Source organism: Callorhinus ursinus, unplaced genomic scaffold, assembly GCF_003265705.2.
Source record: "Callorhinus ursinus isolate GAN/ISIS: 27379988/994484 unplaced genomic scaffold, GSC_fseal_2.0 scaffold43, whole genome shotgun sequence".
Taxonomy (NCBI): domain Eukaryota; kingdom Metazoa; phylum Chordata; class Mammalia; order Carnivora; family Otariidae; genus Callorhinus; species Callorhinus ursinus.
Window position 1 is genome coordinate 3176463 of NW_027397105.1, and position 70271 is coordinate 3246733.

Here is a 70271-nt window from a genome sequence, read left to right on the forward strand (position 1 = left end):
CTTCCCATCCCTCCCTCTGAGGACTTCCGTGGCTCCTCACTGCCCTCCGTGCAAAGCGCGCACTCAGCCAGCCCACAAGGCCCTCATTGCCCTCCCCTTGGCTGTCTCACACCATGCAGTGTGGCCACAAAGTGGCTTTCAGTTCAGATCCCTTGAAGGCTTTGGGGGCTCTGTGATCTTTTTCATGCTTTTTTCCCCTTTACCATATGAACGTCTTTCTACTTCATCACCTGCTGCTCTCACCTGCATCTCTCTCTTTTAAGACCCTAAAGGAGGGGGTGCTAGCTCATCTCTGTAGCCCAGGGGCCTGGTATCCTTCGAGCCCAATAAATCAACGTTTGTTAAATAGAATGAATCTACCTTCACAAGCCTAGCTCAGGGGGGTGGGGCTGGGGGATGGGGCCGTGTGCCAGGCAAGTTCGGGAAACATGGTCATTCCAGTTTTTGCTCGACACTCCTTTGGAATCCACATGAAAGTTCCCTCCTCAAAGTCATAATGGGCTGAGAACCTCCCATCTGGCTGGAGACAGGTGAATGGGCCTGCCGCCAGGGGTCAGAGCCTTACTTCAGCCACTGTTCGCCAATGTTGTCTTTGAAAAAGCATGGTCTCAAGCAGGTTCTGCAGGAGGTGAGTCTGGGAAAGGGAAGGAAGATGGTCTGGGGAGGGGGAGGAAGGCCTCACTACCTAGCTGTCTGTCTTCAGTTATATTTTGCCATATCAAAGTGCCCCATATACCACCGTTTACATGATTTGTCTTGAAAAAAGAAATAGAATCACATTTTCAACTTAAATATTGACTCTTGCCTCCTAAGCACCCATACCTGTGAAATCACACTTCTGATACCCTAATTATCCTTTTTTTTTGGAAATTTTTTTTTTTTTTAGGGCGTCTGGGTGGCTCAGTTGGTTAAGCGACTGCCTTCGGCTCAGGTCATGATCCTGGAGTCCCAGGATCGAGTCCCGCATTGGGCTCCCTGCTCGGCGGGGAGTCTGCTTCTCCCTCTGACCCAACCCCCTCTCATGCTCTCTCTCTCTCTCATTCTCTCTCTCAAATACATAAATAAAATCTTTAAAAAAAAGTTGTTTTTTTTAAAAGTAATTTCTACACCCAGCATGGGGCTTAAACTCATGACCCGGACATCAAGAGTTGCACGCTCCACCGACTGAGCCAGCCAGGCGCCCCTAATCATAGTTTTAAGAAACAGCACAGTTAATACCTACTGTTGAGTGGGAAAAAACAAAAAACAAAAAACAAAAAACGCCACAAGGTTCTCCTTGCATACCGCCTGAAGTCGTGCACACAGACCTAGACGCCCTGAGCTGGGACACGGGAATGAGGGATGGTGGCCTGGGATCTCAGAACAGGAAAGAGGCCACCTCAGGCTGAGCCCAAGGCTGGGTTTAAATGCTTGAGAGCCCTTTGGCCCGGAAGTCACAGAAGCCACTGAATAGGATAAAACTAAAAGAATCCTGAAAGAAGGACACACCTAGCTGGGACGTGAGGATGAAACTGGCAAGGACAGGGGCGCGGGATGCTGGGTGCGGGCGGAGGAGGAGAAGCAGGGGTGCGGCAGCGGGCGAGGCGAGCAGGAAAGCTGGGAGGCATGCCCAAGCCCGCTGCGCCTGCGCGGGGCTGTGCACCTGCCGCTCACCAGGTCTGCGAACGCTCCCGCCCCCTTGCCTCTCGCGGGCGTGAAACTCACACGGTCGCCTTGCGGGTCCCCGACCCCAGGTGCGCAGGCGCTCTGGGACAGGTGCGGGAAGGGCGCCTAAAGAAGCGGCCGGGAGGTCTGATCTCAGGGCCCTAAGTGGAAGAGAAACCTCTCCCCACTTCCTGCGGGTGTGCGCAAGAGAAAGAGAACTCGAAAGGACGCTTTGATGGAGGATTTACTGAGCCTTCGCTCCTTATCCCAGAACTGAAAAGCCTCCCTGACAGTTGAGAGTCCTCAGGGCTTGAGAAGGCTAAGGCCAGACTCAGGGACAGAGTCGAGAGTGAAAAAAATTTATGTTTTTTCTGATTATAAAAAAACAACAAAAAAACTACCATTGGGGGGAAAAATGTAAAAAATCCATAAAAGCACACACGAAGGAGAAAAACATAAGCTCTACACCACCTCTCCAGGTAGCTCTCCATAAATATTTTGGTGTTTGTTCTTCCAGCCTATTTGTATATAATATCTTTACCATATATGGTGATGTTAAAATAATTATGTATTAGATGATTCTCATAAGATAATAAGTGGGATCGTATGGTATACTTTTAGGACCTGATTTTTTTCAGTTGTTATCTTGTGGTCCCCAATAAACAGTCTTTTGTGCCCTCATTTTTTTTTTTTAAGAGCGGGAGGGAGGGGAGTAGATGGGCAGAGGGAGAGGGAGAATCTTAAGCAAACTCCACACCCAGGGTGGAGCATGAGGTGGGGCTTGAACTCACCACCCTGAGATCAAGACCTGAGACAAAATCAAGAGTTGGGTGCTTAACTGACTGGGCCACCCAGGGGCCCCTATGCCCTCATTTTTAATAGATGTAGTCATTTATTTAATCTACTATCTAATAGGTATCTAATCTATATCTAACTTGTTTTCAATTTCCCCCATTATAAAAAATTTCTGCAGGAAGTGTGATTTTTCTTTTAAAGATTTATTTATTTGAGAGAGAGTGTGTAAGATCATGACCTGAGCTGAAACCAGGAGTGGTCGCTCAACAGACTGAGCCACCCGGGTGCCCCAGGAAGTGTTCTGATTGCAAAATCTTGGTGTTGCTTCCTTAAAATGATTATTTGAAATGGAATTGATGAGTCAAAGTATAATATAATTTTAAATACTTGTGATAAATATTGTCAAATTTCCTTTCATAAATGTTGTACCAGTTTAGACTCCCTCCAGCAGCATATAGAATTGCCTTGTCACCCTCTCTCACCTTGTCTTGCCTACTATAACTTTATCTTTCCCCAAAAAAGAAAAATCTTGAAATCTTCCACCTCTCTGTGATCACTGTCAATATCCTACCTCAAGACACTATCAGTAACTTGTTTGGAACACTGCAATATAGCCTCTTCATTTTCCTTCCTGCCTCCCCTCCCTCACCTAACCCCCCCCCCCCTGGTTGTTTTTTCCACAAAAGTCCGAATTATCCTTTTTTTTTTTTTTTTTTAAGTAGGCTTCATGCCAAGCATGGAGCCCTGAACCCACGACCCTGGGATCAAGACCTGAGCCAAGATCAAGAGTCGGGTGCTCAACTGACTAAACCACCCCAGTGCCCCTGAATTATCCTTTAAAAAACGTGTACTAGTTGACTTTAGCTTCTGGTCAAGACAGGCTGACTTGTATCAGACCAGAATTCCTTTAGAGAACAATGCAAAAATTAGATCACATGCATAAGCCCCCACACCCACCCACATTCACACACACAATTGTTTTAAGGCTTCAGAGAGTAACCAATGTGGGCGGAACTTAAGTAACGAGGATTCTGTAGAGAAAGAAAACACTTTGAGGTGAGAGGCATCTTCTTTACTGCTTTTTTTTTTTTTTTAAAGATTTTTATTTATTTATTTGACAGAGAGAGATACAGCAAGAGAGGGAACATAAGCAGAGGAGTGGGAGCAGGAGAAGCAGGCTTCCCCGCGGAGCAGGGAGCCTGATGCGGGGCTCAGTCCCAGAATGCTGGGATCATGACCTGAACCGAAGGCAGACACTCAACAACTGAGCCACCCAGGCGCCCCTTTACTGCTTTTCTTAGAGAAATTCCGTAAGGAATTTGCTGATTTGCTTGGGAGGCAGAGTGGCTGAGCAGAAAATGGCGGCCTAAACTCTTGACATTATCACAGTGCTCAAAAATTGGAGTTCAAGATCTGCCAAGAAAGAAGAATTTGGTTGACACCCTGGGGTTTCAGCTGAGACACCTGCAGGGCTATAAGCCGGGAGTAAGGACAATTCAGACATTGACTGGTCCATACAAAGCCTGCAAGTCTCAATCCTGATCGGATCAAATGATTTGACCCTACTCTAACTGCCTGAAAAAATGCCAACCAGAAATTTACATATCTTTTGGAAAAATACATCATTCAGAGCCTTTGCAATTTTTCATTCTACCCAGCATCCAGCATTTAACAAAAACTAACAGATAAACTAGAAGACAAGACTATATAAACAAAAACCATGAGAAAAAAAAAAGATGATAGAAGCAGAGCCAAAGGAGAAAAAAATATTAGTATTATTGTACATGGACTCTGATGTATTCAAGAAAGTAGAAGGTTAACTAGAAATAGTTAAAAAAAATTTTAAGGTTTTTGTTTCCCATGTTTTCCTTACTTAATTAATTTATTTTGAGAGGGAGGGAGGCAGAGGGAAAGGGACAGAGAGATTCCCAAGCAGTCTCCATGCTCAGTGCAGTGCCCAATGTGAGGCTCAATCTCATGACCCTGAGACCATGACCTGAGCCGAAATCAAAAGTCAGACACTCGACCGACTGAACCACCCAGGTGCCCCCAATTTTTTTTTAGTATAGTTGACACACAATGCTATATTAATTTCAGGTGTATAACATAATGACTCAATTTCTCTAAGTGTTATGCTATGCACCAGTGTAGCTACCACCTGTTACCATACAATACTATTGCAATGTCATTGACTATATATTCCCTATGTTATGTTTTTTATTCTCTGGACTTATTCACTCCATAACTGGAAGGCTGGCCTCCCACCCCCTTCACCCGTTTTGCCCAGCCCCTTACCCCTAGAAACAATTTTTAAAGAGAACCAAATGGAAATTCTAAAACTGGAAAATACAATTACTGAAATTAAAAAAACAACAACAACAACAAAACTCTAGATGAGTTTAACAGCAGCTTAGATAAAACAGAAGAGAGGATTTGTAAACTGAAAGACAGGTCTGTAGAAAATAGACAATCTGAAGCATGGCGTGGGGGGGAAAGGATGGAAAGTAAGAAAAGAGCATCAGAGAATATGGAATGTGGTGTAAAGATCTAAATACATTTAATTGGAGTCAGTCAAGTAAAGGAGAGCGAGTGACCGGTTCAGAAGCAATAGTTGAAGAGTTAGTGATTACAAATTCTATGATATTCATGAAAGGCATTAAATCACAAGTTCAACAGATGACATATCTCAAGCAAAACAGATACAAAAAATCCCCACATAGGCACATTGTAGTAAAACTTCTGAAAACCAAAGACAAAGAGAATTTTTAAAAATTGGCTGAGAGAAAAAGACACATTACTTTTAGGGGAGCATTAACAATATCGACAGCTCATTTGCAAGGTAAGTGGCGGGATCCAGGAGACGGTGGAAGTCAAGGCTACCTGTTGCAATCTTTTTTTTTTTAATTAATTAATTTATTTATTTGAGACAGAGAGAATGAGAGAGAGAGAGCACATGAGAGGGGGGAGGGTCAGAGGGAGAAGCAGACTCTTCGCTGAGCAGGAGGCCCGATCTGAGACTCGACCCCAGGACTCCAGAATCACGACCTGAGCTGAAGGCAGTCGCCTAACCAACTGAGCCACCCAGGCGCCCTACAATCTTTAAATAACCGAAGGAAAACACATGCCAAACTAGAATTTTATAGAGAGAAAAATATTCAAAAATGAAGGTGGAACAAAGAGTTTTACAAATGAAAACAGAATTCACTGCCAAGAGAACTGCAATAAAAAATACTAAAGGACACTCCTTAGGCAGAATGAAAATTATCCTAATGGGAGCAGAGAATGAAGGAATGAATGAATGACAAGAGACAAACGTGTAGGAAAAATACATGAATATTGACTGTATGGAAAAAAATATCTTAGAAGTTTAGGGCGCCTGGGTGGCTCAGTTGGTTAAGCGACTGCCTTCGGCTCAGGTCGTGATCCTGGAGTCCCGGGATCGAGTCCCGCATTGGGCTCCCTGCTCAGCAGGGAGCCTGCTTCTCCCTCTGACCCTACCCCCTCTCATGCTCTCTCTCTCTCTTTCTCTCAAACAAATAAAATAAAAAAAATTAAAAAATAAAAAAATATCTTAGAAGTTTAAAAATATGTGAAACATTAAAATGCTTGGTAATAATAACCATAAGGCAGGTGGGGGATAGATGGAGTTAAATTGTAAGATTCTGGAGTTACCTGGGGAGTGGGAAAAGTACCTGTATGGTGGATTAATAATTCAAAGATGCACATGATTTCTTGATAACCATTAAAAGAAAAGTAAAAGAATGTATAATTATGAAACTAATGGGGAAAAGAGAATAACTTTAAAAATCAAATTTAAAAGGATGTAAGAAAAGCCTGGGGTGCCTGGCTGGCTCAGTTGGAAGAGCGTGCAACTCTTGATCTAGGGTTCGTGAGTTCGAGCCCCACGTTGGGTGTAGAGGTTACTTAAATAACCAAATAAACTTAAAAAAAAAAGATGTAAGAAGGGTTTAAAATAGGGACATTTCTTAAAAATGCCCCTATTTGTATTTCTTCTGCTATGACCTCATCTATACCTTTTACCCAGTTTTCTAGCTGGATGCTTTCCTTTTCTGATTGCTTTTAGATGGATATAAACATAGGGAAATAGAAATATGTGCGTGTGAATGTTGTAAATACTTTCTGGTAGGGATCAGTTTTAAATCTTGATGCCTTGGCTCTTTTTCGCCGCCATCCTGCTCTGCGTGGCTGGCTGCTGCTCACCATGTCTTCTCACAAGACTTTCAGAATCAAGCGATTCCTGGCCAAGAAACAAAAGTAGAATCGTCCCATTCCCCAGTGGATTCGGATGAAAACTGGTAATAAGATCAGGTACAACTCCAAGAGGAGGCACTGGAGAAGAACCAAGCTGGGTCTATAAGGCGTCACACGTCATGAGATGACACACTTAATTGGCACACATATTTAATTAATCTGCATGAAGATCATGTGTTCTATCATTCTGTAAACATCCTTCCTACCTGGCCATAGACTTGTCTTATCATGGAAATGATTTTTCTCTGACTATGCCTCTGCACCAGTAGGTTGGTTCAGTAATAAATGTGAGACCTTTCGGCTCTAAAAAAAAAAAAAACAACAATCAATCAATCAATCAATCAATCTTGATGCCTTGGTTGGAACACGAAGCACCTGCTTTGACCACTTGTTCTGATGTTAGTGAGAAGAGGAATGGTCCGTTGAAGTCTTATGCTTTGCACCCAGTAGGAGCTCAAGAAATGTCTATTGAACTGAACTGAATTGAGAAGGTCAAGGGGTTGATCAAACATGGGGTACTGCATTATTATCATGTATAGAGTGAGGAGTTACCTGAACCAGTGACAGGAATAGTGACTAGTGACTAGTGACTAGTGACTAGTGAATAAACCAGGCTGGCTAGAACTCAGAGAATCCCAGAGAGACAGCTCAGCCAGCTGCCCCGGGGGGAACTGCAGCTCTCCGGAGGGGATGCCTGGGGCAGAAACGTATGATGCATATCTAAGTAAAACCAGCAGGTGGCGCTCTAAAGACGGGCCGTTGTCATCCAGACTTGCAGGGGGCGGAGATCTGGCTTGAGCACCTGGGAAGTGGAAAGTGAGTCATGGGGAGTCTTGAGCCCTAACTTTTTGGCTCTGTGCTTCCTCCAGAGGTGAAACCCCCAAGATCAAAAGCCCCGTGGGTGCCTATATAGCACCATCTATTCAATTCAGTTTGGACCACTGTGGGTCCAAAACTTTGATGAGCAAACCAATCACCTGGTTCTTTTGTGAAAATACAAGTTCTGGTTCAGTAGGCCTTGGGTGGGGTCTGAGGTTCTGCATTTCTAACCAGCTCCCTGGTGATGACTCACACTCAGTAGTTTTCACATCTAGAACACACTGCCTGTAAGGTCCCATTGGGAGCGGGGAGAGGCCTCTGCCTTCAGAGTTCACGGCTTCCTGGAGTAAACTCTCGCTGAAATGTCTGCAGTACAAGTGAAGAGTGTGAGTCCACTTACTTGGTGACCTCGGGCAAGCTGTGCGGCCTCTTGGGGTCTCCATTTCCTGATCTGTAAAACGGAAAGAGGAGTGCCCGGCTGGCTCGGCAGGAAGAGCATGCAACTCTTGATCTCGGGGTTGTGAGTTCAAGCTCCACATTGTGTGTAGAGATTACTTAAAAATAACAACTTAAAAAAAATGAGAAGAGTTACAGCCTCTACCTTAGAGAGTGGTTTGAAGGTTAAAGCAGTTTATCCTATGTCAAACATTTAATACAGCACCTGACACATAGTAAGCCTCAACAAGGCTTGGTGTACGCCAGAAGAAGCAGCTAGGTGGGCAACTGGGGGAATGGTCAATTGGAGGGAGCAATCTTTTTTTTTTTTTTTTAAGATTTTACTTATTTGACAGAGAGAGATAGAGCAGGAACACAAGCAGGGGGAGTGGGAGAGGGAGAAGCAGGCTTCCCGCTGAGCAGGGAGCCCGATGCGGGGCTCGATCCCAGGACCCTGGGATTACGACGTGAGCCGAAGGCAGACGCTCAACGACTGAGCCACCCAGGCGCCCATGGAGGGAGCAATCTTGAAGAAGGTGCCATCATCCGAAAAGGAGGAGGTCAGGGAGGTAAGGGCAGGGAGCCAGGAGGAGGGCAGGTCTCCTGATCAGGTGGCAAGCGCAAGGATTGCTTTTGAGGGAGATTTGAGCTTGCTGCAGGCTAAGCAGGGATCCTTCTGGAAATGGAGAGGGTGGGTAGGAGCTTGACTCCCAGGCAGATCAAGCTTTGGCTTGTTGCCACATTTCACATCTTTGGGGGTCTTAGAGGGTTGTGAGCGAAGCTAAGAGGAGCCAAGTTTCAGCCCGGCCCTGCCCTCATGCAAGGCTTTGCCAAAGCCCGTACAACCTCCCCCCACTGCTATGGGGTCCTTAGCCCAGGCTCCCGAGTTCACCTGCGTGCTTTAAATAGGGTGGTGTTTTCACAGCATCTCGAAGGCCCATGGACATTTATGGACTAACCAGTGCCCTGCTGAACGTTCCGGGGGACACAGAGACAGAGCCACGCAGCTTCCACCCTCACTGGGTGACCCTGGGGAGATAACATCGCCACGGGAAAGGAATGGTCAGTGCAGGGTCTCAGTAGCAGTTCTTAGGAACAGTGCTTCTTGTAGATGCGGGGCCCTGCAGCCACCATTTGGCAGGGGAGGGGGAAGTCTCCAGACCACAGTGGTCTGACTGATAAAGATTGAGGAGTGGATCCAGTTTGCAGAGGCAGAGGGGAGGAGGGACTCATGGGACCCGTGTGAAGCCAGTTACACACATTATCTCATTTAAGCATCCACAGACTTGTGGGGCTGGTACTGGTATCACCTCCATTTCATCAAGGGGGAAAAGGAGACTCAGACCCCAAGCAGCTTGTTCCAGGTCTCCCAGCTATAAAAGGGGTGGGTGGTGGCCCTCTGCCTTCAGTTCATGTGCTATGCCAGGTTCTATGCAGCTCCTACCCTCAGTAAGTGATGGCTTTGCCCTTGCCCTTCCCCTCCAAATACAGGGACGGGGGCATATGCACATAGTGACAGTGGGGAGCCTTGAAGGCCTGGCTGAGGAGCGAGGACCCGAATTCTCTCTTCCCTTCCTCACCACTGAGGTGAGTGTTGCTCCACGGGTTGCCTCACTTCTAGATGATGGGCTCCAGCGTTTGTGGCTGAACCCACTTCCTGTCCTTGTACCTCTTTTGTCATGGGGTGATCCTCACACTTCCTGTTGACTTCTGCTTGGTTTCAGCTGGTTCAGCGCCAGCAACCGTGTCCGCTGCTGTTGGTCTGATCGGGGAGGCTCGGGACACAGGAGCAGGTACATTGGGATGGTGGGGGGTCTGACTGGAGAAGGTCTGGACCAGGTGAGGGCCAGCTGGAGGCGCCCCTGAGTGGGGGGCTCCCTGTGGTCTGAGGACCCTATCCATCCATGGATCTGGGGGCACTGTCAAAGGCTGAGGTCAGTTTTGTGAAGCTGGTTATGTCCCTGTGGGGGTGACACCACACATTTGCTTTGGTGGCTTCCCAAAACCACATTGTCTATCCCCATCTCCCTAAGATCCCATGACCTTGATTTGTCTTTCTGTTTCCTGGGCTGCCTGGATAGCATTTTCCAGGCTCGCAGAGAGGGTCTCTTGGGTTCAGACAGGTTTATCTCCACGTGATGCTTAACATCGCATCCCTTGATAAGCGATGAGCTTACCAGGTTAGGAGATTTCCAGGAGTCCTGGCTCCTTGTCTCACTCATGGTCAAGTCACTCCCCCCGAACCTGTTTTCTCATCTACAAAGTGGCACAGGGTCTCTGTTTTGTGGGATTTTTTTGTGATGCTTAAGCAGGACAGTGATTATGAAAGTGTTTTGTAAACTGTAAGATGGTATCCTTCAGAATTGAAGGTTACTTTTATTTCATTTTTTAAGTGGAACTTGACCTTTTTTTTTTCCTGGTATGATAGTTGATATAAACCCCCATAATACAGAGAAAGTGAAAGTTTTTGCATGATTCCATCCCCGAAGATTACCATGGACTCTTTGGCGTATAGATTTCTAGACTTCAAAAAAATTTAAAAAAAATGTATTGCAGTAAAATAGACATAAAATTTACCATTTTTAGATCCACAGTTCAGCGGCATCAAGTGCATTCACATTGTTGGACACCCATCATCACCATCCATCTCCAGAACTCTTACCGTCTTGCAAAACTGAAACTCTGTCCCCACTAAATACCACGTCCCCACTCTCCTTTTCCCCAGCTTCTGGAAACCACCATTCTACTTTCTGTTTCTGAGTTGATGACTCTAGACACCTCATATACGTGGAATCATACAGTATTTGTCCTTTCATGACTGGCTTATTTCACTCAGCATAATGGTCTCAAGGTTCATCCCTATTGTCACAATTGCCTTCCTTTTTAAGGCTGAATACGATTCTGTTGTATGACTAGACCACATTCTGTTAACCCATTTGCATGTTGGTAGATACCCTATGGGAAATATGCCCACACGTGGAATTGCTATGATTATATGGCAGTTCTATTTTTAATTTTTTTGAGGAATTGTCTTACTTCAAATATGGTGGCTGCGTCATTTAACAACCCTACCGGTAGTGCAAGAGTGTTCCAATTCCCCATCTTCTTGCCGACACTTGCTACCTTTTGTGTGTTTTTGATAGTAGCCACCCTAATAGGTGTGCAGTGGTATCTTATTGCAGTTTTGATTCACATTTCCCCAGTAATCAGTGGTGTGGAACATCATTCCATGTGCTTATTGGCCATTTGTATACTTTGTTTGAGAAATGTCTATTCAAGTCCTTCACGCATTTTTCAATCAAGTTGTTTGTTTTTGTTGTTGTTGTCGAGTTGTAGGAGTTCTTTATATAATCTGGAAATTAACTAGATTTTTAAGTAAATATTTCTTATGTCAAACTCTGTCCTTTAACCTTTTTTCACTTAATAATAACAATTGAGTATCCCCTCTGGTTAATTTATAAATATCTACCTTGTCTTCTTTTTTTTTTTAAAGATTTTATTTACTTATTTATTTGAGAGAGAGCGTGCACATGCATGCAAGAGCACAAGTGGGAGGCGGGGCACTGGGGGAGGGAGAAGCAGATTCCCCTCTGAGCAGGAAGCCTGATGCAGGGCTCTATCCCAGAACCCCGGGATCATGACCTGAGCAGAAGGCAGACGCTTCGTCAACTGAGCCACCTGGGTGTCCTTACTTTGTCTTTGTTAACAGCTACGTAGTATTCCAGTGTGTAGACATACTAGAATTTATAGAACCAGTCTCCTACTGATGGGTGTTTAGGCTGTTTCCAATTTATTTGGTATAATAACAAACAATGCTCCAGTAAACATCATTGAACACCCATCTTTGCATACTAGCCCTATTATTTCCTTAGTATAAATCCTTACAAGTTTACTGCTGGGTGAAAGTTATACATGTATTTAGTCTTAGTCCATTTGTCTTAATTCCTCCAATAAATGTCATACTTTTTATTTTAAATATCATATCCACTTTTATTAAAGCAACACAAGGCAACGCAATGAAAAATAGCAATTCCCCATCCTATCTTCCCACTTCCAGGTTTTCCTTACCAGACACAAACACTTTCAGTTATTTTAGTTGTTTCTAAAGTGACTGTATGGCTATTTTTTTTTTCCACTTTAGTCATTATCTATTGACTTACCATGAAAAGTAAGGATACATCACCCTATTTATATTAATGTTCCCCCAACTTCCTGATACGGTTGTATCACAAATTTTGGTTAAATCAGTGTTCATGTTTATGTAATAAAAATATGTTATGCTATAACTATGTAAGTATTGTTCACTGAGCTATCTACTTTACTATTATTTCCTTCCTTTCATCTAATTTTTTTCCCCACTGGAGTTGATGGTTGCCTCGGTTTTTCATTTTCTTAGTTTTCACATACATATCACTGTTTCCTCTCCAATAAGGCTTTTAAATTTCTCTCAATAGGATCAGACACATCAGATAATCTCTCAGTTTCCATCTTTTTTTCAACCGCATATTTTAATTTAACCCTCATTAAAAACAAAAAGGTTCTTGTCTTGCTCCTTTTTGTAGCACCATGTTCTTGTTTTATGGATGTAGTGATGTGTTTATTTCTTGGAAGATATTGAAGTTTTTCTTTTTCCAGTTTACTTCTGCTTCCTCCATTGTCCCTACTACTCCTGAATTTCTTTTGTGTGATTTTGTTCTGTCTTTTACATGGGAGGCTTTTTAAATGTTTGGTGGCTTCTTGTTGAATGTTCATTTTTTATGATCAAGGAACTGGAAGCTGATTGGAGGCTCTGTGTGTGTGTGAGTGTGGGGCAGGTGGAGGGTCTTGTTGGCTATTGGGCTTGTCTGTGAGATAATCCAGATCAGGCCAAGTGGTTGGGAGACCTCTCTAGAGCCAGTTGGGTTCTGTTGAGAAAAACTCTCTGATCTCCTGCCTGGAGGGCACAAGTCAGGCTGTAGGCATTCTGGTAGGCTGTCAGGGGAAGGAAGGTAGGATCTCATCATTCAATACGCAGCCTTTGAAGGATCTGCCCTCCCTCCATCCCCCTTCTCTTTGTAGTATGGTGACTTAGCCTTGCCCTCTGGTGTGGCCCAGTGTGCCCTAGTCTGGAGCTTTTCTGGTTTAGTTTCTCCAGAGTAAACATCCTCCTCCTGCTGGGGTGGTAGAGAGGTAGATAGCTTAGCTTGTCATCGCCTGGGCTGTGAAGTCAGCCTCTAAAATGCTTTGTAAACATACCATAGTTTCAACAGAACTTCCTGGTTTTTAGCCCCACCCTACCCCGCCTTCTGATGTAGCTGGCACCTCCAATTCCTGAGCGCATCTGCAGGCTTGCTTCTGGTTGGCATTGAGTCTCCAGCCTTCTCTGATCCACTCCATCAGCTACCACTCACCAATCTACCTCCCATTTTCCGAGATTCTGTTGACACCTCGTGTCATCATTGTCTTCTCTCCTGCACTCTGTCCTCATGGATTTCTCCCTTTTAGAATTTTTGTCCCGTCTTTTTTGTGGCATTTCAAGAGGAAGTGAAGAGACAAGTATTCAATCCATCGTGGTAACTGAGATGGTTATAACATTTGCACTCTGACCAGCATTGTACAAGAGCATTGACTTTCTCATACTTTTAACAGCACTGAGCATTATCATTTATTTTAATTTCCATGTTCAAAACTTAATAACAATACGGCTGAATATCTTCCTGCATATTTATTGGCCATTTTTTGTTTTTTCTGCAAACCACTTATTTATACCCATTGCTCATTTTTCTAGTGGGGCAGGAAAATTGTTACATTGTCGATATATGGCCAGCTCTGTAAAGAGGCATAGGGTTGATCTCTTATTTTCTTGTATATTCAGTCTCAGGCTTCAGAAAACAGTGGATCTTGATGACTATGTCTACATTTTTTAATGATATTTTTCCCTCCCTTGGATTAAGAAAATAATCTGTAGGGGCGCCTGGGTGGCTCAGTTGGTTAAGCGTCCGACTCTTGATCTCAGCTCAGGTCTTGATCTCAGGGTCATGAGTTCAAGCCCCGTGTCGGGCTCCATGCTGGGTGTGGAGCCTACTTAAAAAAAAAAAAAAAGAAAAAAGAAGAGAAAGTAATCTGTGTTCACCGTAGCATATTTGGAAAACACAAATAAACACAAAAAAGAAAATATAAATCACCTTTTCTATCAATTCCAGGAGTTTTTCTATAGTTATGTACGTATAAAAATTAGAGTCATTTTGAATTGTATTCATGCTTTTGACTTACTAATCATAATTTGTCCTTGTATTATTATACATTGTTTTATGACATCATTATTAGTGGTAACGTGGTAGTTATTAGTGGTAGCCATTGTGTGGCTATAGAATCATTTATCTAGTCAATACCCTATTGACGGACATTTAGGTTCTTTTGGGTTAAAATCTTCATTAACAAGTTTCCCTTTGGATCATGACCCCATCTAACCTTGTTTCCACTCTGTTATCTGCTTAGCAATCTCTCTTTTGGGGGAGGGGAAAGGATAAAAGGCAAACTTTAATCCTTTTCTGGTTAAATTGTGACTAATTCCAAATCAGTGAGTGCAGACTCACAGAGATTTTCTGCACTTTCCTTTTTTTTTTTTTTTTTCCTGTGGGTTAGAGGAAGAGATGGAGAAAGATCACTCTGGGGTTCTCCTTAGATTCCTCCACGGCTTTCAACCCCGGGTGAAAAGGACGGAGGGCCAGAGTACCAGGGAGGAGGGATGTTTGTAACGAGGAGAAAACAGAAGCAGATCAGGCAGGTGTCCGAAGAAGTCATCCCAGAAATACTAGCTTAAGTGAGAAAATCAGAAAGAACGAACTGTCCCTGAGTCTACCATCAACTGTGTGTCCTCAGGCAGGTTGCTCAGCCTCTCTGGGATCCCCGCCCTCCTTCCTCATCTCAGGTGGATTTCTAAGTTCTCTCGTGTCTTCCAAGGCGCTATGAACACAGACTTTGTCACCCCGGCCGTGTGATCTGGACAAGCTGCTTGACTTCTCTGAGACTTGGTTTTCTCCTCTGTAAAGTGGGGACACTAAGAGCTACATCATAGAGTTGTCGTGAATGGGTGTGAATGGGTGTTTGGCAAGCACTTATCACAGGGCCTGACCCACACTAAGTATCCAATAAATGAAAGCTATTTTTATGGCATGCTGATTGTTATATAAGACGGGGATAATTATATCATCCCACACTGGGTGTATGGAAAAGAACTCTGTCTTCTCAAAAGTGGTTTCCAAAGCTCAGCCTGCAGCTGGGACAGATGGCAAGGAGCCCAGTACAAAGTCACCACTGGCCAATGACCTTGCTCTTCAGTTCATTCTTCTCTGGGGCTTGGACGCTGTCCAGATGCGGGCCAAGTAAACATGCGACTGTTTAACACAGATAAGTGGAATGCACGAGTCCTGGTCGACAGGGGAAGCAATAAGCAACGCCACTTTCTAAATATAAAATATCCCTGAGCATAACAGAAGGGGACCTGAGCACTAGATGGTGTGAATCGCCAATGTAGGGATGCTATGAAGAGAAACTGATATGCCCTCAAGTTGCGATGAGGGAGTGTGGAGACGGGGGAAGACGTTGTAGGAGGAGCTGAAGTTTTGCTCTTAGCAGCTGTGCGTTCTTGGCCAAATTATCCTCTTCGGTAAAACCAGCAGGCTGGATTCTATTTTTGTCCCCCAAAGGCTGGCCTTGGTACTCCTGATGGCATGCAAAGTGATGTTACATGGTACAGACCTGGACACTTGCCATTGTAATAGTTATGGACTTATTTTATGGAATATTAGGGAAAATGGGGCTGGAGATCAATTCCAGGAGCTCATAGATACGATTGTTTAGGATGAGGCTAATGCAGGATTTAAGTCTATTTTTTTTTTAAAGTGAGTCAATTCAGGGGCGCCTGGGTGGCTCAGTCGGTTAAGCGTCAGGCTCTTGATCTCGGCTCAGGTCTTGATCTCAGGGTCGTGAGTTCAAGCCCGGTGTTGGGCTCCACACTGGGTGTGGAGCCTACTTTAAAAAAAAAAAAGGCGGAGGGGGGCGTCAATTCAAAGAAAAGTTCAAAGATGATATGGAGAAATGGCAAATATTGTGAAGGGGGTAAAATGAGAACATCGGATGTGATAGCCCCCAAAGATGTCCACACCCTAACCCCCAGAACCTATGAGTGTGTTACCTTATATGGCGAAAAGGCTTTGCAGAGGTGGTTAAGGGTTTTGAAATTGCGAGATTATTCTGGGATATCAGGGTGCGCCTCATGTAATGGAAAGGGTCCTCCTGAGAGGAAGGCAGACGGTCAAAGTCAGACGAGGTAATGTGATACCAGAAGGGCTGCTGGAGAGAGCCGGCCGCAAGCTAAGAAGCCCCGAAGCCTCTAGAAGATGGAAGTGGCCAAGAGCCTCCAGCAGGAACCAGCCCTGCCAACACCTTGATTTGATCCTTGCGAGTCTCAATTTGGACCCCTGACCACCAGAACTGTAGGAGGATACCCTAGTGTTGTTTTAAGCCACTCAGCATGTGGTAGTGTGTTACAGCGGCCACAGGAGATGGATACACCGGACTTTAGATGCCCTTGGCAGTGGCCCATTCTGCAAGTTCAGGGACTCCTCAGGGCAGAGCAAAGAAACTTGGCTAGATTAAGACGGTCCTCAGTCACCTGCCCTCACCGACCTTCCGAGGAGGGACCTGACCTTGCCACGACTGTAGGGCAAACTGGCCCTGGAGAGGCAGCGACCTCAGCTCTGCCTGCGAGAGTACTTGGCACCGGGAGGGCAGGATGGGTCCTGACTCATGGGAGCTGCCAACAACCTGCTCTTTTTACAGAGGAAAAAACCCAGACGCAGAGAAAGGAAGTGATGGGCAAAATCACCTGTTGATGGGGCTGATTTGGCCGAGAAGAAATTCCTGAATTCCTAGGGCGGTGGGAAGGAAGGGCTCCAGGCGGAGGCTGACTTGGGCCCTCACACCAGGGTGGGGAGCCCTGAGAAGGGGCGGGGCTCTTTCTGGGGGCGGTAGGTGGGTCCTGCCACCCTTTGATCGCCTTTTCTGTGTGGCTGGGCCTCTTGTTCTCACAGCACCATCTCTAATATTTTTTTTTAATCACGGTTTTAATAACTGTCCTGTCAACACACAACTTTTGAAAATTGTTGCAACAGCAACAGGCTCAGAGAAAGGGCTTCCCTGCTTCCCCCACTTTCCCTGGGGTCCTGCCGCCAGCACTTAAATCGAGGTCTTCTCGTCTGCCTGGCCTGCTCCTCTCTAAAGGGACGCGGATTTCCTTTGTATGGAAGGAACATTTCTGCTGTGATTAACACGAACCCTGGGCTGTTTCGTTTCTGCACTTCAGCCTTTATGAGTCAAAATCGGCCTCTGTGGAACGTACACTCTTGGAAAAAGCCCGCTCTAATTTCCTTTTTTTTTAAAGATTTTATTTATTTATTTGACAGAGAGTGACACAGTGAGAGAGGGAACACAAGCAGAGGGAGTGGGAGAGGGAGAAGCAGGCTTCCCGCCAAGCAGGGAGCCTGATGCGGGGCTCGATCCCAGGACCCTGAGATCATGACCTGAGCCGAAGGCAGCGCTTAACGACTGAGCCACCCAGGTGCCCAAGCCCAGTCTAATTTCGAGCAGAAAACATTTCTCATGTACAGTCTGCCATTTTCAAAGTGGGCATCGGGACCTGTTCTGTATTATACTGTGTAGCAACTGACAGAAGCTAGTGTGCAATTTCCTTGGAGGTCCCCCCGGACTCAGGGTAGGTAGTGAGCCCATCTTAGGTTATAATTATAAACGGTCAGGGTATGGTTCCCATTATTGAGACAATGGTCTCCACATAAGTGACCCCCCAGAAAAGCAATCCTCACGTTCCAGGTTAGCTATAATTGACATCCAAGGTAGTGACACCCACCTGACCCCCCTTCCTTGCTGTTCTATTTGGAATGCTTTTGATTAAGAGCAAGGTGACTATGATATGTGTGTTAGTCACCTGGATTTTTAAATTTTGTCAGCTGCTCCTTCTTGCTCATTTTGTTTTATTGGAGAGTTCTTTACTGGAATGCCAAATGATAAAAATGATTTGATGAAAGGAAGGAAAAAGAGGGGGCGCCTGGGTGGCTCAGTCAGTTAAGCGTCCAACTCAGGTCATGATCTCGGGATCATGAGATTGAGCCCCGCGTCGGGCTTCACGCTCAGCAAGGAGTCTGCGTGAGATCCTCTCCCTCTCTCTCTGCTCCTACTGTGGCTTGTGCTCTCTCTCTCTCAAATAAATAAGTAAATAAATAAAATTTTTAAAAAATATTTTAAAAAGAGCAAGGAGCAGCTGAGAACAAGGGAAATAGACCTTAAAAACATTCATTGCAAGGTATTTGTTCATTCAGGTGCTGCCCTCAGTGCCCCCCAAAATATAAAATATGGAAAAGTTCTAGCCTCTTTGTTTCTCCTTAGTACTTATCGTTACCTGACGGGCTAATGTTTCCTTCTTTTCTGGTTCCTTTCTTTCCTGCGAGCTCGTGTCATTAACTGCTGTATTCCTGGAGCCCAGAACAGAGCGGGCACTCAAGACAGTTTGTTGAATGGTTGCGTGCATGATCATTGTGTCCTGGTAATTCTGACTCCCTGGCTTTCCTGGTAATGGGAATTTGGCCGTAATTGCCCCATATGCTCAGCTCAGCTTGGTAAGAAATGCTTCGTTTCTTTTCAGCCCTGTCATTTCATTAGAATGGTTTAGGAGTGAGCAAAACCAGTGCCACCTCGCCTCTGTGAAGGTATGTGAGCAGATCTTGCTTTGGTCTAGGGACAGTCACACTGTTTATGTAGACGTGATGTCGACAGCCCTTGGGGTTGCCAGGTGTTGACCAAGCTAACAATGACCAGTGTCGTGCTTCCTTTCCTGGGGAGGCAGCTGTGACTCGGGCGTGGGTAGTGACCCAAGGGGCTGGGTGGGAGCCAGGGCTGACAGTGAAGACAGAAGCTTAGGGGAGTGGAGCCTCCGGAGCCAGGAACACCACGAGGCTGCACATAGTTCCAGAACGGGAGGAAGCCCACAGTTCAGGTAGGTTGCTGGGGAAGACATTGGGGCAGCCCCAAGAGCATGGCAGGATAGCAGGTTCCATTAATAGGGAGGAAAAAAATAAAGGCCAAGCAAAAATTCGTGGGCCTCAGTTTGCCTCCTGGATAAGGACAAGGGAGGGCCCTTTCCTTCCAGGTACAAGAGCAGGACTCCGACAGGGAGGCCTGTGATAGCCACAGGCTGAATTGTCCTTGTTCCCTGCAAGGGCCCCTTCTCAGCAAGCTACAGTGGAGGCCTGCCGTGGGCGAAGGGCCCAGAAGCAGGGGGTATCCTCAGACAGACACCGTGGACAGGGAAGGAACAGCAAGGAGGTTTGGACCCTACCTCGGTCATCATACCCAATTCCTGCCTTTCTGTTGACTTAACGGACAGCGGGAGTTTGGAATTGAGGGGACAGAGGTTCTGACAGAAAAGCTGAGGTTTAGAAGACCGAATGGCTTTGAGTAGTTTGGTGAGCTCGGTTTGTTCGAGGAGCAGCTCAGGATACAACAAAGACATCAAATGGAACTTACCTTTCTCTTTGAGGTGCTGCTGGGATACCCCTGCCCCCCTCAGCTGTTCATGGCTCTCTGCTCAAGGGTCAGGAACCAAGCAGAAGTGGGCAGTTTTGAATCAGACATGAACTGGTTACCATTCCTTGTCTTAGAAGGGGGAATTTATCATCTGGTTGGAGGCTGGGCATTCTGCAGACCACTTAGCAAGCCCTTCATCCAGTTTATTTATCAAATGCCCACTCTATGCCAGGTACTGTGACGGAAAGTAAGATAAGCTTCTCCATCAAGGCATCGGCATGTATTAGTATGTTCTTAATTTCACATCTCTGTTGCATTTTATATAGCAACCCTTTATCGTAAGGGTCCTGACCATTTTATGGAGGAGGGCCATCACTCCCGTGACATCAGGTCCGATACTCACTCAGGGAGCAGCTCCTGCCATCCCTTATCCTCTTGCCCGGGGCAGGTTTCTTCCTAGCATCTATCATGATCGGACAGAAAGACATTTGTCTATTTGCTTAATATCTGTCTTCCCCATTAGATGATAAGCTCCATGGCAGTGGGGGTGCTTTTGACAGTGATGCGCTTGAATCCCCAAGGCCGAGAACAGTGCCTAGAACAGAGCAAGCACTAAACTCAGAGCTGATGAATGAAAGACTTGCCTCTCTCTAGAAAACTACTTCTCACCTCGAGGTCCAAGAGTATATTTCCCACCCCCCAAGAGTATAAATTTTAAATAAATCCCCTATTTTTATTCTGACTATTCTTTTTTATTTATTTATTTTAAATAAATTTATTTATTTATTTGACACAGAGAGAGAGTATGTGCTCACAAGCAGGGGGAGTGGTAGGGCAGAGGCAGAGGGAGAAGCAGACTCCTCGCCGAGCAGGGAGCCCGAGGCGGGGCTCGATCCCAGGACCCTGGGATCATGACCTGAGCCAAAGGCAGATGCTTAACCGACTGAGCCACCCAGGTGCCCCATGACTATTCTTTTTTAATACAAAAGCAAAAGATGTTGCTTTGGGGATTGTAGATGGTATAGTCTGGGGTTAAGATCTGGGCTACAGAAAAGCCATAATCGCCCATGACCTGAATTCCAGGTCCTTCATCAGCCGGCATCACTTAAGGTCAGCCTTTCAAAGTAGCAAAGGTCTCTCTATCTGTATTTTTCCTCAGAATTTGGGGCATTTTCCAGAAAGTGCTGTCAGTCTTGCATTTGGAGTTATAGCCACCAAACTACGGACTCATTCTTTCCCTTTTAATTGAAGCACACTTAACTGTTTGCTAAATGCCTGTTGCTGGGGAATAGTGGGACAATCAATATTATCCCTGTGCTCAGTGAGCTTTGGTTCCTTTGGGGGGAGCTCAGACACCTCCATGACCAAAAGGCCATGTTCAGTAAGTCTCCTATGAACTATGTGGGCCTCTGCTTGAACACAGAGGCAGGAGCACTCATTTGGGGGCTTTAGGTATCAGGGAAGGCTTCCTGGAGGAAGTAGCATATGAACGAGACTTCAAAAAGCAGAGAGGAAGGTAGGCTGGCCAGGCTTAGGGAGCAGCTGTAGTAAAGGGCAGTGGGAGTCAATAAGAGGCCCAGAGAGGAAAGAAACTGTTTGGGAGACACAGTGGAGGGTCTGGTTGGACCCAGATCGGTGAACTGTAGGAAGTAGACTGTAGAAGTGGGATGGAGTTGCTTTGGGAGGGCCTTGAATGCTAGGCTTTGTAGTTTGTATGTTATCACAAAGGCAGGTGGATGCTGAAACAAGTCTTGGAGCCAGGGATGCTCTGTACACAGAGGGATTTTAGAAAGGTTATTCTGATGGCTGTGTCATCTGCTGGGCTGGACCAAGAAGAAATTCAAGGGAGAGAAGTTTGGGAAGGGAAGGACAGAGAGATAGGAGACTCTGAACTGGGGAGATCCAGGAGGAAAATACTGGGAAAATGGATTTTTAGACAGTATATGATGGGAGGGTCTTTTCAGTTTGGTGACCTCAAGAGTGAAATGAAAGCTGGGGAAGGGATAATGAAGGGTGACTTGAGGAGGCTCTTGTGCTTTAATAACTAGGGGAGTGATGACATCATTGCCAGAAACATGAAATTCATTTCAGAAATTTCAAATGGGGCAAAAGGAGGATTTATTTGGGGTGCAGACACGAGATGGGGTGGTGGTGACACATCTGGCGGATATATCCAGGAGGCCATTAGTAACCAGCCAGCCTTTGGGAATCCCTTGGCCAGCCTGGGTACAGGAGATCTATGCCCCTAAAGATCAGCAGAAAATACTGGCCTAAAAGATATGGAGAGATTAGGCTGAATCAAACCTTTGATTATGAGGTCTCTGCTCGCCTGATTTAACAGAGGGTTCCATGGACCCCATCTCCTTGGAATTGTGTGTTCCATGCCACCTTTTGTGTGTGATGTGGCTGGAGTCCTGCATTCTCATTAGCTAGAATTTACATTAGTGTCCAAGAGGTCAACCACCCTCCCCCGCAACTGCCAGAAACTGGCCACTGTTTCCTGAGTCTCTGAGAGCATGGCAGGGAAGGTGGGATGCTTGTGCATACTCTCAGGAACTGTGATATTGACCCCTTTGGCTTGATCCATGCCTCAGGAAAACCCTACTAAAGAGTTCGCGGAGGCAGAGGGTGGAGCAACCTCACTCATTATTTTTATGTTCACAAAGCCAATTTTGTAACTTCTGTTCCCTTTAGAGGCTGCTTTCAGTCTTCACTTCCCCTGGATGGGCATACTGGAAGCAGGGAGTGGGGCAAAGGTTGTTCACTAACTTGGGAGAAAGTGCAACAATGCAGAGGAAGGAGACCAGTCAAGGGCTTTGCTATTATTGAGAGACTTGCCAGGCAAAGCCCATTCATTAAGATGGAGCCAATGCACGGAGCCCTGACAGACACCAGTTCTGGGTCCAGACTAGGTAGGAGGGGTGGTGGCCTGCCAGATGACGCCAACATTCTCTGCAGGGCCTGGCCTGCCATTAAGTGACTCAGTGTATTTCCCAGGACTTCAGCCAGGAGGCGGGGACAGGAGTTGCAGACTTTGTTTTTTCCTCTGGGGTGGGACTGCTGGGTCTTGGCAGGAGGTGAACAGGAAGGCCTCCCTGCCTAATTACCTCTCTGCCTATGATCTCATCGGTCAGAGCACAGCTTCCGGCCAGGGAAGCAGAGCCCCAGATCCTGAAAGAGCTTCCGCAGTGTTCCCGAGGTTACTGGGCTTGGACAAAGTCCTGCTTGGGTTTAAATTCCAGTTCCTCGGGGGCCTCAGTCTTGCAATGTATATATACTCGATGTAATCCGGTGCTTGTGAGGACTGAGGGAATTAACTTATTTAACGCATTTGGCACAGTGCTCTAGTCCAATAAATGGTAGTTATTATTAATAGACCCCTTAATTGAGTGGCAGTATAGGAGTGGTTAATAGTGTGGTTTCTGGAATTAAACAATCCAGACTAGCTGGGTTTGGATCTTGAGTCCTCTTTTTTTCTAGTTGATTGACCTTGGGCAATGTCATTTTGCTGACTCTCGGTTTCCTCATTGGGAAAATGGGAATTTTAACAGCACCTATTTCACAGGGTCGTTGTGTGGATTAAATTATGCAAACCAAGCCTTTCTCATAACTGCCAGTGCATACACATGGCACAACAAAAGGGCACTACTCTTCCTGTCATTATCATGAACTTTTCAACCCTCTATCTTTCAGAGTCTAGCTCAAGGTACCATCCTTCCTGCAACCCTATTCATCAAGTCTCCCAATTTTTATTGATTTTGACACCTCTTACGATCATTCTTGCATTGTTCCCATTTAGGTCCATTTCCTCAAAAACATAACTGGACCTCAACCTCACCTCTCCTTCACCTTGAGGCCTGTCTTTCACATGATTATCATGTCCAAAAAACCCACAGCTCCAATCCTGAGAGCACTGACGTCAGAGATAATTACACTGCACATTATGCAGTAAAAGTTCCTAGAGTTGCTTTTTAAATCAGCTCAGTTCAAGTTTCCGCTCCCCAAGCAGTTGCTCAACCTCATCTCTCCCCTTTCTTTTTTTTTAAATTTAAAAATTTTTTTAAAAAAAGATCTTATTTACTTATTTGACAGAGAGAGACACAGCAAGAGAGGGGGCACAAGCAGGGGGAGTGGGAGAGGGAGAAGCCGGCTTCCCAACCAGCAGGGAGCCCGATGTGGAGCTCGATGTGGGGCTCGATCTCAGGACTCTGGGATCATGACCTGAGCGAAGGCAGACGCCTTACGCCGCCCTCATCTCTCCGCTTTCTGAGCTGAGCGCCCCTCACCCTCTTCCCTCTCAAGTCCCCTACGATGCCAGGCTTCAGGGGCCCCGGGGGGATACACCCACAAATAAATATACGCTTAGATATGCAAAATACGTAAGCGGATGTATTTGTATTCCCCTCAACGATCAACAAGTGTTTGAGCGCCCACTTTGCGTCCAAGCTCTCTGCTGGGATGAGAAAGACCTAGGAGGGTCCAGATATTCTGCGGGGTGCTCCGGGGTGCGCTCCGAGGTGAGATCGGAGCCGAGAGTCATGTTACAAACGCCCTGAGACACAGACACTCGAAGAACATCGGTGGCTGAAAGACCGGGAGGCCAAGGGGTGTCACCCCCGCCCCCCTCGGGGGCGTCACTTCCCCAAACCGCTCAGAGTTTTCGGGGGAACCGCGAGGTCCGGGGGCGCCTGCGCAGAGGCCGCCGCCACCCTGACGTCAGCGCGCTGGGCCCGGCCCGCCCCCGCCCCCCGCGTGACGCCATCCCCGCCGCAGCCCCGCCCCGGCCGCGCGCGTTGGCGCGCATGCGCCGGGGCCCGCCCCCGTGCGTCACAGAATGGCCTCGGACACCCAGGCGGCCCCTGACGTGTCTGGGAGGAGCCGGGCGCCGAGGTGTGCGGAGTGGAGCAGTGGGCTGCGGAGGGGAGCGGAGCTGAGCGGCTGGGCGGGCCTGGCCAGGCCAGCGGAGCGGAGACGTCGGTCGAGCGGCGGCGAACATGCGCTTTTGACACATTGGAGGTGAGCAGGCGATGCGGGGCCGCTCTCAAGGGGGCCGGGCCGGGTGGCGGCGCCGCGGCCTGGCCCCCCGGGAGCCCGCCCGGCCCGGGGGTCGGGTGCGACGCCGGGCCGGGCCCGGCCTGGACTCTGGGGGCGGCCAGTCCGGGGCGACTGTTCCAACCGCTCTAACTGCCTCCCCCCGACCCCTGCCCGCCCTGGTCCGAGGTGTGGCCCACGGGAGGACGGGGGGCTGCCGGAGGGGGGCGAGCCCCGAGGCCGGGGCTAGGGGTGCGCGGACGCAGGCCGGGACGTGGCAGCGCGGGCCGGGGCGCTGGTTTGCAGCGGCGCGCCCAGCCCTCCCCCGCCTCCCTCCGAGCGCCCTCGGCGGGCTCGGGTTCCTAGCTCTCGGGGCCTCTCCCCGCTGGGGGCGGCAGCGGAAGCGCCCCACGTCGGGCTCCGGTGGCACCCCCGTGACTCCCCGCCCCTCCTGGAGTTCGCAAAAGGGTCCCCAGACGGGTTCGGGTTGCCTTTTTTTTTTTTTTTTTTTTTTCTTCGCTGGTAACCTTTTAAGTTTTGCCGAGGCGGTGAGGGTTCTTTCGGTGCTGATAATTACATTCCAATTCTGCAGCGCCTTGACGCATTTCAGAACACCCCTTGCGGTCTCTTGAACCTCCTCACCCTGTGGTTGTGCCTGTTTCTATTACCTCCATTTGATGGATGGGCAAATTGAGCCCGGGTGTGGTTGGGGGGGGGGAGTAGTTTGGATTCTACCAGTTGGTGAATGGGTTCGTTTGGATCAGAATTTACGTCTCTAGCCTCGAAATTACGGTGTCTGTGTGTGTGATTTTTATACCCTTCTTGGCTAGAAAGCACGGCAGAAAATTTGATTTGCCGAAAATAGGCCAGAAGCTAGTAGAAAGAAGATGCATTCGAATATTTTTGAGCAGACTCACCTGGGATAAGAACTACTCGGTCGTAAAGAAAATCTTACTCTGAAACGTTCATGGGTCGCTGGCTAATTGTTCTGTCAGATAAATTGTGTTGCTCTTACTCCACTTCTGAAATCGGGTAATGGCTTTGCTAAATCATGAGGTGTGGTACATGCAGCATTAAATCATGGGTTGAAGAGGAGTAAAGGGGAGCGGAGGAAGGTATCTCTTCTGAATTTTTATTAAAACTAATTTAAAATTGAGAGATTATCAGTAACAAAGAAAACCTTGGGCTGGCCCTGGTTAGAAGCTGACCTAGTCCACGTAGCAGTTGCTAAATCTTACCAAGCTGTTCTTTTTCAGTTCAGTGTAGACTCGTTAAATAAATTAAAGTTGGATAAGGGACATTAAAAAATAAGTGGAAACTTCAGTAAAAGCTTAGATCTGGCTTTCATGTCATCTGCAAAACTTATTTTTATTCTCATTTTAAATCATGCTGAGATAAATGTGGTTACTAAAGCTTAAAATGACTTCTGACCTAAGTTCCTGATCACCTCGTAAGGTAGAAGAAGGAATTTGATGGTCAGGGCTGAAAGGGAGATGGTATTTGTGATCAACTTTGAAAAGGAAAAAAATTCTGTAAATGTCACCTTAGGGAGAAGTAGATGATTTTGGTTCAAAGGCACATATCTCCTACAGTGAGTGCCAGAACTCTCAATCTCAGTCGATACTACAACTATTAATAGGATGGCAATATCATAGGAGATGGATTTTCTTACCCTTGCACAAAAAGTAGCTTGGGGCAAGTATAGCATTTTGGACAGGCTGTTTTACACCCAGATGAATTGATTTGTTAGCTGCTGACCATCTGAAGGTCACATACAGTATGATAATGCCCCATGTAGAAGTTGTACTTTTGAGATCCATGCTCCCGTCTGTATGAGACATGGTTTGAGGGAAGAGTAGCAGGGGAGAGTACATAATTTCTGCTTTCATTTCAGCCTCATAAGATTATCGATGTATCATTAAAGCTTTTTAAAAAAATTTTTTTAGCAGTGAATTTTTCCATATTGGCTAACTTTCTATAGCCTTAATATCTCCAGTTACATAGTTTCAGATAACGCATTGAACACATCCTCCCACTGTAACCTGAAGCAAACAGAACAGACTGTCTTTACAGCCCGGAGAAGATCTTTTGAATATCTGCAGTGGTAGCAAATTTTGGTCATTTGTAAAAATTCTGATTTTTGGAAAGAGTATTTCTGACAAATAAAATCAGAGTGATAAAGCTGGATAATATCAATCAGGATGCGGTAAAAATGAGGTGTGACCACAAAGTAATAACTTTTTTTTAAGTTTTTAATCTGGCTCTTCAAGGCTGTTTCCAAAAGAGGTTTTAAAAAATGTTTTCAAGAATGGTGGTATCACTGGACTATGCTTCTGGAAGAGATTAAGGAATCATTTGTATGTTACAAATTCTGAAGCACATTTTGTGGTCATACTTCAGAGGTTCACTACTGAATTAATATTTTTTTTCCACAATTCAATAAAATTTATGCTGCATTTACTGTGTACCAGGCTCTGTACTAAGTACTTTACAGATATTCCCCTAATCCTCATAACAGCCCTATTTTAATTTTTATCCCCATTGTGCAGGTGAGGAAGGGGGAGGCACAGAGAGGTTGAGTAACTTGCCCAAGGTCATCCGGCTAGTGAATAGAGAGGAGTCTGGCCCCAGGGTCTGAGCTCTCCACTACTGTGCCATGTTGCTCCTACCCCTTGTTCCCAGGTTAAATGTTTTTAATTGGTTTCTTCTGGAAAAGATGATGGTCATTTTAGTAAAAGGTTTCAGTTGTAGATTATACTGTTTGAGGGGCCGATAAAAGTAGTCTGTTAATTGGAAAAATTGGAGTCAACATTCAGTTCGCATAAGATTCAGCAAGAAAATAGGAGATGCACGTGTGAAATAAAAACACATATTCGAGTAATTTTGCCAGGGTTATTTGGCACTGAACTAAATAGTTGGATAGGGAGGACACAAGAGATAGAGCTAGATATTGAAAACGTTTTGCAGGAAAGTCTATTTATAACCCGAGTCATCAGGGAATACTGATGGAAACACTGGTGATTGTGTTAAGAATATGACCCTGTTTAGGCAACAAAAATCAAGGATAAATGGATACTTTATAGTACACCCAGAAGTGTAAACAGTTAGATTCCTTAGGGAATACTACTTAGCTAAGTGCTCTTCAATGTCATAACTACTTATGTCTTCTGATAACTGAATAAAGGGCCAAAGTCAGCAGAGCAGCCTCACCCAGAAAAGTTTCACATTGGGCATGTGAATGATAACATTTTTAGATTAAAAACCGTGGAGCCAATCCTTCTACAAATACAGTTTGTAGAAGGATTGGCTCCGTGTTAAAATACATTCAAATAATGTTAGATGCAAGGATAGCATCTAATAGTCATTATGAACTTCCGTAAGGATTCTGGCCCATGGACCACACAATCCACCACTAGCAGTTGCTGCCTAGTAACAGGAAGAGTACTGAAAACTTTAAAAGTATCCTCCCCGTGAATAAAATGTTGATATACTGAAGAGGCATCAGTCACCCAGTTCCAGAAAGGCACATATGTAATCTAGAGAAGGTCCAAAGCATGACAGTGACATAGTTAAGGGACCAAGATGGCTGCCAGGTGACTGTAAGCTACAAAGACAAGAAATATTCACTTTGAAAAGACCAAGGCTGAGATGTATTATCATCAGAGTACAAAATTTTTAGAAAGGCTTAAAAAATAATACAAACCTGTGCACCAAATCCTAGAACCTTACAGAGGAGCAGCGCACTAAAGTTATGGCAAATTTAAGGCCAAAAACAGGAGAATCACTGATGGCTATAAAATATGGAACTTGTCTCAAATGCATAAAGTAATATAAAATCAGCAAAATAAGAATTTTAGATTTGAGATATTTAATTTAAAGATGTATGTAAGGGTCAGGACCTTCTTATCCTGTTTTCGTTTCTTTGGAGTTTTCACTTGCTGTTTTTCAAGATTTTATTTTTAAGTAATCTCTACCCCCAACATGGGGCTTGAACTCACGACCCCGAGATCAAGAGTCTCACACTCCCCTGACTGAGCCAGCCAGGTGCCCCCACTTGTTTGTTTTTTGTTTTTTTTTTTCTTATTGACACAAGAGTGATGTGCTTTCATCACAGCCTCATGTATCCAGCTTTCCAGACTGTTAAATGGGACTCCTCGTCTTCCCTGGAGCCGTCCATATGGCTGAGGGTGGGGACTTCTCTTCCTTGCAGTCCTAAGTTGGAGCCACTTTTTCTTGCACCCTGTGCTGTCCGGTCTTGGTTTTCTCTGCCTTCTGTAACTGTCTCAGGAAGTGTGTGGGAGGTCACCCTCCTGAGTTCTTGCAGGAGGAAAAAAATTCTCTCATTTGTCTGCATTACCTGTTTCCTCTCAGTTCAGTAGGTGCTAGGATTTTCTTATTCATGCTCCTGGGTTTTCTCATTTGTCTGGTGGTTCTTGGTTGTCCATTTATATTTAAGACCAAAGGGCTGGACAGTGATTATTTTAGGTAGCAAGTGTGTGGTGGGGTCTCCAAGGCTCTCCCCAGTGAGTCCCATTCGCTCCCTATTCTTTGGGGTGGAGCCTGTATCGAGCTTTTTAAGTGACTGTGAATGGGGCTTGGCGTGCGTCAGACTGGTAATTTTGTCTAGCCGAGAATGATGGGTTTTATAATCCTGATTTAATACGTGGTGGTGCACTGTAAGGTAGAAATAAACTACCCACAAGTTTTTTTGCTTACGCCATTTCTGAAATAGGAATTTAGATCTTAATAAAGGAAAGCAGTACTTTGGAAAGTAAAGAGGGAATAATGAGAGAAAGGTCTTAAGTCATTTCAAACATTTGTTGAATTTCTACCGTGTTCCGTGTTTCTGGTGATACAGAGGGATTTATAAATAAGACACTGGTCCTGCCTTCAAGGAACTAGCTGGAGAGACTTAGCCTTTTATTTTTCTATAAATATTTCTTATTTGAGCTAGAGTAAGTAGCAAACTTTGCTTCTTGTGTCCCTGTGATCTTCGTAACATTTTGTAAAGCCCTAATTTACTGGATTGTGTATCAAAAACTGAGTATTTGAGCTGCTCATTGATATGTGGTTGCCAGTATTGAAACAATGAGTGCCTCTATCCAAATTTGAGGACCCGTGCCCATGAGCTTCTTTAGGGCTGGATTCATAGATTTCAGATGTAACCAACATTTTTATTTATTTTTTTGGGCGTTTTTGAGAAAGACCTTATGGAGAGCATTCAAGGGACATAGTGATGGTTGCCTCACCTTGAGATGCCTCTCTGTGCTGTGATTAAATCTTCATCTGGATTGTTAATATGAAATCTGCCCCTTCCCTCAAGGAGACTGAGGCAGGAACTCTCAAGAGTTAGTGAAACCACATGGTGATGCCTTCAAGGGTTTTGGATATTCTTTTGAAATACAAATACTTATGCTGGACCAGCCTCATCCTCACTGACATCTTACTACACACTGTGGCTATAAATAAGATTACCCCTACCGCTGGGGAAATGGAATGGGAATTGGGAACTTTGAGGAAGGGATAGGATTGTAAGATTGATCCGTAATATTTAGTAGTTAGTACATAGACTTGAAGAAACCTGTCATCTGGTCCAGACTCTCATTATATGAGGAAACGGAGACCTTGAGAGGTTAAGCAGATGGCTTAAGGAGTTGAATGGCAGAATCGGAACCCTAGAGCCCAGTCTGGGCAGGACTCCCCCCTCTGTGAGGTTTACATTTTCCTGTGCTGTGGGCCCTGAGGGCATGTCCAAGAGTAGAGTGATACAGCAAGGAGTGTGCTAGTGGAGGGCTGATGGCTTTGGAGGAGGGCCCGCCTGAGGCACTAAGTACTCGTCCAGTACTTAACAACGTCTGACACGTAGCAGTTGCTCAGTAAATGCTCGAAAGCTTTAATACTTTCTCTGAGCCAAGTGTTCCGCTTGGTGCCATGAAGGGGTGCAAAGCATGTCAAGATTCCATCTCTTTTCAAAGAACTCTTAGTCTGATTGGTAATTGCAGATAATTGGAAGATTGACTGACATGCCAAAAGTCAGAGAAGGTGGTGTGGTCAGGAAAGACTCGGCTGAAACAGAACACGGCAGTCAGCTTCAAACTAAGTGTATCAAGTTATACTTTAATATTATTCAGCGAGAAATCACTCTCGTACCTCTGTGGCATACTCACCCTGAAGCAGGAGTTTCCGGTCTGTGACTTCTTGCTCAGCCTTTATGAGTGGATTGTGCTGTTTGAACTCTGGGTTTCTATTAATTTACTTTTAAAGCTGGTCTTTCGTTCTTGCTGCCCGGTATGGATTAGGTTGATTCAATTTTGGTTTAGTTTAGTTTAGCTAATACTATTGAGTATCTGCTGTTGTGCAGACACTGTGCTGGGTTGGAATAAGAATAATACACAGCCTAACGGGGACACAAGTTCAGGCAAATGCATTACTGTGTGGTAAGTCTATTCAGGAAAGCAAGTGTGGGGTATAGTGATAGGCAAGAGTGTAGGAGATTTCAGTGCTGTCTGGGTTAGGGCAGGAAAGGCTTTCCTGGAAAAGATGACAGCTAGGTTTTGAAGGACAAGTTGGAGCTTTCCAAATGCACAAGGAAGGGAGAGCCATTCCAGGTAGAGGAAACATCCAGACCTGAAACAGAATGTCGTGTTAAGACAATTTTAAACAGTATTGCTGGAATATAAAGTGGGATGCTTCAGGAGGGGATTGTACAACGGAGGGTAGGCAGACGTTTTGCTCTAGGTATGAATGTAGAGTGAGCCCAGTGTCCTTGTTATTTCATATTCTGGCCAGCCAGTTGGGGTTTTTACGTGGTCAGTCCAAATGTGAGGTCATAGATATTCCAATCCCCGCCCCCAGTGCTTTGGGAGAGCAACCAAGATGAGAGGACACTGAAGTTGGGGATTAGTGAATTTACGGAGGAAGCTTTGGACTTAAGATAATTAAGTTTTCACAAATGTAATAATCGTAAATTATTAAGAATGTACCTGATTTGCTAGTGTGGTCACCTGGCATGAAATGTTTCTGATAGGTCTTTTGAAGCAATTGTACAGCAGGGAAGGGCATGCAGTAGGAGCATCAGCTCGAACAATAAACTTGTTTCTGTCACCAGATTCCCAGAAAACCGGCTGGCTGTAACCCAGCTGCTGGGGCCCGGGGTGCAGGATGATTCTGTGGTGCCAGTTCACTTGGAACCTAGTGCCTCCATCCAAAGTACCTCATGTGCCTTTATACCCGAGCACTTTGGGGTTTTCCTGTCCTGACGTCATCCACGGTACAGGTGGGCCCTGAGGTTGGGGCATAAAGTGATTTATGTATCCGGTTATTCATTCTCAGAATCTGTCATCTTTAACTCCCTCCAGGATGCTGATTTAATATCCCAGATTTTGTACTTTTATTTAGATTGCTGTGTTCTCTATTTATTTTTTTAATTTTTTTATTTCATATGGTATATTTCATTTTTAATAGCTGTCATTGGTTGATTGATTGATTGTAAGCTCTCCGCCCAGTGTGGAGCTTGAACTCACAACCCCAAGGTTAAGAGTTGCACTTGCCGCTGACTGAGACAGCCAGGTTGCCCCTGTTCTCTATTTAACTTAAAAATGTCTTTAATATTTCACAGGCTTTCTTGATCATGGATGGTGAAGATATACCAGATTTTTCGAGTTTAAAGGAGGAAACTGCTTACTGGAAAGAACTTTCTTTGAAGTATAAACAAAGGTAATATTGAAAAGCATCCTGAAAATAGGGGAGGATATTTGGAATATACCAACTCTAGCATATGTAATATTTTATTATTTATTTGTTTACCTCTTATGGAAGCTGGGATTCTGGAAATAGTCCTAGCATTGCTGTATTTAAATACTATGAAAATGCCATAAATCTTTATTACTCAAATTATTAAAACAGTAAGAAAACTTCACATTTGTGATTTCTTCTGGTAGTTTACCTCCTTTTATGCTTATTGCGTTTGGCCATCCTTGGCCTGCTGTGTGCGCCCTGATTCTGCCTCCTTGTGTGGTCTTTGGAGATTCCGATAAGCTGTGTAGGGCACGCACAGCCGACTCTAGTTCTCTCCAGGCCGGTGTTGTCAATGTCAGGGGGCGAGAAGAGTTTCAGGGGTTAATGGAGCATTTTATAAGGTCTCAGTTATTTTAAGTAGTTGGGGAAACTTTTACATAATAACCTTTGAGCACCAAAATTTGTCTTAGATTTCTTTTTAAAACGTGCTCTAACATACACACACGTTTTCCTGCTTTGTTTTACAGAGCTTGTTAAGTCTTATCAAACCTTTTATCACTGTTTCATTGTTGTTGAAGGTCGTTATTGTGCCAGTGGATCTAGAACGGGTCTGTCTGTGGCAGGGGTTTTCTCAATCTTTTTGTGCCATAGATGCCTTAATAGGCTGGGGAAACCTTCTGGACCCCTTCTCAGAATAACACTTCTAAATGCATAAAATTAAATAATAGAGGGCCTCCTGGGCGGCTTAGTCGGTTAAGTGTCCCACTCTTGGTTTCGGCTCAGGTCATGATCAGGGTCCTGGAATTGAGCCCTGCATTGGGCTCCATGCTCAGCGGGGAGTCTGCTTGGGATTCTCTCTCCCTCTTTCTCTGCTCCTCTCTACCCCATTGCATGCGCTCTCTCTCTTTCTCTCTCAAATAGATAAAACTCTTAAAAAAAAAAAATAGAATTACAAAGGAAGGCAACTGTATTGAAAAACACTTATCTAAATATTAAACTACTTTGTGGCATACTATATGTGCTTCTTTATTTACACCTTAAATAAGAAAGATCTAGCGGTGAGTGTATGAAATGTGTCCTTTTGGGCCTTTTTAAAAATTTTTTTTATTTTTTAAAGATTTTATTTATTTGACAGAGAAAGACAAAGCAAGAGAAGGAACCACAAGCAGGGGGAGTGGGAGAGGGAGAAGCAGGCTTCCCGCCGAGCAGGGAGCCCGATGTGGGGCTCGGTCCCAGAACCCAGGATCATGACCTGAGCTGAAAGCAGACGGGCTTAACTGACTGAGCCACTCAGGCGCCGCCCCCCCTTTTGGGCCTTTTAACTCGCTTTCACTGAACCCCGAATATAGATTAAGAGCTGCAGGACAGATTGTTGTGTAGCATACTTTATGGTAGTGCCAGCATTCAGGCAAAATTATTGAACAGATAGGTAATCATCTTCAAGCTGACCCTGTGATTCCTGCTCTAACTCTTATTTCCCATTTTGTCTCTGATTAGCTTCCAGGAAGCTCGGGATGAGCTAGTTGAATTCCAGGAGGGAAGCAGAGAATTGGAAGCAGAGCTGGAGGCACAGTTAGTCCAGGCGGAACAAAGAAACAGAGACTTGCAAGCTGATAACCAAAGGCTGAAGTATGAAGTGGAAGCGCTGAAGGTAACTCTGGAAGTAGGAGCTAGTGTCTGATGTGCTGGCTTATATTAAAATGAGAAATAGAATTATTTTAGGTGGAGCGGAAGAGCAATAGGCAACAGAAAAACAGAAAAGGCTTAAAGTGAATTTTTGAAATAAACTTCTCTTTCATGCAACCAAGGGAAAGGTGGTTTAGGAGTTCACTTAGAAACTCTGTAGCTGGCAGTTTTTCAGCTGTGCTGTTCCTGTATATATTGTAATTCCTGTCGTTATCAAAAGCTGCCTGATTTGACAGATTGCCTCATTCCACGGTACTTTAAAATTCTCTATGTATGAACTACACGTTTGTTTCATTATTGTTCATAGTCTCTTTAGTTTTGAAGTTTAGTTGGGGTTAAAAAAAATTCCTTTTTAAAAAGTTATTTCCAGGAGTAAAAAGAATCAACCCCTTTTGTTGCTGTTCAGCGCCTGCCTTAGCCAAGTGCTTGGGGCGTTTTGGTGCCTGCGGTGAGAGTGAGGGAGCTGGGACTCAGTGGTGGTCTCCGTTTGTGCTTCCCCTGGGCCGCCTTTAGCCTGAGGACGCCCGGGGGCTCCTCCCACTACGTGTGGGGTCTCGGAGGCAGCAGTTTCACTAGTTTACTTCTTTTCGGAGAGATCATTATTAGATTCTGAGAGGAGAGTGGTTGACTCTCTAAATTTATGAGTTAAGGTACTTGGAATGAATGTGTGTGTGTGGTTTTTTGTTTTTTTTTAAATACTATAAGGAGGAGAAGGCTACTACTGCTCCCTTCAGCTCAGATGGTGGGTGAATTCCTTGGATCTCCCCCACCTCCATACCTTGGGTTACTTCCTGTATATCAATAACACACTCTCCTTCCTATACCCACGCGTTCAGGAGAAACTAGAACATCAGTATGCACAGAGCTACAAGCAGGTGTCAGTATTGGAGGATGATTTAAGTCAGACTCGGGCCATTAAGGAGCAGCTGCATAAGTACGTGAGAGAGCTGGAGCAGGCCAACGATGACCTGGAGCGCGCGAAAAGGTAAATGAAGGGCGCGCATTTTGTAGACTCAGTGAGGAAAATCTGGGTCTGTAGGCTCAGCCTGTCACCTGGATCTCAGTCCCAGAACATCTTCTTTCAGAGTTTCAGTCCCCCCCCCCCGGAACGCGTCACATCGGCGCTAACCCCACACCCTTAGCTCCCCAGATCAAGCCCTTCCAGGGTTCTCTTCCCCTCTGTCCTTTCCCCCACTTTGGGGCCCCTGGTTGCTGCTGTGGGTCTTCCTCTGGAGCATGTGTCCTCCATCTCCCCGCCTTTCCCTCCGTGTGCTCAGTCCTCCTGCCCTTGTCCGCAGCCCCACATCTCCTACCTGAAGTCTGCAGTTTCTTCCTCGCCGATCCGTCTTTCCATCCCCGCCCCTCTTCGTTCTTTTCGGCTTTAACATGAACTGATGAGACTTTCTCAGAATACTGCTTCCCTGGTGACGGTGCGGCCTGGCCTAGAGCGGTTTGCTGTTACTGTTGCTGAGCTTCTCTGTGATTATAATTAGTTGTTTCTTAACCGTTCCCAACTGAATTCCTGTTACTTTACAATTATTCATACGAGTGACTCTTTAATGCCTGACTTGATGCTAGAGTTGAGGATGCCTTGGATGTGACAGATATGGACATTTCACACGAGAAATACTCTGGTGAAGAGCGTGTACCGGGGCTCCGGGGCGTCGACGATGGAGCCGCTACGCGCCCTGGGGGAATTGGGGAAGTTGGCTGGGATTGAAGCTGAGAGAGCTGGAGCAGGCCAAGGATGACCTGGAGTCGGCCAGGGGTAGAGGGAGATGTGGAGGCGGAGAGGCAGGAAGGCTTGGGGGGTAGGAATATTTCACTTTGAAGTGCATAGAGACAGTGTAGCTGAACAGGATGAGACTGGAAGGTGGTGGCGGCCACGTTGGGGAGAACCTTGCATGCTCTGTTTGAAAGCCATTCTGGAGGCGATGAGGGGCTCTTTAAGAATTTTTTAAACAGAGGAGTAACATCAGATTTTGAGTTGAAAGGATAATACTGAGGAATTAGAAATAGGGAGGAGGACCATTTAGGAGTGATTCAGGTGATGGATGAAGAATTAAGCCAGGGCAGGAGGTTGGGGGAGAGCAGATGGGATTGAGAGACAATTTGACACTTGATAGGACTTGATAAAATTTGGCCAGGGCATTAAGAGTTCGAGCTTGAGGTTGGCGAATGTTACTTCTGTAGCAGGTAGCACATAGTGGGCGGGGGGCCCATAGTAGGTGCATGTTACCGTTTGTTGAATAAATGAGTAAGATGAGAATGCAGGAGGAGTTGGTAGAGACCTGGGACTTTGTGTTTTAAACAAATTCTTAATTCTCAATGTACTCTAAAATTGTTGTAAAGTTTTCTTCCTGAAAATGTGTAAACTTGATTGTTCTGTGTTTAAAATCCAGGGGTGAGATCCAATGTGTAATAAATGGCCTTCCTTTTAAGGAACTGTAGTGAATTTTGGTGGGAATTTAAGAGAATATATTGAATGGCCCATACTAATAGCAGAGATACTAAATGTCACCAGAGGTCAGAAGGGACTGAGGTCATTCTCTTTCAACTGGGCCCGGCTCTCTAGGTCAAGAAATGGCATGAGAGAAACTGATAGTTTCCTATTGTATTAGCTCTTTGCATACTATTATTTAATTCATGGACTCCGATTTTTTTTTTTTTTTTTTTTTTAGGGCAACAATAGTTTCACTGGAAGACTTTGAACAAAGGCTAAATCAGGCCATTGAACGCAATGCATTTTTAGAAAGTGAACTTGACGAAAAGGAGTCTTTGTTGGTGTCCGTCCAGCGGTTAAAGGATGAAGCAAGAGGTAAAACTGACAACTGAACGTTTATCCTCTATCTTACTATCCCTAAGCCCAAGGTCTAAGCTAGCTTCATTTATATACTTTTGAAGCCACATACATTTATATTCTTTTGTCAGGCACTACACTAAGTGCTTTTAGTCTCTTAATGCCTACAGTGTCAACTTTAAGAGGTAGGTAGTAGTATTCCCATTTTATAGGTCAGAAAACTGAGGCAGGGAGAGTTTGAGTTTTGTCCAAAATCTTGGAACTTTTCAGTTGGGGGATGCCTGGGTGGCTCAGTCGGTGAAGCGTCTGCCTTCGGCCCAGGTCATGATCTCAAGGTCCTGGGATCGACCCCTGCATCAGGCTCCCTGCTTTGTGAGGAGCCTGCCTCTCCCTCTCCTTCTGCTTCTTCCCCCCGACTCATGTCCTCTCTCTCTCTCTCCTCTCCCCCGCCCCCCCGTCTCAAATTAAAAAAAAAAAAAAAACTTTTCAGTTGGGATTCAGACCCTGGTCTGTTTTCCAAAACCTTAACTCTGCTACCAGTGTGCATGTCCTGCTTGGTTTAAGTTTTTTCCTTTTTGCTTCTATGTAAATGATTTTGTGTTAGGCATATAATAACACTGCATATGTGCACATATTATAGAGACCATTTTCTTTATAATATTCTGTATTCTATCATGTACTAAAAAAGGAGGGAGGAAGAATTTTATTTTTATTTTTATTTTTTAAAGATTTATTAGCACAAGCAGGGAGAGCAGTAGGCGGAGGGAGAGGGAGAAGCAGACTCCCCACAGGGCAGGGAGCCTGATGCAGGGGTCGATCCCAGGACCCTGAGATCGTGACCTGAGCCGAGGGCAGATGCTTTACCGACTGAGCCCCCCAGGCGCTCCGGGAAGAAGGATTTGAAAGGAAAGTATGTGATCACTATGTGCACACAGCAGTCTAACTCCCCTCCCCTCCTCCAGCCCCTGGAAACACCGTTCTCCTTTCTGTGTTTATGAATCTGACGACTCTGGGACCCTCATATACGTGGAGCTGTACAGTATTTGTCCTTTTGTGACTGGCTCATTTTAACTTCATGTAATGTCCTCGAAGTTCATCCATGTGGTAGCAGGGGTCAGAATGTCCTTCCTGTTTAAGGCTGAATAAGATCACATCATATGCACGTACCTCATTTTCTTTATCCATTTATCCATGGGTAGACATTTGGGTATATACCCAGAAATGGGATAACTTTGTATCCCTTTTTAACATGAGTGTTCTGTAAGGCAGTTGTGTAACTGGAAAAGAAAATGTTAATTTTGGCTTAAAAATTCAGTATTTGAAAGCAAGAAAAAAATTGCAACTATTTTGAATACTTCCTTTCTAAAACAAAATAGTGCATTCTGATAATTAATAAAAAATACCAACCCATTTAAAATTACAAAAATGTACTTCATTGATTTTGCAGTAATCCCCAAAGTACATCATTTCAAAATAAAAGCAAATGAGTTGAAAAGAATATTTATTTTTGTGTCATATAGGCTCACTGCGAGTTCTTTTGGACTCTGCCCTATTTTTTTTTTTTTTTTTTTACATATGAGCATAGTTAACTTTTCTCTTACGTAAGAGCATTTGTATCAGTCCTTGTATTTTTAAATTATTCTCAAACATCATTTAGACAGTAGGGTTGTCATTTATATACCCCGAGAAATAAAAAGTGTTACATAGGAAACAGTTTTTGAGAAATCGTAATTTAGGCAGAACGTCTTTATGGCATTCCACAGGTGACTTTGCTGGCTGGATTTACTTCCTCAGGTGAGTTTTATTGCCTGTGCCCCATTTTGCAGATTTAAGACAAGAACTGGCAGTTCGGGAAAGACAACAGGAAGTTACCAGAAAGTCGGCCCCCAGTTCTCCGACCCTCGATTGTGAAAAGATGGACTCCGCGGTGCAGGCGTCACTTTCTTTGCCAGCCACCCCTGTTGGCAAGGGCACGGAGAACAGTTTTCCTTCACCAAAAGGTTTGCCATGTCTTTGCTTTCTGAACCATTTCTTTCTTTCTGTAGATTACCCAACCGGGGAGGGTAGGCTGGGGAAGGGGGGCGAGGCGCCCGTAAGTGGTGGTTTCAGTATAAAGTCGTGGAGGCCCCGTGCTCTGTGAGGCAGGGGAAGCGGTTGGTTTCGGGGGTCACTCCCACCCGGGGAGCAGGGGCACCGTGTGAAGTGAGCGGCTCAGTCCGTTGCGATGTTAAAAAGTTAAAAGTTAAAGGTTTTCAGGCAAAGTCGATCTCTTGATGCTAGCAGCAATCCACTCTCATGCCAGAAAAGCGAAAAAGAGAAAAGGGAGGGGTCTGGCTGCCATCTTTCCCCTGAGAGCTGACTGCTGTCAGCCCTGACTCTCCCCGCCGCGTGTGCTTGTTTGTGTTTGCACACACCTCCTTGTTACACCCACGTCGGGTGGCACCTGTAAATACGGTTTCTTTTTAAAGATTTTATGTATTTATTTGACAGACACAGCGAGAAAGGGAACACAAGCAGGGGAAGTGGGAGAGGGAGAAGCAGGCTCCCCGCTGAGCAGGGAGCCCGATGCGGGGCTCGATCCCAGGACCCCGGGATCATGACCTGAGCCGAAGGCAGACGCTTAACGACTGAGCCACCCAGGCGCCCCGTAAAGACGATTTCTTTCTCTTGCCTCTGTGAAGCGATCATGGAGGACTGGCCGCCTTCACATGCAGACCGTGCCGAGCCGGGTGGAGCTGCCATTCAGACTCGTGTAAGACTGGCTCAGGCGGACACGACGGTCCTCTTACACGCCCCCTTGGCTGCCGTTTTCAGAGGTGACATTTGGAGTCACCAATGACTAGTACATAGAGAATGTTCTTTTGTCGTCAGCAGAGGTGTTTTTTAAAAATCTAGATAAGCAGAAAAACCGCTTAGCAGCCACTGCGTAAAACTTTCGAATGGAACCCCTTAGCTTTTTATTCGGATTTATTTCATTTTTGCAGCTTAGAAATAGTTAAGCAACTCCCACTCCTCCATACTTTTTTCTTCCCAAAACGAAGCTCCTTCTTCCCCTCTCTTTTTTAAGTAAAGGATTTTATCTTCCAGACTGGTAGGAGAAGGTTTCTGTCTGGGCAGTTAGTGATGTAGGCGCTCTGTGCCTGTGCCCCCCAGTCCCGTAGCCAGTAGCCACATATGACTATTTACATCTTTATTAACGTAAGTAAGTTAAAACTTAAAATTCAGTTTCTCAGTCGTATTAGCCGTGTGTCAGGTGCTCAGTAGCTCTTGAATAGATAACTCATCCTTCGCCCGGTTATAAGGTGAAATTCGGTGAGAAGTATGAAAATGCTGTATAGTCAGAGGTGTTGTTTTTGTACTCGGGCTGAGTTTGCTGCTGAGGACCTAGAGCAGGCCAGGGTATAGACGACAGCAGCCGTCGGAAACCCTCACTGCCTGTGGTTTAGAACGGCTACTTGGGCATTTGAGGATGGCAGAATTAGTACCATTTGAGAATTAACAAAGGTTTGCTTTTAGGTACTAGTTAGAATTCTGCAGTTAAGTTCTGAAAATTTGTTAGCTGAGCACGAATCAGAATATAGTCTGGAGCTTCAGTCGAGGTTAATACCCAGGGAGGTGCACATCCTGTAATAGCTCATTAGAGTTTTAATTCAGGGACTTGGCTGCAGCGAGCTGGGCGAGTTCAGTGGGACACAGAGCTTGCTTACTCTGGCACAGGATTAAGACATGTCAACCCGAGGCAGGAGTATTTGTCCAGGTAGACAGTGTTTTAGACTGGAACTGATGGCATGAACTTACACTAACCTGAAAGCAGTTGTGTGACAAAGACGTCAGCACAGACCTAACGAGAAGCAGGAGACGAAAGAAATCCGTGCAAGATTGAAGGGCTGAGCTCTGTGAAGCGGTCTGTGTTTAATTGCATCTTATTGGTAACAGCGGCTGTTTCCGAAAAGCATTTAAGACAGCTCACCATTAAAGCACAGATTCATAATTTGAGAGGAATAGGGAAAAACGAGATCTGGAAATCCCTGCCGAGACAAGTACAGCAGTTTATTTATATCCTGTCGCGCGCTTGTTCTATGCTCCGCATTATTCTAGATGCCGGGAGTCTCCTGGTGAATAAGGCAAAGTCCCTCCCTTCAGTGACATGATATTCTGGAGGCCAAGGACAGTCTGAACACCAGCAACAAAGCATTTACATACTGATTAGCACTCTGTAGAAAGCTGCTAAAAGAATAACAGCTAACATTTATTGAGTACTTACTATGTGCTAGGTATTTAAAAAGTGTATTAACTAATTTAAACTTCACAACAGACTTTATAAGTGCTGTTATCAGCCCTCTTCTACATACAGGCCGCTTACTAAAGCTCACACAGTTACTAAAGGGATTTGCTTCTAGCAGTTTAGCTCAAGAGCTCTTAATCATCTTGTATATTATCTCAAAAATTGAAAAGATGTGCATGACTGAAAACCTTTGCTGAGGGGCATGCAAGATGATGTGAATATCACACTGGATAACCCTGATTCTGAATGGGAAGCCTGTTGCAGTAGCCATTGTCCCCAAATCTGTCAGCAATTTAAATTTCTAATAAAAATCAAAATAGAGTTTTTTAAGTTGGCAAGTTTCAAAGTTACTCCGAAGAATAAATGTGCCAAGAAAAGCTTGAATTAGGTTAATAACAAGAAGCTTCCTCCTTCAGGATACCACAGTATATTTTAACATTGTAATAATGAGGGCGCCTGGGTGGCTCAGTCGTTAAGCGTCTGCCTTCGGCTCAGGTCATGATCCCGGGGTCCTGGGATCAAGCCCCGTGTCCAGCTCCCTGTGTCCAGCTCCCTGCTCGGCAGGAAGCCTGCTTCTCCCTCTCCCACTCCCCCTGCTTGTGTTCCCTTTCTCGCTGTGTCTCTGTCAAATAAATAAAATAAAAAAATCTTAAAAAACAAAAACAAACATAATGAAAGCAATATTTCTGGTGTATACAGACTAATAAATTTAAGGGAACTAAAATATATAGGAAATTCAGTATATGTAAAGTGCCATTTCAGATGAGATGAGTCTTCATGACATGGTATTAGTACAATTGGCTATCCATTTGGATGAAAAAAATTTAGATATTTGATGAATTAAATGATCTAAATGTAAAAAAAATTTAGGGAAACATTAGGAGGAAATAAGAGCAACATTTTATAATATTGAGGTGAGGAAGCCAAAACTTCCCCCACCAAAACAGAAAGTTTGAAAGACAAATGTCACACTGAGAAATACAAGATCTAGGAGAGAAAGGGTGAATATCTGTAGTGTTTAGTGCCCTTACCCATTGATTAAAGGAAAGACAACCCAGTAGACAAAGTGCAGAGGAGAAACATGATTTCCAGAAGAGATTCAAATGTCTAGTTATTAAGGAAACAAAAGAGAAAACAAAATGACTATCAAATTGACCAAAAAAAAAAAAAAAGATAACGTCTAATATTATTGAGGGCACAGCGATACAGATTGCTGACGTCAGCACAAGCTTATCAGCATTTTGGCAGGATCTCTTCAAGGTGAAAAAAAGGGGCATATCCTCTGATCCGGCAGTTCTATTTTTAGGAATCTTCTCTGGAAATACTTGTCTAGGTGTTTTAAAGGTATGTGTCCTTTTAGCATTGTTCATGATGTAAAATTATATACAGTCTCAATATCCATCAGTTGAAGGAGACAATTCAACATATTTATTGTGTCTCCACTTTATGGCTTACGTTCCTAGTTTGGAATACTGTATTGATTTGTCATTGAGTGTATCCTGCTCAGTGACACCCGACAACAAAAGGGAAAGACACCTGCAAGTGTAATCACTCACCTGTTCTTTCTCTCCAGCTATACCAAACGGTTTTGGTGCCAGTCCACTAACTCCTTCTGCTAGGATATCAGCACTCAACATCGTGGGGGATCTCTTACGGAAAGTAGGTGTAAGTATTCTATTATTTAGCCCTAGGTACGTCAACTGCCACGGTGTTGAATTCTGCATTTGGAGTGAGGGAGGGAGAAAGGGCTCCTTCCTGTGGTAAAGGCTGTGATGAGGCAGAGAAGCAGGACCATCCAGTGAGTGATCAGCCGAGACTGCTCCAGATAAACATGCCCGGGCTCGGGCTCTCTGGGGCCTCTGCAGGAGGCCCTGTGCCCTGCGCTCTTGAGATCCCCCTGGGCTGGCTTCGGTTTCCCCTTGGCCGTTTCTGCATCATGACTCCTCTGTCTTTTCCCGAGATAACTGTTCTCTGGCCTGCTGTGTGTTTTATACCACTCTTGGGTCCTGTTCTTGCCGCAGTCCGCCCTCCCTGTGGCCTCCCCCTAAGCTTTCTCCCCAGAGGACTGCAGTACTGGCCCTCAGGCAGGACTTTGTGCTCTTAGTCCACGCCTGTCTCCCTGCTCTTGGCCACTTCAGCTTCTGTGCTGTCTCCTTGGCTCTAACCTTGGCTTCCAGAACAGTTGGGCTATTGAAATATTACACTTGTTTTTCTGCTTAGTCAGCTTTTTGCTTGAATACCTCCTCTTTGACCTTATCAACAGTAGGACTCTTTGGGTGAAATGAGTGAAAGCCATCTCTTGCTTTCCTTTCTTTCCTGCTCATTGGTGATCCCACAGATGGCTTCCTCTGTCAGTGCTGACTCATGGTCTTTTTGGCCGTGGAGGAGACCAGCAGTCGGAGCTCCCCTTCTCTGAATCTGGATCGCAGGAAACAGATAACTGTGTGGATTTATGCCACTGTGAAGTTAGCATCTCGTGCGTGGGTTCTCTTTCTTGTTTCCCTGGGCAACTTTTATCTCTCCTCTCAGTAATCTACCCCTGAAACTGCCCGCTGTCCACCGCCCCTTCACTTACTTGTTTGTGAGACACATTTTCTAACAAAAGCAGAAATTGCATTATACTTTACATAATGAACAAATGGGAGGCCTTTTCTGGCTTACAAAATTACTTTCTGACCATCAGATTAATTCCAAGTGTGAGTTTTAACATTGCTATAAAAAGCAACATGCACAGATTATTTCACACAGTCCATAAGTAATTTTCACTCCTAACATAACCGTTTTTTAAAATCCTGTTTGTTGTAAGAGTTGTGGTATTTGGCTCCATAACTCAAAATACTGTGCTTATTTTTTGATGTCTTGACTTATCAACTTTAAGCAAAAAGATGAGGAATTTAACTCCCACCTCCCACTTTTTAATTTTCTGTTCTTTTGGTAATTTTTCAAACTTGAAATGGCATGCTTAAACCTCTGTTTCTGAATTTACTAGACTGTATCTCAGCTCCCTGTTGTATGTGTGTGTCTTTCTCTCTGTCCCATCTCGAACTCTCCATTAGTTGGTTCTGAGAATTGAAAATTAGCAGCTTCTACAGTTTTCTGCCCATGTGTGGATTGTAGGCTGCAAAATCATAGAGGAGGGGCTGGGCTCCTGGGTCGTTTTATCTCTGCCACACAACAGATGTTTCAGGCCTTTTTTTTTTTTTTTTTTTTTAATCATCTACTCAATCATACCAAGTGTTTTCATTTTTGTATTACAAGAGCTGACTTGCATGCTTTTTCCTTTTTCTGGCGTTGTTACTTAATCTTTTTCTTGGGGGTAGAAGAAACCTGTCCTTCCTTGGCTACGTCTCGTGTCTGTAGCCTCTTATTTGGCGCCCTCTGTGCCGGTGTTCTGAGGGGCACTGCCCCATTTCTCTTCCTGGGTTACCTGCGCCTGGGCTTCCCGTCCACAGCTTTCTCTGGTCCTTGTTTAGCTTATGACGTTATGTAATTTATTCAGAAATGGTGCAGAAAGGTGACCTTGGGAGCCCTCGTACGGTTTGTCCATCCGGCTGACCGTCCGCCTTCCTGAGATGTCATCGGGACTCCGGGTCTGCAGTTATCTGCCAGCCCCCGTGTGCTCTTAGGAGTGTTTCCCTTTCTACTTCTTCGTCCTCCTTTGTCCATGGACTTGAACTGGAGGCTCCAGCCCCACCTCTGCCTCCTCTTCCACTGAGCAATAAGGCCATCTGATTTCCACTTGTTTGTTCTTCTCTCTGACTCCTATTATTACTCTCCTAATATTACCTCTGTTTGTAGCCGTTCTTCCTCTTTATGTCAGTGGTCCAAGGATCATGTTCCTGCCCACGGCTAATTTTGTCCCTCTGTGCCTTGGGTCTCATCCCTTCCAGCCCTCTTGTCGATGTCTCCTGTATTTTCAGCCTTTTACTGTATTTTAGTGTTTATACATAATCTTTATGGATTACACATTAGGTATTATACATATACGTTGTATGTAATGTTTGTGTATTACATATTATATAATTTTTTTAATCTTAAAAAAAAGTAAAAGCAGCTACCCTTTTACCCTACATCTGTCTTTAGCCGTCTTCTTCTTTCTCCCTACCCATCACAGCAAGCTTTCTGAAAGCCTGTCTCCATTTCTTGTTGGCCTTTTTTTCTGCGTACCCAGCTCCCCAGACATCCTGGTCTGGACTCTCTTCCCTGCTTACTCCACCAGAATTGCTCATCGATGAGCTCAGCACTGTCAAACCCAGTGGATGCTGTTCTGCCCTACTTTTACGGGGAACATTCAACACCGACTTTTTTTTTTTTTTTAATGCTCTCTTTCCTTTGCTTCTCTGGTGCGGTGTCAGGTCCCCTTCCCGCCTTCCTGCCCATTCCTCTTTGTCATCTTGTTGGGTCTTCGTCTGCCCTACCCTTCCGGGGTTGATTTTATTCAGAATTCTGTCCCTGAATTCCTGATCTTATCATTCACAGCCCTGACTTTGTCTGCTACCTGCTGTGAAATCTTCTAAGTCCTCGTTTCTAGACCACTCTTTTCTCCGGTGTGGGACCCAGTGCTTGCCCTTGTGTGTCTGTCCCACTGAGGCCTCAGACACAGCTTGTGCCTGCTCTGTGATCATGCTCAGCAAGTGTTTGAATGAATGAATGTCTTGAATAAGGGAATTAACGGTTCTCTAATAGTCCCCAACTCAGAAAGGAACACGGATAGGGTCAAGAGACCTGGGATCTGTCTACTTGTGCCACATTTTTCTTAGTTGTAAGACCAGGATTATATCTGTATTCGTCAGTAATACTGAGAGGAATAAGTACATTATCCTGAGGTCATTAGGAGTCAGCATAAACATTCCCTCTTTCTATCAGAAGAGAGGTGATTGATTGTGGCTTGAATGGCTACCATTATTAACAGAGTGTAATTGTAGTCTTGAAATAGAAATGGTTTGAAATGCAGATTTTTATGTACAGCTACTGTTTTGACAACCAAATCATTCCTCCTTCTTTCTGTAGGCTTTAGAATCCAAATTAGCAGCTTGCAGGAATTTTGCAAAGGACCAAGCATCACGAAAATCCTATATTTCAGGGAATGTTAACTGTGGGGTGATGAATAGCAATGGCACAAAGTTCTCTCGATCAGGACATACGTCTTTCTTTGACAAAGGGTAAGTCTTGGACAATTTAAAATGATTTTTTTTTTTTTTTGAGTAGTGTCACACATTATTAAGTGAGCTTAATGAACTTTGAAAAGGTAAACTCAGTTTGATAAACCTACCTGAAGCGGTATCATTCAGGTCTTAGGGGACATAAATCTGTTGTCGTCTTCTGGTCCCCATGGAGTCTGTTGCCTGGAGAACTCTTGATGCTTCTGTCTTGGGAAGCAGTGCTAGGCTCTGGGAATGAAAGACAGCTGTGATAACAGTCCTTGTTCGCAAGGCGCTTAAAGGCAAGTGGACTTTCTTGGCCAATATTTGGTAAGGCTAGAATAGCATGTGTGGTCATGTATGTGCAAACTCTGCAAGAAACCTGTTGTCTCAAGATTTTAGAAAAATAGGAAACCACTGGATCAGATACAGTTTAGGGGACACAAGTTTTGTATGATGTGAAGATGTTTTTTGGGCAATTGACAGTGTAAAAAACGGCATAAGATTGAAGCAATGGTACGTCCTTAATGCGAAAAAATTTTAGTTGATGCAGCAGGTATAAGTAAAGAGTAGGTGTTTTCTGTTTTCATACTGTTTTTGCATCCTTACACTTACTCTCTTAGGCATGTAAAATCATATTTTTATGCATCTGCTATACATATTTTTTAAAAAATTTATGCGCTTAGACTTTAAATATGGCTCTGCAGCCCCCACCCCCTTCGTGACTTGTAGTGCCAGTATCTTTCCCTGTCAGTGCATATTGTTCTCCCTCAAGTAAAAAAAAAAACACACAAAAAAAACACACACACAACACTGTGCGGTTATACTTTGATTGGATGTGCCTTCACTTAGCTAACAACCAGTCAGGACCTCTGGTCTGGCTGTGCTGACCAGGTGCCCTAAGGTAGCCGTTCTTGGAACAGCATCGAGGCACCATGCTCCCTTGCCCCGTCTCTGTTTTGAATTGTAGAACCTGTTCTTGTTCTGTGAAAACAGTACAGATACGTCTAGAGGTGTTCATAGTTTCTTAAAGGAGCTTATATTTTCTGCTTTCCTCAGTAACGGTGGCACATTTCTGGAGGACTTGACTTGGCACACAGTCCACTATGAAAAGCTTCTTTTTGTCCACCCTTGTGGAGTAGAGCGTTCTGGTTTCTTTCTCTCCCTTAGGGGACTTCTGCCCTTAAGGGTACGTATTTCATTAAGGAGCACGTTCTAAAGTAGCAATATATAAATCAGAACTTCCTTCTAACCACGGGTGTTCCTCGGGGGGGGGGGGGAGTAAGTATAAAATTAATTTTCCTCAGATTTAGGAGTTTCAGGCAACCTTGAAGAGTACCCATTTTTATACTATAATGGTAAGTGGAATAAATAGATATTTCACAGTAAAGTTGCCATTTCTCCCGAATAATCCAGGGAAAGTTGAGGGGTAGTCTTCATGAGTGTTGAAAACAGAACCTAATTATTTTGTCCAACTTGTAATTTTTGCAGTGTGTAATTAACCTCCAGTAGAGCAGTTGTGGGTCTTTATCTGGAACCCTGTTTCTTGCCTCAGACGCCCTGTGACGTGAGAATGGGCAGGAACCAGAAGCGGGTGGGTTGGGGCGATGCCTCTTACGCAGGGAGTTCTCAGAACAGTCCCAGTGAGAGAGGGGTCGCTGTCTGTGTGAGCTCGCTGCGCCTGGCTTCCAGTGGCCCTGATGCGTGGCACTAGGGTGCTGCTGGCCCAGAGATTGACCCCGTCTCAGGGAGCTGCAGAGGGTGCAGAGTCACCTGGAGCCGGGAGCTTTGGGCTCCGTCACGGAGCCCCTGTCCCCTGAGGAACATTCTGGATGCACGTGCAGGCTTTACTTCCTGAACTGAACCTGGAGATGTGCTTCCCGAGAGAAACACTTACAGATGATGCCTAGTTTTGCTCTAAGTAGTACAGATTTTTAACTGTACTGTTTCTGTGAAGGATTAAATATGCTTTTGTGGGCCGGCTTCCAGTGTTTAGTTTACATGCTAACCGGACCGTCCCTCCATGCTCCAGTATTCACCTGCTCCTTGAACCACATGTGTCTAGTTGCCATATCCCTGAAGCTAACTCCGACTCTGGGGTTTTGTTGTGTTTGTACCTCCTTGCTGCTTTGCTTTGGTTCTGGCTTCCTTCTGGCCCGCCTGGCTTTAAACTCTAGCCTTTCTTCCTGTGGGCCTGCTGACTAGAGAGCATCATGATGGCACGTACCAGCTGCGACAGGAAGGGGGCAAGCGTCTCAACCCCAGCTCCACTGTGGAGTCTGGCAGGTAAAAAATGCTGTTTCTTACAGAAGTGTCCAAGTGTGTAGCTTGGAGTTGTAGCGTGAGAGAAAGCTCCATTTTAAAAAACCGTCAGCTCGAACTTGCCTGCCCCGCCCCCCATTCCCAAGGAGCGTGTCTCTAGCACTGCCCCTGTGCTTCCCCGGCGCTCCTAGACACCTGCGCGGAAGGTCCGGCGGAGGAGGTGCGCGTGCGTGCGCTGGCAGACGCGCTCGTGCCCGCCCCGCCCCGCCCTCCCGCAGGGGCCCGTGATGCCCTGAGGCCTGACTGCATCAAACCAGATGCTACACCTTCTCGTTAGGTGGCAGCGTGTGTGGTCCGAAAATAATTCTGTAAGTTCTTGAGGGCTTCCTGGAAACAGGGTTTCATCTAGTCTGTGATGGCTTCTGCCAGGTTCTAGAATGGGGCTCGCTGGACCTCCTTCCTGGCGTTGCTCTGTGTTCTCCCAACTGCTGGCAGCCCTTCGTGTTCCTCATCTGAATCTCAAGTATAGTACGGACACGACTTCTCTAAGAAACTGTTTGTTTTCGCCATCGTTTTCATTCAGCCTCTTATCACTTACCTGATTTTGTAAGCCAGTGTGATCTCGTTTGGGCTGTGTGTAGGTGGGCAGAGACCAGTTTTAGGGCACGCTGTGAAAATAGTACTTGTATACTGTTTAATGTTTTTTCCTTTTTTTTCTTATTAGGCAAGAAAAAGTCATATTTCCCACGTTGTTCATGGGTAACTGAATTTGTTTGCTGTGCTCTTTTTCTTTCTTCCTCCATCTTGGTGTATGTTGGAAGACACATTAACAAACTGGTTTTACTAACTGCATGGGGCTGACTCCGCTTTAACCAACTTACAGCCCGTGAGTGAGCTCTCAAGTCCCGGTCTGACCCAGCTCCACGCCGTTACTCCTGGCTCAGCTGTGCAGAACAGAAGGCACTCGTGGTCATGGTCCCGGGGACGTGGTGGCCAGTGGGCCTGGTGGCGCTCCTGGTGTGGGCTCGGCGCCGTGGCGGTGATGCTGCCTCGAGTCCAGGCGTGGGGGTTGCGCGTCGCTGTCAGGCCCCGGGATCACATTTGATTTGACTTCATGGGAGACCGAGGTTCTTCCTTGCCCAGAGCCTTCTGTTTTCTCGAGGCAGGTACCAGTGGTGACGGAGCCTTGCTGCCTGGGGCTCTCCCCTCTCCGCTCACTCTTGGACTCCCCGCGTACAGCGGGATGGTGGATGGAGGTGTGTGTGTGTGAGAGAGAGAGAGAGGGGGGCCTTTCAGGAGCGCACATTTCCATCTGAGCATCCCTCCTCCCTGTCGCCAGGGCGGCGGAGCGGGAGCGAGTGCGTGTACGCTCCCGTGTCAGCTCCGGCCTCCTCCGTCCTGCCCGCGGCTGCTGGGCCTGGGTGGGTCTGCGTGCTCTGCTCTGCTCTGTCCTGCGGGCCAGCTCTGCCCCTCTCTCCACTTCTGTTGCTGTTTTACAGCTGACCAGAGGCCCTTTGCTTAGCTAGACTCGCTGTTTTTCAGACTCTTGAGCTAGATTTTGCTGCTAAGACGATGTTTCTGGAACCTTTTTTGTATAGATGATTCCCACGTCTGTGTCTCCCTCCCTGTGCGTTCCCTTTCCATTCAGTCCTGTGTTGCCCACTGGCACATTTCCCTGCGGCTTTTTTGCAGCTGCCCTCTGAAGCCCAAGGGGTGAGTATGGAGGCCTTGCTCCTCTTGGAACCCCTCCCCCATTGCACAGCTTTGCGGTTGCAGGAAGGGACCTCACCGGACCCGACCCCCCCCCCCCCGTAGGGTCAGCTTTCTTCTCTTTCTGGCCTTTTACTCGTCACCCTCACCTCAGAAGACAGGTGCTAGGTGCGAGCCTGGCGGGTTATGCTCTCTGTGCTGCCGCCAGCGATCACATCAAGAATTCTCATTTCCATCCGCACAGGGAAATGGCCTGTCGAGTTTCTTGTCCTCTTTTTCTCTGCTGGTTGGTACTGCTTGTTTTTCCCGTTAGAGCTGAGCCATGTCGGGAGCATGGGAGTTGCTGCTCGCCGAGGGCTGTCAGGTGTCCCTCGGCCAGGAGGAGCCTGGGAAGGGAGAACGTGGCCTGGGCGTCCGTTGACAAGTTCAGGGGGTGAGCTCAGGCCGGACTTGGCTTGCTTTGGTTTTTTCAGCAGAACAATAGGGATGAGCTTGCTGTTTTGTTAAGGTCCGTCTGGCTTGAGACTGCAGGAATCCCAGCCCTAAAACCTGCGTGTGGGGCCCTTCTCATGGGGCTTTCGCATGCCCCTTTGGGACGGGTGTCGGGTTGTTCTTGTCGCCCAGTGGGGCTTGCCCTGCCGGCCGCCGTGTGAGAGGCCAGAGTGGGACGTTGGCATGTTTGAAGCTGAGGCCGTGTGTGAGGCCCGCCTGGTGCTCGCTGAGAGGTTCTCGGACTAGCCAGACACGTGGCAGGTGGGCTGATGCTGTGAAGGCTGCAGGGGCATGCGGGGCGTGGGCCTGGCCTCGAGACGAGGCACAAGCACGGGAAGCTGTGGGAGGAAGCCATGGGAGGATGCGGACGCGTGACTGAAAGGCCCAGGAAGAAAAGGGAAGGTCCTGGGTGCACATCGCTGAGGGAGGAAGCCGTGCAGCAGGGATCAGTTACGTTCCTTGGGCTCTCCTGTTGCTCTTGGCCTGTGTGTGGGTGGCTTGCTTTCAAACTCAGCTTCTGCATTGGGAGGTTAACTCTGTCTTCAAAGTAGTCGGGGTTGTCCGCCGTGTCTCTGCATGCGTTTCTCAGAGATTACACTCACTTGCTCAGTGTATGAAACAACTGTCTTCGTAGGGAGTGTGTGTCTGCCCTGCTGCCCCCCCTTTTTTTAAGAGAACCTCTCTCGAGCCTGTACTCAAGTCCCCCACTGATGAGCAGGTGGGGGGACATTTGGCAAGGGTGGTGCATGCAGCCCCCACAGTTGGCTGCGCCTCCCAGATTGCTAGCGGGACAGATCTTCCTGGGAAGAGTTTCCGTGTGGAAGGGCTGGAGTGGCTTCCTGAGAGAGGTTCCAAGACTTCCGCCCCTTCCCTCTCTGCTTCTGGTGGCTGTGCGGCCCGGTGGGCGGGGCCCCCGCTCTGCATCCCAGCGCCTGGGGGGCTGGGGCGGGGCGGGTGGGGCCCTCATGCGTCCACCGACGTGCCTGCCCATATTGCCAAACAGTTGAACCACAGTTATTTTTCTCGCCTTTATTAAGTTATGTACATTGTAGGAGATTTGGAAAACAATAAAAAAGTGGAAAGTAGTAAACAGAATTACCCACTACCCAGATGGAGGAAAAGTAACCGTTGTTAAATTTTCTTTTTATAACATATATGATTTTACATTCATATATGTGTGGGTGTGTGTGTGTAGCCCCCCACATTCTAGATTTAGCTACGTAGAAGTAAGGTCCATATAAGAGGTTGGAGTTTACAATCTGGAATGTTACCACTTACTTTTTTTTACTTCACATCATTGAACGTAAACAATTTGCTGACCTGCTTTTTGGACCTAGCATTAATGACGTTCTGAGTATTTTCCCATGGTGTCAAAGAACTCTGTGGAATGTGTTTTTAATGGCCGTGCAATACTCATCATTTAGTTGTACCATTATTTACTTAGCTAATTCCCTACGGGCAGACGTTTAGACCAGGGCCGTGGTGGCAGTGGCCCTCGGGACAAAGTTGACGACAAGGGGGCACGTGAGCGCGTTGCTCTCCGTGCTCCGACTTCTCGGTCTCTGACCAGCTGAGGCTTTGCAGGCCATTCTCCCCGGGGCCGCTCTGATCCCACCCTGGGCAGGGAGAGGGGTAGTGCTAGAGAGCAAGTGCTTTTCTTGTGTGTTGAGTGATTTTAAATGACCGTCTCTTTCTCTCTCTCTCTTTTCTCCCCTCCCCGCCCTGGTCACCCCCACAGGGCAGTAAACGGCTTTGACCCAGCGCCGCCGCCTCCTGGTCTGGGCTCCTCGCGCCCGTCGTCAGCACCGGGTATGCTGCCTCTCAGTGTGTGAGTGCCCGGCCTCCAGGTGGGGGCTCCTGCCCTCCTCCAGCAGCCCAGGACACCCACGCCTCTCCCCTCGGGGCCTGGGCCCCGCCTGGGCCCCTGCGTCTGCCTCCCCGCGGCCGGCAGAGGGCAGGCTGCATGCGGTTGGCGGCTGCCGGGCCCTGCCCAGCCCCAGGACGCTGCGCGATACCCATGCTGGCTATTTTCTCTTCTCGCCGCGGTGCCGTTGGTTTCACATGATTGCACTTTTGTGGGTCACGAGGTGATACGTACGTGTACTCCTTGGTCACTGGATGCAGAAGTACCCATTCCTCTCACTTGCCCCATAGCTCCCACCCTGCTGTACCGATAGGGTTTAGTTGTGTTTAAGACGTTGCAGACCTTCTAGAAGTTCTCCCCCAGATCAGGTCAACACGGGCCCTCCTCCTGAGCTCCCACCCAACCATCTTCAGTGCTCACGATCATGTGTCCCCCAGCTCCACTCCCCCCAGTTTGGCCTGTTGCTGGCACAGAGTCAGGAAGGTCACTGAATTAGTGAACGTTTTCTGCACCTTCTCATTTTACTTTAACAGTTATCATTCCATAGACTTGCCCCCCAGAGCAGCAAAATGCCCGTCTGAACCCGAGAGGGGAGGCCCTGGGCCGGGGCGCGCGTAGCCTGGTGCCTCTGTGCCGCACCCTTCTCCTCCACGTGGCTCCAGGTGGGGGGCGGGGGCAACCTCCTCGCCAGCTTTCCGGTCCTTCAGTTAAGTGACATCTTTCAGAGCGTTTTGTGTCCTCCGAGGGCCTGTTCAGTTGTGTTAGGAAGGGTCGGGTGGCCTGAGTCGGGGGCTGGCTGGTGCCGGCTCCTGGGAGGCAGTCCGGCTGTACGTGGTTGTCCCTGTGCATCCTTTGATTACTCTCATGCTGCATTTACTGTTTACATTTGTTTTATTGTACATAGGTTTGTAAACATTATTGCCTAAGATATTTGTATATAACTTGGGCTTTGTAGCTTTTATTTATTCAGAATTCATATGGCATGTTAACGACTGAGGGTGTCCTACTCTGGGCAGCCGAATAGGATCATCATGTGGTTAAAAGAGAAAAAAAGAAAATACTTCCCCTCAAAAAAATCTTTTAATGTGGAAACAATAAATTTCACAGAAAACAAAGGATCGAGTTTGCTTTATTGGGTTGCTGCCAGCCTGTGAGAGAAGACCCGGAGTTCCAAAGCCAGGTTCGGAGCTGTCGTTCGTGCTCGGCGCAGGATGAGTGGGCAGACAGTGGCCGCGGGCCGGGGCAAGGAGAAGCCCGGCGGCCTCTTGAGGAGGCGGCTAGTGCCCCGAGCGGGCGCGCTCGTACCGATTCCTGGGGCTGGTTTCTGCTCGTGGCTGTGATGTCCAGGAGGGCCCCGCAGGGCAGTGTGGGAGGAGGGACTGGGCCGTTGAGGGAGGCCGAGTGCCAGGTTGTGGATCGAGGAGCGGGTCGTCTGGCTGCACTGTGCCTTTTGTGACACATGTCCGTGTTTTGGGACTGGACGTTCCTCGGGGCTGGGCTTCTCTGCTCCTCCCTCAGGTTGGTGTTGGCAAGTGAGAGAAGGTACCATTTGTTTGGGAGCGAGGACCCAGTGTGACGGGACGCGAGGAACGGGCAAACTGGGGGCCTGTACGAGTGTGTCAGATCCCGCACTCTGCTCCTGATGAGGAGCGTGGACGGAGAGAATGGTTTGTAGTTTTAAAACTGAAATCAATGAAAAGTGAATCAAATTTGTAAGCAAATGAGAAACAATAAGGAGGGGTACGTTTTCAGAATTTTCTTTTGTCCGTTAATACGTGGGCAGGAGTATCTTCTGTTAGTTGTTTGCGGAGCTTGTGTTGGAAGCTGGCTCCGCGAGAGGTGCTCGTGGGGCTGTGTGGGTGCTGGGCCCGGGTGCCCGGCCGGCCGAGCAGCTGAAGAGAAATCTCGTCTCTTGTTGATGGGCAGCAGCTCCCACCTTCTTTCTCCGACCGTCCCCGGAGGGATTGGATTCGATCAGAGGTTTAGGTGCCCAGCAGACCTCTCTCGTTCACGCAGGAGCTTCAGATCTGTAACATGAAGTAGAGCTGCTGCAGTTAAAGCAAGGATGAGTTCTGGGGCCCTGAATCCTTGCCCCTGGCTCCGCGATGACTCCTCAGTTCCTTCTCAGCTGAGCGCCCCTGGGATCGTCTTATGGAGGCTGTGTGTCAGCTGATGGCTGGGGCAGGGGCCCTGGCTGCGGGAGCCCGTGTGTCGCTCACCAGACGTTGTCGCCTCTTCAGGCCCAGGACAGCATCGTATGGGCCAGGTCCATGCAAGGGCAGTGGCGTGCTGCAGGCTTATTCCTGGTCTCCTTCAGGAGGGGACCCCACAGGTTTGGGTTTTTTTTTGTAGCTGCAGCGGCCCCTGGCATATGAGCCCCCGAGGAAGCTGGTTGACTTTCTGGTCTCATTGTCAGCGTCCTGTTTGGATCATGTTGTTCAGGATGCGACTTTGTACTTGCTCACATAGAGTATCAGGCCACCTGGCGTGAAAGCACAGGCTGTTTGCCGGTCCAGCCCCCGATCGCCTGTCAGCCTCCTGCCTCTGAGTGGGTTCTCTCCCCCCGGCCCCCGACCCCGGGCTGCATGATGCCCCGGTTAGCCCGGCTCTCGCTGAAACCTTCAGGGATGTACCCTCCCCTGAGCGGGATCCCTGTCATGCTCTCGCCTGCACGGAGGGGCTCCTCTTCCCGGTGCTGAGGGACCACCTGTTACCTCCCAAGTGTTTCCATCCTGTCCCCCCGCCCCCAGCTCTGAAACGTCTTTCCTACATGAGGGCAGGAGCCCGCGTGCCGCTTCCTTTCAGCCCAGAGTAGCCAGAAGTCGTACCCCCTCAGCTCAGTTAAGAGCAGAAGCCAGAGGTGGGATGTTGAGTCTTCAAGGGAGGACGGGTTACAGGGGGCCCAAGAGCAGGAAGAGCCCGCTCACCCCAGTTTACAGAAGGGAAGGCAGGCCCAGGGTTTAAGCGCCTGGCCTGAGCCTCACCCAGTGAGTTCACAGAAAAGCCGGGATCAGAAACAAGCTCGGGTTTTTTTTCTGCTTTATGCTCCATTTTTCCAAACCTGACTGTTTCCTGCCTCAGGAGATGAGCTGGTTTCCGACCCTTGGAAATGATGAGCTGCGGGGGGCTGCCGCAACATCTGTCGCAGGAGGGACAGGCTTCATCCGCCTTTGTCTCCCAGCCTTGACTGCTTCTCTCAGCTGTCCCTCAGGTGCCCTTAGCCTCTCTCCTGAAAGCCCAGGTGGAAACTGGCGCCTCCGGGGAAGCGGGGGGGCGAGGGGGTGTCCTGGGGCGGAGCCACATCTGGCCTGCCTGCCGGGCCAGAAACGGGGATGGGTCCAAGAAGATGCTCAGATAAGCCTTTTCCTCCTTTCAGCTTTACTTCACCGTGGCTTCACCCTGGCTCTCCTGTCTGTATCTGCCCCAGAGTTTGAAGCGGATTGAGAAGGCTAGCTGCACCTTACAGACGGAGGTGTGTTCCTTGAGTCTGTCCTAAATATGGGGGTCAGGCGAGGAGGTATCTTTGTAAATCATTTTCTTATGACTTAGAGCATCTTCTCTGCAAACTGGTCCCATGACTATTACAGATCCCATCTATGGGAATACAGTAGCCCTTTTTTTTTAATTTTAAGGAAGAACAATCATCTTGAGTGAATATTAACGTAGTGATTTCCTTGGTAAGACAGTGCCTTCAAAGAGGCAAATTTGAAAACAACACAGCTTTTCGTGCTGGTGTTGGGGGACCACGTGGGGTTTGTGCTGTGTGCTTAAGATTCGGAGCCACGCTTCATCCGTCTGTCCGTGTGTGCCCATGTTATGTTAGGGTTTTCTGTCAGCTCTGAAGTCTTCCCCGAGGGAAACGATGCAAACTGAACCGAAATGTAATTTGCCTGTGTGTGGAGTGTTTTCTGAGAGAGAATCAAGTCTGCTGCCCCTGTCCTGCCTGGATCGCAATTTGCAGGTGGGAGGCCTGGGAGGAGGGTGCTCAGCAGGCAGGCCTGGGCATTAGGCCTCCCCCTGCCCCCGCCCCCCCCCCGCCCCCCCCGCCCCCCGGGGATGTGCTTGGATTAAGGGTCAGGTGGGAGAGGTCAGAATGAGCTCAGAGCCCCATTGCACCCTGTAAGTAGACGATGGACTTAAGAAACACTGGTTTTTATTTCTCAAAGTAATGATTGCTTTAGCTGGGGGGGGGGAAGCAAACTGCATTGCCACCTAGAATTGAGGGGAATAGGTACACTTTTACGTTATTGGTATCTTACACTAGATTATTCTCGGAGTCTTTGGTCAGCGTGACAGTGTGATAAGCTATGAAAACCCTTCTCTTTCTCCTTTTGGTAAAAATAGCCCATGGCAGTAGGAAGAAATAATCTGGAGAGCCGTATCATAAACGTCTCATGGCCGGGGAACACTCAGGCTGACTTCTCCACAGAGCCATCATGGTGCAAGCGTGCAGACGTGTGAATATATGGGAATGGAAGTGGCCAACGGGAAATAGTGGACACAGGTGAACAGCTTTATTAAAAAAAAAAAAAAGATGCAGATAGTTTGTGGGTTCTCTACATTTTTCTATAAAGTTGCCCAAATTCATTTTTTCCCCCAAATTAGTTTTTAAAATGGAGGTAATGGAACTGATTTTCTTTCATTGTCCAAGTTGGCCCAAAGCCCTGGGCTGAGAGGTGCGGAGATTCGAGCCAGGAGCATAGAGCAGAGGCTCTCTGACCTGCTGGATGACCAGCGGTTACCCTTGAGGAAGTTAAAAAGCTGGGTCCCCCCCGCCGCCCCGGTTCTGCCCCTGTACCGGCCTAGGGAGGCCAAATTTCAGAGACCCTCAGACCCAGCACTTCAAGACACACCTTTATTTTGTGAACTATTAAGAAAAACGTGCCAGTCCGAACTACGGAAATGCTTAACATTGAGACTTTTTATATTTATTGAAAGAGCTTTTTTTAGACGTTAGATTTCCCTGTCACACTCCATAAATAAAAAGTGAAACATAAGAGATATTCCTGCAACTTCGCACTGTGATTCGACACCCTGACCGGTTTTGACCTGGAGTTGTCTGTGTTTTCCCAAACTCTGTCTTCTGTGCTGTGGTGGGCGCTTGGGGGCGCAGCATTTCCGAAAAGCGTCTTCCACCGTTGGCTCCAGAAGTTTCTTCTAAGCTGCTGATACTCATTCTGTAGGATCTCATGTTGGGCTCTCTTGACCTTACCGGGAGGAGTCCGGCAAGGACACCCATATCACCGTTGCCCCTTCTGACGGCGATTGTGGGATGCGTGAGATTTTACACCTGTGCAGACACGGGACTGGATGTCTTGTGCGGTGTGCGGTGTGCGGTGTGATGCTTAGAGGGAGGTAGTATGTGGTGGGCCATTTCCGTCAGACCTGGTGTGTCCTCGTCTAATTGCGTCACGTGACATCACTACGTGCGGTTCCGTGGAGATGTCCGCCTCTCCCCGTTCCTAAAGGCTCCATCCTATGGCCTCTTCCAGCTTGGCTTTTGGTTTTGGGGCGGTAGTCAGGTTCCACCCGGACAGGGCGTGGTGTTTCCTGGAGTGCGACAGCCGTGAGCACTTTCCCCAGTGTCGACGCGGACAACTGCGTCCCGCCAACACCGGCTTCGGGAGGAAGGGGCCACAGGTGAGACCCAGAGCCAGAGAGCACAGACGTTGCAGCTGAGGTGGGGTTTCCAGGGGTGGGGAAGATTGGTGACAGGGCTTCAGTCTTTCTGATGGCAGGGGTTCAGAAGGCGACCCTCAAGCCAGCCCGGCTAGGGATGTGCGTTATTCCCACTAAAGCAAATGAAAATCATCCCCGGGACGTCTGCATTCGACGAGAAAGCGCCTGTGATGTGGCAGGGGCAGAGAGGGGTTTGGTGTGGGCCACGGAGGGAGAACTCCAACACGGCGTCGCCACATCTCCACTTGGTCTCGGCTGTCAGTGCCCGGCAGAGGCTTTATGACCTGCCGTTCCTTGGATGACGAAGCAGTGGTTTGTCGAGTGAAGGAAAGTTCCTTCTGGTCAGTGTCTTTGTGGAATCCGGAACCGCAACCCGCCCACGTAGCTTAGATTTCTCCCAGTTAGGCTGGCCTAAGGACACTTGAGCTGTCGGGAAACCGTGTGGATGGTCACACCAGTGAAACCGCCCAACGGGGGAGGAATTCTTACTTACTTGAGAAAAGCTTCTGAATTCCAGGTCCCTGGGTAGCTTACTGAATGCCAGGGTGAGGACACGTGAAACCCTGTCCTGCACTTTTTTTTCCACGTCCCCACCACGGCCAAGCAGAACCAGCCTGGCCTATATATATATGTGTGTGTATGTATATATATATACACACATGTATGTATCAGTCCCCCTTCTCTATGGGATTGTGTATTTTCCTAGTGTTTCGTTCCAGCCTATCCCAATTGGCCGACACAGGAGAGGCCGCTGTTGGATCTCCCTGAATCCTCCCCAAAGCGTGTTCAGTGTGCATCCTGCCCGAAAGCATAGTCTGAAACGAAACACTCGACTCCAGTAATGAGCTGCGCTGGCTGGTGACCAGAACCCTCCTGAAGGGTCCACTGACAAACAGTGGGGTCTCCAGCCCCAGTGCCCCATCTGCACACTGAGGCCAGCGCGAGAGCAGGACCGGGAGCCAGGACCACCCAGAGAGCTAGCCCGTCATCCGCTGGTTTCGGGAGCACAGCGCCCTCCAAAACCGTGGGCCAGGCTGGCCGCGTTTTCGGTCTGTGGGGTTCCCAGCCTCCAACCAGACCACGGGTGGGAACATCGAGAACAGAAGGTGAGAAGACAGATGCCATGTTCACGTGATTATTCTCGTTTATTGAGGTCTGTTTATTCTCAACGGGTGCTTTTTCCTCCAAGTAACCAGAACAAGCGTAAATATCTATAATGAATAAATTTATTGTCTTACAAAAATCATTGTCTAGAAATATGGGAATACAAGAAAAAAGATATTTGCAGTCAGGTGTCTGGTGGTCAACAGCCAGTACAGTTCAAGGGGGGAAAACCCAAAGATTCCAAACCCACATGACAGATTCTTCCTAACAGATGTTAAAGCTTTTAACCCAAAAGGTTTGTGTTTTCAAGCACGTTGCCGAGGATCAAGGATTTGTAATTAACACTGATTCATTGTCACTGAATGTTTATAATACCACTTTGACTAGAGAGGTACATGATAAGCACAGTCAGAACTTATACATTACATTGTTACAGAGGCAAATCATAGGTTTAACGTTGTCTTAGTACTGCAGTGTCTAAGGCACTTTCTGTAAAGTCAGTTTGCTTAACTATCAACCGAAAACAGAATGCTAGATGTTCACTGTAACACTGTCCAAGGGGAAGGAAGGAGAAAGGAACGAGGACTCAACGTCCACTGGCATGTCAACATTCAGGCAGATGACATCGGTTCCGGAAGCTCTGTCAGCCTCCCGGACCACCTCGGAATAAGTCTGGGACACAAAACCGAGATTGCCATTTTGGGCTCAAAGCAGCGGCTGAATTTGCAAGGTCAGCATGAGAGCCTGGCTGGAGAGGGACGGCTCCCTGTGGACCCCCACGAGGGTCAGCCAAGCCAGAGGGCGCAGGGTCCGCCGTCCCTTCTGTGGACAGACCGGCCCTGGCCGAAGACACCACCAGCTCAAGGGAGAGGGGCAGGGCAACCCCAAAGGGACACGGCTTCCCTCTGGAGCCGCCCACCCCTCCTAATCTTGCCACAGCCCCTTTCACAGTTTGCTCACTGAAATAGTGTTGATCGTTCTCGGAGGAAATACGGGGAGATACAAGTGCAGTTGAGGTTCCACAATGTTCGAAGAGACTCGATGTGGCTGAGGCGGCGGGGGCCACACGAACGCAGAACGGAGTGACCTGTCTGTAGAGAGCATGCAGAGCGACGGAGCGGCCACCGCGCGGCTGCCCCAGTAACCCGGCCACTGGCCACTGGTCTGAGAAATGGTTCTCTTCTTACCGTGAATCAGAAAATGGTCTCTCGGTGAATATATGCAAAAGAGATGCAATGAGGAGACTCTGTGTAGTAGGCGTGGGTCTCGTGTGTGTATATATAGAAAAGGGGGAAGCAGTCGTACTTGAATGTGAAGCGGGATACAGTATGGGCGGCCGGAAAGCCGGTAAGACACGGTTGATCTCTCAGTAAGGAATCCCAGCGCGGACCGACTTCCCAGACGTGGCGCCGGGGTGGGGTGGGGTGGGGGGGGGGTGTCCTGTGTGTCCCACTGTATCGCCTCTGTGGGCTTCCCGGGGCTCTACTCGGCCGGGGGTGGCTGCGTCTCGTTGACGTCGCTGGTCTTGCTCTCCGTGTCGTCGTCGGACAGCTCCAAGGAGGCCCCCTCGATGTGTAGTTGGCGGCGGCCAGACCGGCTGGACGAGAAGCTGATGGGGCCGCCTCGCCTGGGGAGAAGGGAGGAGGGAGAGCCGATGCGCAGGGGTGAAGCCGGGAACGCGTGGCGCTCCAGCTGCACACTGCCCGAGGCCTCCACCCTCGCATCCCTTTCTGCAGGGCACGGCTGGGGGTGGGGGTGGGCACGATCCGGACAGGCTCTGTGCTTTGTCCACCTGTCCTCCAGCCCTGCCTGGCCGGCACCCGGCGGACCCCGAGCCCGAGGCTCTCAGAGGGCCGTTGCCATAGGAACGGGCAGGGAGCTGGATGAAGGGGCAGCTAGTCCTTAGGGAGGCTCTGCGGGCCACATACGGTCTCTCTCGCACATTCCCGGGGTGGCTCTGTATTTACAACTCTTTATAAACGTTAAAAACCGGTCTGTATCTCACCGTACAGAAAGGGCACGCGCAGTATGGCCAGCGGGCAGCCCTTTGCCAAGGCCCCTGCTAACCTGCTCCCGGCAGAGACTTTAGCCTCCTCTCCCTGGTGCGCGCCATATCCGGTGTGCGGACAGGGGCGGGCGCAGGGCTGAAGGCACCGGGGCCCCCGAGGAGCTCCTGCCCTGCTTTTCGTGGACGTCTGGACAGGGACAGCCAACTGCCCAGCCGTGGATCCGTGTAGCCTGCTAGCGAACGGCCCAGTTCCTCCCCTGTCCCGCTGAAGGTCTACAGGTCGGAAAGCCCGCGTGCACGACTGCAAAGCGACTCCGAGCAAAAGGGCGAGTAACTACAGGACTCCGACGCATCCTCTGGACCAAACGCTAAGCCGACAAGGGCCACTCTTTTCCCACGCTCTGGGCCCGGACTCCAAGACCCTGCGCCGCTTAACGGCAGCCCCCGGGGTCGCTCACCTCAGCCGGTTCTTGAGCGTGCTGACCTCGCGGCTCAGGCCCTCGTTGGCCTCCGTGGCATCATCCAGTTCCCGCTGGAGCTTACGCCGAGATGCGTTGGCACGCGTGGCCTCCTCCTCCGCTTCCTCCAGCTGCCGCTTGAGCTGTTTCATCCTGGCGTTGGCCTTCTCCATCTGGGGGAGGTGACACGAGCCCAGTCACAACAAAGCGGCCGACTCGGTTTCGACACGGCCGCGTCCTGAGCGTGGAGCACAGCTCGGGGGCCCCGGCAGCCACGGGAGTGCACACCCGCATATCCATGCGTGTGCGCACGCACACGACTGGGGGATGGTCCAGGGCCTTCGGATCAGCCTGCCTTTCTCTGCAAACCAGTGTCTACAAAGCAAACTTTGCTAAAGGAGACTGAACGGTCAAATCCTATTTTCATGCTTGAGTTTTCTGTAGGAGAAACGACACAATTCACTAGCTTCCTCTGAGTGACCGAGGGGATTACGAAGAGGAATGGCTGTTCGGCAGAATACAAAAGGGCCGACCGTGTGGACCGTCTCCAGCCCCGGGAGATGGTACAGTTGGTTTTGTACTTCCATTCGGGATGGCCGTTTCGGATGTTACGCTTTGATTCAAGTACAAGGCCGCTCTGGAAAAGTGGACACGAGAATGCAGCGATGTGGACTCTGGCCAGCTCACGGCCGCCCAGAACTGCCCGCAGTGGCGCGAGGTCCGGGGGGTTGGGGGAGGGAGCCAGGCGCCTGACCGGGGCCGGGAGAGAAAAGGGAAGGGTCCTGGCCCCAGGCCTGGGCATTCTCCGCCCCGTCCACCTTCCCTCCCAGCGTCTGCAGTGACCAGGCTCAGCGCAGCAGACTGGTGGGGGGAGAAGGAACGAGGGCACGGCCCCTGGGGTAGCAAGCAGTGTGGCCCTGGGAGAGCCCTGAGGGGCGGGGGCCGCGTCTGGAATCACCTCTGTGTCCCCAGCACCCCAGTATCTGACGTGGGTGAGGAGCAGCCCATGGTTGTTGGAACACGAGAACGAACGTTTCAAATAGCATTTTTTTTTTTTTTTAATCTCGCTGGTCAAATGGTAACCCTGGGCTCATTTTGCCCCAGTGTCTTTGCTAAGTGAAGCATTTTGAGGGTGGCATGCATGATCGTCCTGCTCGGTCTTCTCCCCTTACCTGTTCTTTATACTGATCTGCGTGTCGACGTTCATCTTCAACCTGCATGAAGATCTCTTTCAGCTTCTTCTCGGTGCGACGGACAAGTTTGTTGGCGGCTGCTCGTTCCCTGGTAAAATGACCAACGCATTAGTTTGTGCCACTCTGGAAATGATAGTTGAATGGCTAAGCTCTGGAAGAGGACACACGCTGGAGTGCCTTCCAAGACCTCTCTGACCAGAGTAACAGAATTAATATGGCCCAGGAACTTTCCCCTTCTGATTAAAATATGCATTACCTGTAATGTATCCTAATGCTGATAGGTAGAAAAAGTGCGTTCGTTATTCCTTCACCCAGATAGTGATCAGTTTAGTAAACTTCTGAAGCTCAAAGCGACCTGCCCCAGGGGCACCTGGGTGGCTCAGTTTAGCAGCTGCTCAGCTCATGATCTCGGGGTCCTGGGATCAAGCCCCACATCAGGCTCCCTGCTCTGCGTGAAGCCGCTTCTCCCACTGCCCCTCCACACCTGGCTCATGCACTCTCTCTCTCTCTCTCTCTATAACAAGAGAAAAATCTTTTTTTTTTTTTTTTTAGCTACTTGCCCTGTATATTGAATTCAAACCTTTTGACAACAAAAACCTTAGGTGGTTACTCTGATTACCTATTTAGCCTGGAAAACAAGACCTAATTTACTAAGTGGCTTTTCAATGTAAAATTTACTGACTCCCTACCCAGATGCTGGGGGCTGTCGCAGTTACCAGTGGAACAGACCAAAAAAAAAACAACAACAAAAAAAACCCCCACACTCCCCCTTTGGGGAAAGCCAAGCAAGTCACTGGGCTTCCAGATAGGCCCACACAGGAGAGGGAACTGAGCTCCATTGAGAACAGAAAATGTCCTTTTGTTCCTTCTCAAATGTTATGCAAAAACGGGCAGAATTCGCTGAAAAGGGCAAGTCATGGTAATTACAGCCCACAGTGGAACAAGCCCTCTTCTTTGAGAGCAGCGCAGTCTGAGAAGTGGGGGGAAGCTGGGGCGGGGGGGGGGGTGGTGGTGCTGGGCTCTGAGCGCGGGCCCTGCGTGTCTGGGCCCCAGGCTCCCCGTCAGGAGGGCGAATGTGAAGGTCTGCGCTAGCCTGGGCAGTCTGTCTCCAGCATCAGGACCACGGGCAAATGTTGAGCTGCCCTTTGCTTTGGGAGCAGGAAAGCTTGTTTGTCCTACCACGTTTCTTCTCTGGCAACAAACTAGCGTTTCATGTGATGCCAGCAACTTGGGACATCAGCTCGCGCCGGGGAGAGGCGGACTGGGGCTCCTGGGAAATCACGGGGACAGGAGGGTTCGCCCCCCGCCGAGCCCAGCCGTCCCCGGGGGGCTCACACCACGTCTGTCTCCCACGTCGGTGCCATGGGAGCCCCCACGTGACTCCCCGGCCCCGGCCTGCAGCAGAGGCGCAGGAAGTTTGGGTCTGTGGCGGCAAAACCCTCTTACTTGGCTTCCTGCTCAAGCTGCTCCTCCAGCTGCCCGATCTTGGCTTCCAGGGCGGAGATGGTGGCCTTGAACTTGGACTTGACGGCGCCCTCCAGTTCCTGCAGCTTAGCCTTCAGCTCCTTGTTCTGCCGCTCCAGCTGCTGGCGCGCGTTGTCGCTCTTCTGGGCGGCGCTGCGCTCGGCCGCCAGCTCAGCGTTCAGCGTGTCCACCTGGGGAGGACAGCCGGGGTGAGCGGCTCGGGCCCGAGGGGCGGCGCGGCCCTTCCCAGCGCCCGGCCGCCGCGCGGGCCACCTGCAGCGTGGTCTTGCGGAAGCGGTCGTTGAGCAGTTCCATGTTGCTCTGCTCCTCCTCCAGCTCCTCCTCCAGCTGCGCGATCCGCGCCTCCAGACGCCGCTTCTCGTCCAGCAGCGCAGACCTGGGCGGGGCGGGGGGGGGAACCGCTTGGCACGGGGTCTGCACGTGGGGTCTGCGCTCCCCCTCCCCCCCAGCTGCGTCCTTGACGGCTGGCTCTCCCATCCCCCCCTCCCCATCAGCGAGGCCTGCTGATGGATTACAGTGCAGAGGATTACACAACGCCCCCCGCCCCTTCTCGCCGGGCCGCTGTGGTCACCTTCCAGCGGGCCCCCCCTGCAGCAGCCAGGGTCCCCTTCCGAAAGGGCAAGATGACCCCAGCCTGGCTTTCCCAGCGCACCGCCCGACCATGCCAAGTCTGCCAGGACCTGCCACAAAGGTGCAGAAGGCACCTTCACTGGAAAAAGGCGGGACTTCACGAAAAAGGCACTCAGAGAAAGGTAGGTCTTTAGGGATCTGCCTGCCTGACTGAAGGAATCTGAAAGTCAAGACCCGCATGGCCAGGCTGTGGGCCGTCTGCGGAAATGGGGCGTGTTCCAGACGCCCTTCCTTCACACCTAGTGTGGGACTGACTGACGCGGGGAGCTGTGACCCACTGCCGGTGGCAAGGCTGGCCGGAGGCCCAGCGTCTGTCTTGGGCTCATCTTCCCAGATGAGCAGATCAGCTCCTGACTTCCAGATGCCGGATGGCATGGCCTGCCTGGGGCGGTGGGAAGCCCCAAGGGGGACAGCTCACGGGTGCCCAGAGGACAGGTGGGGCTGCCGCTGGTCTCTAGCGGCCCCCCCCCCCCCGCCACGGCCGGGAGACTCACTTGCCAGAGGCGCTGTTAGCAATCTCGTCCGCCAGCTCGTCTCTCTCCTGCTCTGCGTGGCGGCGCGATCGCTCAGACGAGGCCAGTTCCTAAGGGAGATTAGACTGGGATTAACCATTTCCTCACAGGTGAAATCGGACTGTCGTGCCGGCTGCAGCCGCCTCGCATGTCCCATAGACAGTGTGACCAGGAGCATCAGGCCCCAGGAAACACAGCAGGTGTGCGGGGGGGGGGGCAGCAGGGGGGCGCGAGCCTTCGGGCCTCTTTCTCGAAGGGGACTGGAGACTGCAGGGCAAGGGGACAGCTCTGGGCCGGCCAGTCCTCTGCAGGAAGAACTGCCTCATGGCAGCTTTTCCACGCGTTTCTTTGGAAGGAGGACTTGCCCCAGGAAGCAGCCGGGGTGCACTTCTTACCCCGCATGGGTAAAGACAGAGAGGACAGTCTGAGTGTGAGCGCTGCACTTCTGCCCTCAGCGTAAGGAGGAAGGGACTTGCCAAGTCCTAAGGCTGGTCGGCAGCAGAAAACCGGGGTCTGACTCCTCCCGGTCCAGCTGGCCCTTCAAGAGATGCCAGTGGAACAGGGCTGCATACCAAGGAGTTCGCCCATGTGCCTGGCTCGTGTGTTTACCTCTTACATTATTAGAGCACAGGATACAGGCAAAAGGCCGGGGTTCCAGCACACACAACCCCCACACACGGGACAGAGTGAGCCCAGCTGCAAGGGAGGGATGCTCTGGGCCAGACCCAAAGGCCTCTGGTTCACGAGCACATGTTAAGCGTCGGCTCCTCTACCATCTGGCCTCTGGTGCCCCATCGTCCTGGGCCCGCCAGGGGCCCTTCCTTTCCACTGGCTGGGTGTGCTGCACACAGGCTGGAGGAGCCACGGGAGAAAGGGGAGGAGCCTGGGGCTTGTAAGCCAAAGAACAAAGGGGTCTGAAGGGAGGAAAAAGAGAGATGGAGGGAAGGGCCGGGCTCCCTTTCGAGGTGGAAGGGGGGGGGGGTCTCGAGGGGGGGGGGGTCCTCTTCTTCCCTAATGCACTGGCCCCTTGTCTGAAGGCCTGAAATAACCACTTTCTCACAAGGCTGGGAGGGCGCAGGGCTGCACGGAGTGCACTTGGGCATGTGGGTCGTGCCCCAGGGGGCCTGGCTCCCAGAGCCCCATCACCTTTGGGCGTAGCCCTGTCAGCTGCATGATGAACCACACGGGTCTTCAACAGCTGCCTCACTGAGGATCATGCACATGTTCTTTTAAGCGCACATGGAGCATTTTTAAAGACTGACCCCATTCAAGGCCCTGAAGCAACTCTGCTCTCAGTATTCCTAGCCCCGATGCAGTATAACAAATCAACGACAAAAAAACCAAAAGTCACACATTTGGGAACTTAAACCACACTTTTAAATTATTCATGAAGTAAAGAAAAAACCATCATCAAAATTAGAAAAATTAAGAACTAGGGACTCCTGTCGGTTGAGTGGCTGACTCTTGGTTTCAGCTCAGGTCGTGATCTCGGGGTTGTGAGTTCGAGCCCCGTGTGGGGCTCTGCGCTCAGCGGAGAGTCTGCTTAAGATTCTCTCCCTCTGCCCCTTCCCCTCTCGTGCTCTCTAAAATAAGTAAATCTTTAAATGGCAACGAGAGCCCCAGATTTTGCAGGATACAGTGAACACAGGAGTTTCAGGGGAATTTACAGTGTTCTAGGAGCAGAATCAGACAAGAGAAAAGCCTGAAAATTAATGAGTGTGCACCTCAAGAAGTCAGAAAAAAAAAACCCAAAGGAAATGAAGCAGGAGCAAAAAAAAGTCAGTGAAATAGAAAACAAAGAAGGACCCACACCACCAGCTGCCCCTTGGAGGAAGCTCAGGGTCTGCTCAGTGTTACTCAGCTGGTCTTTGGTTACTTCTCCATTCCTGACACCGAAGGCATTCCCTTCCTTTCTTGCAAGCTCCACCCCACATTTGTAGTTGTCTTTGCTAACACCAAAACCAGCCGTGTCTAGGTGGTGGTATTGGGAGTTTCTTTTCCTATTAACTGGTGATAACATTTCAGCTTAAGTTGCTCCTTATAGGTTGGCATAACTTGTGATCATTTATGCAGAAATGTGTACACACTGAATATGTGCAGTTCTTTGGCAGTTTTACCTCAATAAAGCTGTTAAAATAAACGTATGTATTCAGGTGTGCCTACCACTGATAGAACCCCAGACCCGAGGTAACCCTTCGTCAGTCCCTCTTCCTGAGAACTTACAAAAGAGAGAAATGAAAGAATTGATCACAAGATGATTCACCAAGGAACTCAGTGAAACCTACATCTCCCCGGAATGGTGCTTCTGTGTAAAACAAGGAAATCTTACAATAGCAAGATTAAATGATCGTGATGCTTACCCACATTAACCTCTACTGCCTTTTCTTACACATGGACTGAGGCCTGGAGAGTCGCTTGGAAAATTACTAATCTGCCACTTGGCCTCTGGCCACGTAGAGGAATATATATATAAGCGGTACCACAGTGTGACCACTCTTGTCTGCTGCACTGAGGCAGTAAGATGGTCCAGTACTTTATTAAAACGGGTCATGAAACTATACTAGGCCACTAAGACAGTAAGATATTTCTTTGATCTTGGAGAGATTTCAGGGGCAAACATTTTTTGAACAAACGGATGAGTAGAGTAAGTATTAACAAACCTCCTGCAATTGAAGGATTTCTGCTTCTAAACTCTTCAGTTTCTTTTCACTCTCTTTGGATTGAGCAAAAATTTCATCCCGGGATGCACGAGCTTCTTCTAATTCACGTTGGTAATCCTTCATCTGAGCCTAAGGTTAGGAAGAAGGTTTTAGAGTGGTTTTCATTATTAGTTTTTAAACATGTATTTTTTCCAGAGCATAAAGTAATATCCAACCATTGAAAACATAAAAATATGTGGAAACGACAAAGGTATCACATGAAAACATTTAGAACAATATCCCTTATGAACATAGATGCAAAAATGCAACGACAGATTACGAACATAGTGGCAAACTGAATCCGTCAGCATGTAACAAGAATCATACGCTGTGTATATTCATACACCATTCTATCGGAACACCCAGATGGGATTTATCTGAGGAATGTGAGGCTAATTTGAAACCCCAAAATGAATTAATACAGCAGCAGGATCATGGGACAAAATCTAAAGCCCTTTCATTATAAAAACATTTAAGAAAATGAACAGAAGGAGACTCCCTCCACTCGGATAAACGGCAGCCGTGAAAAACCAATAGCTGATACCATACTCAGTGGCCAAAAGATTGAATGCTTTGCCCTAAGAGCAGCAACAAAGCAGGAATGTCTGGCTTTGCCACCTCTGTTTAATCCTGTCATGGAGATTCTACTCAAAGCAATTACACCAAGACAAGGACAACAACAACAAAAAGATATCCAGATTAGAAAGGCTTTAAAAAGGCAAAAATAACCAGCTTGCTCTGCTGATGATATGATCTATCGAACATCTTAAGGGATCCACCTTAAGAATAAATGAGTTCAGCAAGTTTATAAGATACAAGAGCAATATACATAAATCAATTGTATTTCCATACACTGTAAACATTCCAAAAATTACGAAAGCAACCACCCTTATAAATAAGCATCAAAAACAATAAAATATTTAGGTATAAATTTAGCTTTAGTATATGACGTGAACATCAAAACTATAAAAACATCACTGAAAAAAGAATTGCTAAATAAATGGAAAGACCGACATGTTCATGCGCTGGAAGACAATACTGTCTTCCTACGTAAGCACACTATCAAAATCCAAGCTGGCTTCCCCCCCCTCCCCCCATTACAGAAATTGACGAACTGATCCTAAAATTCGTATGGAATTGTAAGGAACCCTAAACAACCTCAAAAAAGAATAAAGCTAGAGATGTCACCTTTCCCAATTTCAAAACTGACAAAGCCACAGCAATCAATGTGCCATGTGATACTGGCATAAGGAAAGGCATATAGATCAATGCAACAGGACAGAGTCCAGAAATAAACAAATCTATGGTCAGTTAATTTTTGACAGGAGTGCCCAGAAAATTCAATGGGGGAAAGAACAGTCTTCTTAACAGATGGCACTGGGCCAACTAGATATCCATATCTAGAAGAGTGAGGTTGGGTTTGTACACATACCACAAAATGTAACTCAATGGACTTAAAAAAAAAAATCCTAGAAGTATAAAATTCTTAGGAGAAAACATAGGAATAAATGTTCATGATCTTGGATTAGGCAGTAGTTGACAGATCTGATAGCAAAAGCGTAAGAAACAAAAGAGGAAATAAGCTGGATTCCATCAAAACTAAAAAAATTTGTACTGTACACAATACCATCGAGCGAGTGAACAGACCAGACTAGAGAATGGAAGAAAGTATTTGGAAATCCTCTATCTCACAAGAAGCATCCCGAACACACAGAGAAATGTCACAACTCCGTTATTAGAGAGAACTCAGTTAAGATGAGCCGAGGGTTGAAAGAGAGGTTTCCCAGATAACGGTCAATAAACACATGAAAAGATGTTCACCATTAGTCATTAGGAAAATGCAGTTCAAAACTACAGTGAAATACCACCTCACACCCACTGGGATTGCTATAAAAGATGGGTAATAGCGAATACTGGTGAGGATGCAGAGGAACTGGACTCATACCATAG

At 47.7% G+C, this 70271-nt stretch overlaps 2 protein-coding genes across 11 annotated transcripts in view; one reads left to right on the top strand and one right to left on the bottom strand.

The window, feature by feature from the left end:
* The first annotated feature begins 9683 nt into the window (after positions 1-9683).
* NDEL1 (nudE neurodevelopment protein 1 like 1) lies at positions 9684-56002 on the top strand. Of its 5 annotated transcripts, XM_025863951.2 has the most exons (10): positions 24403-24561; positions 32195-32292; positions 33811-33964; positions 34836-34984; positions 36681-36817; positions 38626-38799; positions 42658-42749; positions 46095-46246; positions 49212-49246; positions 52428-53668. In XM_025863951.2, exons 2-10 carry the CDS (start codon positions 32207-32209, stop codon positions 52433-52435), a joined length of 987 nt encoding a protein of 328 aa, XP_025719736.1. In that variant the 5' UTR covers positions 24403-24561; positions 32195-32206; the 3' UTR covers positions 52436-53668. The 5 variants fall into 5 exon arrangements, with proteins under 5 accessions (XP_025719735.1, XP_025719736.1, XP_073737806.1 ...); XM_025863950.2 differs by lacking the exons at positions 24403-24561; positions 49212-49246 and adding an exon at positions 9684-9758; XM_073881705.1 differs by lacking the exons at positions 49212-49246; positions 52428-53668 and adding an exon at positions 55930-56002.
* Positions 56003-59442: 3440 nt separating this feature from the next.
* MYH10 (myosin heavy chain 10) overlaps positions 59443-70271 on the bottom strand; it is a 100785-nt gene continuing 89956 nt past the window's right edge. For all 6 annotated transcript variants that reach the window (XM_073881680.1, XM_073881679.1, XM_073881677.1 and 3 more), the window contains 7 exons: positions 68283-68411; positions 65605-65693; positions 64733-64856; positions 64442-64650; positions 62975-63083; positions 61803-61975; positions 59443-60963 (listed from right to left, as the gene is read on the bottom strand). In XM_073881680.1, coding sequence (XP_073737781.1) covers positions 60819-60963; positions 61803-61975; positions 62975-63083; positions 64442-64650; positions 64733-64856; positions 65605-65693; positions 68283-68411 — 978 coding nt within the window. In that variant the 3' untranslated portion in view covers positions 59443-60818. The remainder of the gene's footprint in view (positions 60964-61802; positions 61976-62974; positions 63084-64441; positions 64651-64732; positions 64857-65604; positions 65694-68282; positions 68412-70271) is intronic.

Bases quoted from the DNA above. Each gene is read 5' to 3' on its own strand.
- NDEL1 (XM_025863950.2), top strand. From the start codon at position 32,207: ATGGATGGTGAAGATATACCAGATTTTTCGAGTTTAAAGGAGGAAACT. The intron at 32,293-33,810 runs GTAATATTGAAA...GTCTCTGATTAG, and splicing joins TCTTTGAAGTATAAACAAAG to CTTCCAGGAAGCTCGGGATG. The intron at 34,985-36,680 runs GTAAATGAAGGG...TTTTTTTTTTAG, and splicing joins GACCTGGAGCGCGCGAAAAG to GGCAACAATAGTTTCACTGG.